This window comes from Erinaceus europaeus, chromosome 20 (genome assembly GCF_950295315.1).
Source record: "Erinaceus europaeus chromosome 20, mEriEur2.1, whole genome shotgun sequence".
In the NCBI taxonomy this organism is placed as follows: Eukaryota; Metazoa; Chordata; class Mammalia; order Eulipotyphla; family Erinaceidae; genus Erinaceus; species Erinaceus europaeus.
The window spans coordinates 14,230,380-14,291,327 of record NC_080181.1 but is presented as its reverse complement, the minus strand read 5'-3'; the positions used below and the strand labels follow the sequence as shown (position 1 = coordinate 14,291,327).

The following is a 60,948-nucleotide window of genomic DNA, read 5'->3' as shown; positions in this document are numbered from 1 at the left end:
TGGTCCCAAAAGTGAAGCTTTTTAAAATTATTATTATTGTTATTGATGTCATAGTTGCTGGTGCTGGATAGGACAGAGAGAAATGGAGAGAGGAGGGGAAGCAGAGAGGTCAAGAGAAAGATAGACACCTGCAGACCTGCTTCACTACCTGTGAAGCAACTCTCCTGCAGGTGGGGAGCCAGGGGCTTGAACCAGGATCCTTTCTTCCGCCGGTCCTTGGGCATTGCGCCACCTGCGCTTAACCCAGTGGGCTACCACCTGACTCCCCTTGAAGTTTTTTTTTTTTTTTTTTTTTAAGGGAGCAGCACAATGCCACCCTCTTCTCTCCTGATCCAGAAGCTTGGAGCCTGGAGGAAGGAACTGGTGGCTGTAAGGTACCCAGTACCCATGCTGAGGTCAGACAATAGAGCACACACAGCATGACGCACAGCACTTCTGTCTATAAGTGGCCAGTCAAATGACATGTCATAATAAAACCTATAGAGCCATGACACTCTTAGGAGGAGGGAGGGGAATGTCTTGCTCTGAGCTTTGTCTAGGAACTGCTGGGGTGTGGTGTGGGAGTATTGTCTCCCATGTCTAAGTAAAGGGAGTAAAGCCAGCAAAGTCCCCCAGGTTCCAACCCCCCCAGGTTTTAATATCACCCCTGAAGCCACATTCCTAGGGTTGTTGCTCTTGTCCCTTGTTGCCTCTTATCCCCACCTCATCCCAGACTACTTCCCTTTAAGAAAGTATTTTAACATGCAAATATGTTGTTTCCCTAGCTGCCAGGAATGCCCTTCCTGTCTCCTTACTTATTAAACATCTAATTCGAAGCCAACTCCTTTGCTAGAGCTAGTTGGCAACTTCCTCTCCCTGACTTCCGACAGTTTCTCAAAATGCCATCCTGTGGTCCCGAGTGGGGGGTGGGGAGCAGCTGTTCCTGGCTGGTCCCTGGAGGCCACGCCTTACAGGGATTCAGTGGATGAACTAACAACACTGTCAGTCTGGATGGAGCCCCTTCCCAGCCCTGCCCAGAGGCACCTCACTGTGACTTCTCTATTGCAAACCTCCATTCAGGGAACATTGCTCACTTGTTTGCATGTGCCTAGGTGATGGGTGGTGGCTTTGAGGACCAGGAAGCTGCAAGGCTAGACTGTGATTGGCTGCCAGACAAGAAGAGCAGGTTGGGTGGGAGCTGTCCCTTATCCCGCACTCATTCTCCTGCCTTAACTAGAGTGGTCTGAAGTCTCGCACAGTTTTGGGGTTCAAAGAGCCAGACATAGAGGGGAGGACCACCTAGGGCTTTAGGTCTGTGCCAGCAGGTAGGCTGAAGAGGTGAAGGGGCACAGAAGGCAGAGGGAGGGGAGAGAAGAGGAGGAAGGGCATGGGCTAGGGTGGAGGGGGAAGAGCCGGGTGGGAGTCTTCTTGCGGTTCTCCTGCTTGCTAACTGGGTCAGCCTTCTGAGCCACATTGCCTCTATTTGTAAAATGGGTGCCACCTGGACGGTGGCAGTGATGTCATTGGGCCACTGGAAGCGACTGGCTGGGTGACTCGAGAGAGGCGGTCCTGGTGCAGGACCAGGGGGCGGGATCACCTTGGGCCAGCAAGGGAAGTCCTGGTCCCCAGCCCGCTTTCGGGCCGGACGTATGCTCACTAGCCAGCCCCCTCCTGCCTTACACCCGGTGGCGGGAGCGCTTGGGTGCGTCTTCTCCGAGGCGGCTGCCAGGCGGGCAGGGCCCCGAGCAGGCGGGGCTGAGGCGGCAGGAAGCGCCGCGCCGAGGCCGAGGCCTCTGGGAGCAAGCGGGAGACTCCGGTGGCGACCAGCTCCAGGGCCTGGGCAGCCGCGGGTAAAGGCCAGGTCAGCCCCGCTGCCCCTGCGCCCCCAGCGGGGTGGCTGCTGGAGGCGGGGCGGAGGTTTGGGGGGGAATGGAGTCCCCGGAAATGTCTGGGAGCTTCTTCTGATCAGGGCCCTGCGGCAGTGCTGGACTTTCTGGCAGCTTCTCCCCTTGCACTCTGAAACCAAAAGGAGCCATGAGGGCTACTTGGGAGCCGCCTGGGGCGGAGGAACTCTGGATCTGTGGGTGCACAGCCCTTGGACTTTAACTGCCATGCCTCCCCTCTCCCCTATAATTGCAGTGAAAACCTGGGGTAAACAAAGAATGCCCCCAACACTCTACTCCCCACTGTGCAAGCCCAACTTCACCCGGTGGCCCTGGATCTGATTTTAATCCCACTGAGCCTATTTTAGCTTGCTCGGGTTTCCAGGGCCTTCTCTTAACCCTTCCTCAAGCCCTGGGACTCCAATTGTTAGCACCAGCCTGCACCTGCGCTGGCCTGCCCTCTGGCAAGTAGATTAATGCAGCCACTGCGCCCTAAAAGCACCCTGCCCTTCGCAAGAACATTTCAGGGAAGCCTAGGAGCTAAACAGGAACACACCGCATTTAAGGGAGCCCAGAGGATCAGGAAAGACTTTTTTTTAAAATAAATATTCCTTAAATATTTATTTATTTTCCCTTTTGTTGCCCTTTTTATTTTTAATTGTTGTAGTTATTATTGTTATTGATGCTGTCATCAGATAGGACAGAGAAATGGAGAGAGGAGGGGAAGACAGAGAGGGAGAAAGAAAGACAGACACCTGCAGACCTGCTTCACCTGTGAAGTGACTCCCCTGCAGGTGGGGAGCTGGGCTCGAACCGGGATCCTTATGCCTGTCCTTGCTCAGGAAAGACTGTCTAACAGCATGCTTTTGACCGGGGCCTTAAAAGATTTGGGTACGGGGGTCTGGGTGGTAGCACAGCAGGTTAAGCACATGGCGCAAAGCCAAGGATGGCATAAGGATCCCAGTTTGAAGTGCTGCTCCCCACTTGCAGGTGGGTCGCTTCACAAGCAGTGAAGCAGGTCTGCAGGTGTCTATCTTTCTCTCCCCCTCTCTGTCTTCCCCTCCTCTCTCCATTTCTCTGTCCTATCCAACAACTACTACAGCTATAACAACAATAACAACCTCAACAAGGGCAACAAAATGGGAAAAATGGCCTCCAGGAGCAGGAGCAGTGGATTCATAGTGCAGGCACCAGGCCCCAGCAGTAACCCTGGAGGCAAAAAAAAAAAAAAAAAAAAAGAGAGAGAGATTTGTGTATGATTGTCAGAGGAGAGAGAGGTCACCTCAAGCTAAAGAAAGTTTAAAATGTAGGAACGAGTGAAGCTGGTGTTTGGACTCTTAGTAACCTAGGATATGAGAGAGCTGGTTGGTGACTAGGATGAGGCACTGTAATGGGGACTGGAAGCAAAGACCAGAAAGGAGTTGGGGGAAGGGGTCTCCAGAAGTCCCTAGTTGCACAGGACAGTGGGATGGTGAGAAGGAAAATGTTGGCAGATCACTGGGAGGAATTAGGAGGCCTGGCTTGACCAGGGGTAAGAAGGATTTGAAGACAAAGAGGCCAGAGTTTCTCATGTAGAGATGTAACTGCAAAGTTCTACAACAAAGCAACTGAAAGGGGAAGAGGCAGGATGAGTTCAGTTCTAGGCCATGTGGGAAGCTTGAAGCACAAATAAGATAACCATATGGAGATGTCAAGTAGGAAGTTCATCCATTCATTCATTCATTATTTATGCCAGCCTCAAAGGCAGCTTACATAAAAGTCACAGAGAAGAATAAGATCATTTATTGTTGCCCCTTTTTTTGTAGTTATTATTGATGTCATTGTTGTTGGATAGGACAGAGAAATGGAGAGAGGAGGGAAAGACAGAGGGGGAGAGAAAGATAGACACCTGCAGACCTGCTTCACTGCTTGTAGCGACTCCCCTTCCTGCAGCTGGGGAGCCGAGGGCTTGAAGTGGGACCCTTAAGCCAGTCCTTGCGCTTTGCACCACGTGCGCTTAACCCGCTCCGCTACCGCCCAACTCCCAAGATCATTTAAACTCAGTGAACAGGAGCAATAGCCAGGAAAGCACAGAGGGGAGTAAACAATTGTTGCTGGAAAATAACTCAAGAGACTCATTTGCAATAGGCTCATAAATGCCATTGTAAATGAATACAGGGCTCTTACCTGAGCCTGATGGCAGAGAAGCAAAGAAATGACACTTAGCAGTTCACTGGGCAGGCCCTCAGGAGAAATGCATATGTGAAAGCTCAGGTGAGAGGCAACAGGTGGAAGGATATAACATGGGGTCGCTCAGGTGGAGATACACAAGTGGGAAGAAAGCTGAACGCCAGGGCTAGAAAAGGTCGGTGCTTTCCAGGGGAGGAAAGGGCCTCCACAGAGGGGTGGGATATGAATGTAACCCATTCACACCATTTTCCTTTTCTTTTCTTTCTCCCCAGACCATTACTCAGCTCTGGCCTATGGTAGTGCTGGGGATTGAACCTGGGATCTCTGGCACCTCAGACATGAAAGTCTGTTGTGCTACATATGATACTATCTCTCTGGCACCACACCCTTCTTTTTGCAGGTAACAGAATATAAGGCAGTTTGCTGAGTTTTCTGGGCCCTGACCTCAAGTACCATGAGATGGGGCCGTCATTTGCCCAGGGCCTCTTGGGGCCCTGGTCTGGGAAGAACTCTCCAATCAGCAGGTAAGTGGGGAGTAGGGATATATGTTTCTCCCTGTCTCTCTTCTGAGTTCAGATGTTGCCTTCATAAGAGTCGGAGTCCAAATACTAGATGTTTTGGGACCAGTTCTGCTGTTGACTAGCCATTGGCCTTAGGCAAATCGCTTCACCACCCTGAGCTTCCTTTTTTCTGTCCTAAAATAAGCAAGTTGACCAGATGATCTTCTGAAGTCCATGTAACCTACACAAGCCCAGGAACACTTGTCTAATTTGATTTTGCATTCAGTTCAGACTTACTGAGTGCCTGTTATATACTAGACCCTGTGCTAAGTTCTGTGTATATAATTTTTTAATTTTTATTTATTTATTACCTTTTGTTGCCCTTGTTGTTTTATTGTTATAGTTATTTATAGTTATTATTGCCATTATAGATGGCATCATTGTTGGATAGGACAGTGAGAAATGGAGAGAGGAGGGGAAGACAGAGAAGGGGAGAGAAAGATAGACACCTGCAGACCTGCTTCACTGCTTGTGAAGAAACTCCCCTACAGGTGGGGAGCTGGGGGCTCAAACTGGGATCCTTATGCCAGTCCTTGCACTTTGCGCCGCCTGCGCTTAACCCACTGCGCTACCACCTGACTCCTCTGTGTATATAATTTTTAACAAAACCGGATGTAATCCATGCTGTATGTGTGTGTGTTCTCTACTCTCTCTTTGTGTGAATGTTAAATAAATAATTGCAGTGAACTAGAAAATTGCTAATAACTGTCAGCAGATAGCAGGAGTTTGGGTGGGCTCTGGATATCATTTTTTCCTTCTCTTTCATCTCTGTAGATGAAAGAACCCCCTTCCTGATCTACAGGCAGTGGCTTCTTAAAGGGAAGTGTCCCCGTGGGACCTCTTGGTGAGTCTTCTCCCCACCTTAGACTGATTTTTCCTTCTTTTCACCAGAGCACAGCTCAGATCTGGGAATTGAACCTGGACGTTTGGTGCCTGAGGCATGAATGTCTCTCTGCATAGCCACTATACTATCTCTCTAGACATTTACCCCCCCCCATGTCATCCCCACTTCAGTCAGATCTTAAAAATACATCTGGGCACAGTGGAGTAGCCCAGGAACTTGATCCCTTGTGGGAAGTTGGTTTTCTGGGGTTAGGGAGGGTACAGAGTCAGCTACTAGGCTGAAGCAGAAGTAGTCTTACACCATTTATAGCACAAGCCACGAGCTCAGTGGTCAGCCAGAAGGAGGCCTTTAGTAAAGGGAATGTGGCAGTGCCCAGCATGAGTTCCAGGCAGATTACAGTCCAGGGCCAGAAGGCTGGGGGCCAGACCTCAGTCTTTGAGAAGGGTTGAGAATCAGATAGGTTCTCAGCTTACAGGGTGGGGCCTGGATCTCAGGAAGCTAGAAGTCCATTAGTCTAGGCAGACCTAGACTTGAGCCTGTATAGCTGCTGAAACCGGCAGTTAGGCCCCTGCTCATCCTTTCTTCTTGTTCCCAGGGCCTTTCTTCGCCACCACGGAAACTCAACGGGCAGTGGTCACCTACCAGGGAGGCGTGGGCAGTTGTTCCGGGGCATCTCTACAGCTGGTAAAGGAGCTGACTAGGATTCCAGTGGGGGTTGGGGAAAGGGGCATAGAGAGGGAAATGGCAGGAAGAGGGAGACATGTAGGGTCCACTACCAGCATCCACTGATGGCCCATTATTCCTCTGTCCAGGTAGCTCTTCCTGTAATCCTCACGCAAGGCGCACTGTGTACAAGGCTCTGGGGGGGGGGGGTGCCTCAGCCTTAGCTTCTGCAGGCGAGGTCCAGCAATGGGGTAAGATGGCACACAGAAAGATAGCCATGCAACCTGTCAGCCCAGGCTCAGCACTGCGTCTTCCTGTAGTTTCCCACTCTGCCATGAGGTTCCAAATTTTCCGAGTAGTCTGTATTTTTCAAGTCTGTTCTCAGTACCATTCAGGGCTTCAGCATTCCCTGGTACTATATATATATATATATGCATGTTTATTTTCCCTTTTGTTGCCCATGTTTTTTTTTTAATTTATTTATTTCCTTTTGTTGCCCTTGCTTTTTATTGTTGTAGTTATTATTGTTGTCGTTTTTGGGTAGGTCAGAGAGAAATGGCGAGAGAAGGGGAAGACAGAGGGGGCGGGGGGCGGGAGAGAAAGATCCACTTGTGCTTAACCCACTGCGCTAACACCCTACTCCCTCCCTGGTACTTTTCATTTTTTATCAATTTAACATTAGTTTACAATATTACAAGATTTGGTGAATATAGTTCCACACCTATAAATATAAGAGTCACCACATCCAATACCAAAGTTCCAGTGCCATCACCCCAGAGGCCCTTCTGCTCCCCATTTCCTCTGATACCCACCAGAGCTTTCACAGAGCCTGAAGTCAGTCTGGTTATTATTACTTTTACAAGTTCATTTATTTTTACTGTTTTGTATCACAGATAAGAGTGATACTTTTCCCTTACTTATTTCACTTAGCCTTTATTTATTCTGTGAGAGAGAAAGAGACCAGAGCACCTCGTATCGGTCACATGCAGTGTTGGGAAAGCCTGCATTCCACCTGCTGAGCCACTATGTGGTGCTTGCTCTGTGGATTCATGTCCTCCCACTGCCATGACTGCCCCTTCATCTCCTGGTCCTTTTTCCTGGTCCCCCACTTACCTTCCCTTTTCAGAATCCATCCAGCAACACCGAAAGAACCTGGCTGAGTGGTTCAGCCGGCTGCCTAGAGAAGAGCGTCAGTTTGGCCCCACCTTTGCATTGGACACGGTCCATGTAGACCCCGTGATCCGAGAGAGCACCCCCGATGAGCTGCTTCGTCCAGCAGCAGAGCTTGCCTTGGACCACCAGCCTCCTTTGGCCAGCCTCCCACCACTGGCTCTGTCTCAGCTCTTTGACCCAGATGCCTGTGGGCGCCGGGTACAGACAGTGGTGCTGTATGGCACCGTGGGCACCGGCAAGAGCACACTGGTGCGTAAGATGGTCCTAGACTGGTGTTATGGACGACTGCCTGCCTTCGAGCTCCTCATCCCCTTCTCTTGTGAAGACTTGTCATCTCTGGGCCCTGCCCCGGCCTCTTTATGCCAACTAGTGGCCCAGCACTACACTCCCCTGAAGGAGATTCTGCCCCTGATGCCTGAAGCTGGGTCCCGCCTGCTCTTTGTGCTTCATGGTCTGGAGTGGCTCAACCTCGATTTCCGATTGGCAGGCACGGGACTTTGCAGCGACCCTAAGCAGCCAATAACACCAGCTGCCATCATTGTCAACCTGCTACGCAAATACATGCTGCCCGAGGTGAGTGCCACCCCCACTTTGCTACCTCCACTGCCACTGACTTGCCCTCTAAAGTTTTATTTTTATTTATTTATTTATTTTCCCTTTTGTTGCCCTTGTTGTTTTATTGTTGTTGTAGTTATTATTGTTGTTGTTATTGATGTCATCGTTGTTAGGACAGAGAGAAATGGAGAGAGGAGGGGAAGACAGAGAGAGGGAGAGAAAGAGAGACACCTGTAGACCTTCTTCACCATCTGTGAAGTGACTCCCCTGCAGATGGGGAGCTAGAGGCTCAAGCCGATCCTTGGCGCTTCTTGCCATGTGCGCTTAACCTGCTGAGCTACTGACTGACTCCCTAAGGAAGACTGACTCCCCTAAAGTATTTTTATGTCCCAGACCTGCACTTCTTTTGTTGGGTAAAAGAAGAGGCTGGCTCTGGTTGTTTCAAATTCTGCTCCTCTCCTTCCCAGCTGTGTGCCTATGAGCGACAGGCCGACTTTCCTTGAGTTGTACGCATGGGGTAAGATACCATGTGTAAAGAAAGTACTTAGAACACAGCAGGTGGATCATAATAGGTGCTCATTAGTTATTAGACTTATTATGGGCATCATTATATTTATCTTTGGACACTCAATATTTTAAAATTTGTCTTATTTATTTCATCTGAGAAAGAGAAGCCAGAGCACTACCACCCCGGTACATGCTGTGCTGGGGTTCAAAGCCAAGGTCTTATACATGTATGATAATGTGGGGTGGGCACATTGGCCCAATTCCTTTCTCTCCTTCCTTCAATTTTTCCTTCCTTTAATTTTTTCCTTCCTAACTTTTTTTCCTCTTTTAAAGAGCGAGGAGAAGGTAGAGAAACAGAGAAAGAGATGAGAGACACTACTGCACAATTGCTCTACCATCCATAGAGCCCCTCTGGGGCCATCCATGATGCATCCATGTGTTGAACCCAGGGCTGAATGCACAGGGAAATATGTGCTCTGTTGGGTGAGATATCTTCTGACTACTCAATCTTCAGAGGCCCCTGCAAGGAGGAGTTAGGTCTCGATTTTTTTTTTTTTTTTTTTTTTTACCAGAGCTCCTCTCAGCTCTGGCTATTGGTGGTGTCAGGGATGAAACCTGAACCTTTTCACATGCAAGTCCTGTATGTTACCACTGTACATGTCCCTGGCTCTTCCACCAAGGTCTTTCTTTCTTTCTTTTTTAAATTTTGTTTACTTTATTTTATTATTGTTTTTAAATATTTATTTATTTTTTCCCTTTTGTTGCCCGTGTTGTTTTATTGTAGTTATTATTGATGTTCTTGTTGTTGGCTAGGACAGAGAGAAATGGAGAGAGGAGGGGAAGACAGAGAGGGGGAGAGAATGGTAGACACCTGCAGACCTGCTTCACCGCATGTGAAGCGACTCCTCTGCAGGTGGGGAGCCGGGGCTCGAACCGAGATCCTTATGCCAGTCCTTGCACTTTGTGCCACGTGCGCTTAACCCACTGCGCTACCGCCTGACTCCCTCACCAAGGTCTTTCTTAAATCTCTATTCTGCTTCTCCCAGGCCAGCATCCTGGTAACCACCAGGCCCTCTGCCATTGGCCGTATCCCTAGCAAGTATGTAGGCCGCTATGGTGAGATCTGTGGCTTCTCTGATACCAACCTGCAGAAGCTCTACTTCCAGCTCCGCCTAAACCAGCCAGATTGTGGGCAAGGTGCAGGCATCTCTGCCACCCCAGCCCAGCGTGACAACCTGGTGCAGATGCTCTCCCGGAACCTGGAGGGCCATCACCAGATTGCTGCAGCCTGCTTCCTGCCCTCCTATTGTTGGCTTGTCTGTGCCACCTTGCATTTCCTGCATGCCCCCACACCAGCGGGCCAGACCCTCACAAGCATCTACACCAGCTTCCTGCGCCTGAACTTCAGCGGGGAGATGCTCCATAGCACTGACTCCTCCAAGTTGTCCCTGATGGCTTACGCAGCCCGAACCATGGGCAAGCTGGCCTACGATGGTGTGGCTTCCCGCAAGACCTACTTCTCAGAAGAGGACGTCCGAGGCTGCCTGGAGGCTGGCATCAAGACAGAAGAGGAGTTTCAGCTGCTGCATGTCTTCCGCCGAGATGCCCTGAGGTTTTTCTTGGCCCCGTGTGTGGAGCCTGGGCACTCTGGCACTTTTGTGTTCACTGTGCCTGCCATGCAGGAATACTTGGCTGCTCTCTACATTGTCTTGGGCTTGCGAAAGACCACTCTGCAGCGGGTGGGCAAGGAAGTGACTGAGGTCTTAGGCCGAGTCGGGGAGGATGTCAGCCTGGTCCTGGGCATTGTGGCCAAGCTGCTACCCCTCCGCATTCTACCTCTGCTCTTCAACCTGCTTAAGGTAAGAGCTCAGGCTCCCCTTTCACTTCTTACCCTTCTTTCTGAAGGAAATTGCTACTCCCTGTTTAGGTGGGTTCTCTTGGCTCTGGCTTCAGTGTTTCATTTTTAGTTTCATTTTGGGGGCATAAGGAAGGGAAAGAGAGAAGCCACAAGACCATAGAATTCTGAACTTGGAGACTGGGGAGGGGATTTGCAGGTACAAAAGACTTGTATAGCAATTGGCCACCCCTAAGGATATTCTGTTTGCATTTCTTCCTGGCCTTTGTGAATAGGAGGCAGCGGTCACTGCAGTCCAGGGTCTGTCCACTGCTCTGCAGGTCTAGAAACTGTGTCTGTTCCCCAAGAAGTGATTAGACTCACGGAGTGGTGACTCATCCTAATGAAATCACCAGAGACAGGTTTATAAAGCAGATGCCATTTTATTCATTTATACCGGGAGGATGAATGACATTGCTAATTGGCCTAGGACAGTCCTTCTGTCCAGGGTGCAGCTTCACTCCAGAAACCAAATTACAGCCTGAGCATGGCAGATGCAGCCAGCTTCTGAGTGGAAGAAGAATCACTCTCTGGCCTGGTCTACCAGGAGCTTCGCAAATGGAGTAATAGAATGTATTCCATATTAGATGGAACATGATTCTTCTTATAGACTAGGAAACAAAAGTTGTTAAAGGTCAAATAACTTGTTCAAGGTCACTAAAATAAGGATAACTAGGAGTTGAGCTCAGGTTTTGTGACTCTTTATCTTGTGCCTTTCTTGCCGAACATTATTGATGTGGACTATGTGCGCTTAACCCAGTGTGCCACCGCCTGACTCCCAGATGTGTTAGAGCTATTTCTGTCAAGCTATGGTGGCATGATAGGTAGTAGCCCTTGTCCTCTCTGTTAGTTTTAGGAACTAGTCTTAGGGAGACAGAGACTGAGATGGTTCTAGCAATATTTCAGTGTTTTCAGATGTCTGACCAGAACACTGCTCAGCTCTGCCTGTTGGTGGTGCCAGGGATCAAAACCCAAGACCTCTTACATGCAATTCCTGTATGTTACCACTGCGCTTTTTCGCCTATCCCAGTGTTTTTACTTTTATATCAGAAGAAACATAAAGGTGACCTGGCTAGAGGTCACTCAACAGGTAAAGCATATGCTTTACAAACCGAAGACCTCAGGTTTGATCTTCAGCTGGCCTCTGGTCTCTGTCTCTCTCTCTCTCATTAAATAAATAAGTAAATCTTTGACATTCAAATAGAAGCATAAGGGCTGGCAGTACAGTTCACCTGGGAGGGTGCCTGCTTTTTCATGTACACAACCTTGTCTCAAACCCCCCCCCCCCCATACACACATACCAGAGGAAGATTTGGTGCTGTTTTTCTCTCTCTCTCTCTCTGAAGCAGTTGGCCTGGGGTAGTGAAATCTTGGCATCAAACATAAAATAAATAACAGAATTTAAGAGGTTAAGAACAGATATTTAGGGAGTTGGGCGGTAGCGCCGCGGGTTAAGCGCACATGGCACAAAGCACAAGGACTGGTTTAAGGATCCTGGTTTGAGCCCCCAGCTCCCCACCTTCAGGGGAGTCGCTTCACAGGCAGTGAAACAGGTCTGCGGGTGTCTATCTTTCTTTCCCTCTCTCTGTCTTCCCCTCCTCTCTCCATTTCTCTGTCCTATCTAACAAAGACATCAATAACAACAATAACTACAACAACAATAAAAAAACAAGGGCAACAAAAAGGAAAATAAATAAATAAATATAAAAAAATTGAAAAAAGAAGAACAGATATTCAGTAATACCACTACCAGTGTTCAAATCCAGACTCTGCCATTTACTACTTATGTGACCTTGGAAAAAATCACTTAACCTTTCTGTGTCTCAGAGTCCTTACCTGTCATATAAGGCTAATAACAGAATCTGTTCTATTGACTGATACAAGGATTAATTGAAATCATTCTCTGGACCTGGATCTTAGTAAATGGTCTTTAATTATTTGTTAAACGTAAGAACATGGGAAGGCATCCCATCCCTCCTCATATTCCTAGTAGGTCCATTACCATTCCTGAAGACACTCCAGCCCTTGGAGGAAATGTTTGCTAAGGTCTCCTAATGAGACTCAGAAAAGCTCTTCAGTTTCTTGGGAATGTGTCAGAATGGTTAACAATGACAACAGACTAGTCCCATTTATTCCTTCTTGAGCCTATTGATTTGGTTTCTCAGGGTGACATATTCACATCTTGTCACCAGACGAAGGCTGGGGGAGGACACTGTAACTCTCCTGGTGGGAACTTCACCTCTAAGAAGTGGAGAAAGCAAAAACAGACAGTAGAAGCGTTTCCCCAAATCCAGCTCACAGCTCCCTGTCCAAGGAAAGGAGTCCTTCTCAGAGGCGTTGCAGATATGGGAGATGCTGCCAACCTCCCACACACTCACTTCAGCAAATACTTGAGTGCCTGCTGTGTGCCTAGCAACGTGTTAGAGCTGGAGAAAAAAACAATTAACAAAACCCCAGGTTTGTGTCCCTTCTGATTGTTCTGTCTGAACACAAGTGTGCTAATGTAACTGTCTAATTAACAATCACTGCAAGTGTCTGGAAAGAAAAGTGTCAAGTGTTAAGGCAGTGTGTACTGGGGGGACCTGAGAGGGAGGAATAACGAACACTCTGTAGGTACATGTAATCTGAACTTTGCAAGATTGACCAGGAGTAGAATTTAAGGGGTTGCAAGCCCCTAGAAGAGGGTATAGCTGTGGGGTTAAGCAGTGGCGCACCTGGTTAAGCGTACACATTTCAGTGCACCAGGACTCAGGTTCAAGCCCCTGATCCCCACCTGTAGGGGGAATAGTGAAGGAGTGTTGCAGGTGTCTGTCTGTCTCTCTCCTTCTCTATCTCCTCCACCTCTCTTAATTTCTCTCTGTCTCTGTCAATAAATTTTTTTTAAAGGGTACAGTTTAACAAGGAGAAAGCATGGCATTTCCCTCAAAATGAGAAAACTTGGGGCCAGGGAGATAGCTCAGCATAAGGGGCTGGGGACACATCATAATGGTTATACAAGAAGACTCTTGGGACGGAGAAACAGCTCAGGGGCAAAGTGCTCGCCTAAAAAAGACTCATGCCAGAGGCTTTGAGGTTCCAGATTCACTCCCTAGTTATACCATAAGCCAGAGCTGAGCAGTGCTCTGGTCTCAGTCTTTCTCTCCCTCTCTCTTTTTCTCTCTCTCCCCCCCTCCCTCTTTCTCTCATTAAATAAAATACATAAAATATATATTTAAGAAAGAGAGAGCTCAGGGTGGGGGTATAGCATAATGGTTATACAAAGAGACTTTCATGTCTGAGGCTCTCAAGTCCCAGGTTCAATCCCCCACACTGCCATAAGCCAGAGCTGAGCAGTGCTCTGGTAAAAACAAACAAAAAAAAGAGCTCAGCATAGAGCATCAGACTTGTATGCCGAGACCCAGCATTTGATTCCTGGAAGCATCACATGCCACACCAGAGCAGTGCTCTGGTCTCTGTCTTATACATTTTGTTGTTGATGATGATGATCTTTTAAAATTTATTATTATTACTTGATAGAGATAGCCAGAAATCGAGAGGAAAGGGGATATAGAGAGGGAGAGAGACAGAGAGACACCTGCAGCTCTGCTTCACCACTTGTGATGCTTTCCCCCTGCAGGTGGGGACCAGGGGCTTGAACCTGGATCTTTGCACACTGTAATGTGTGTGCTTTACCAGGTGCGTTACCACCCAGCCCCCATTTTTTTTTTTTTTTTAATCTTAGCACTGCTCAGCTTTGGCTTATAGTGCTGCAGGGAATTGAACCTGGGCCTTCAAAACCTCAGGCAGGAAAGGCTTTTTGCATAATCATTATGCTGTCTCCTCCACCTACTTTTTTTTTTTTTTTTTAATCAGAGAAACAGAAAGGACAGGAGTGCATGGCAGGAGCTTTGTGGTAAGAGAAATCAGGTCATGCAAGACCTTGAAGAAGCAGCCATGACAGTTATCATCAGCCATCATCATTGCTGTTATGGCAATGGCATCAATGCAGATATGTTTATGACATCTAGCCTGGAAGCAGACAAAGTGATATGCTATTATATAATATATATGTGCTCCCTCCTTCCTGCACTTGAAAATGTTCAGGACTGCAACCAGGGATATGGCAGGGCAGCCATGTGTGAGGTCCTAGGTTCTTTTTTTTTTCTTTTCCCCTAAGGTCCTAGGTTCTATCCCTAACACTACATATTGCCAGAGTGATGCTCTGGTTCTCTTTCTCATTAAATAAATATTGGGAGAAAATAAGAAGGAGAATGAGAATATGCAGAACACTTGGGAAAAAAAAGAAAAAAGAATTTCCTTGTGCATCATACAGATGTTAAGAGGTAACTCTGGAAAAGTCAGGCTTAGGGGCTGGGTGGTGGTGCACCTGGTTGAATGCACATATTCCAGTGTTTAAAGACCCAGGTTCAAGCCCCCAGTCCCCACCTGCAGGGGGAAAGCTTCACAAGTGGAGCAGTGCTACAGGTGTCTCTCTGCCTCCGTCTCTGCTATCTCTCCCTCTCAATTTCTGGCTGTCTCTATCCAATAAATAAAGATACAAAAAAAAAAAAAGAAAGAAAAGTAAATATCAGGCTGGGGCCAAATTATGACAAATTTTATATTCCACATGGTCATTGAGGAGCCACAGGGTTATAGCAGTAGGAGCGTAAAATCATGCTTCTCACATTTGGGTGAATGAAAGGCCGGATATATGAGGTTGTTCCTTACCTATCTATAATCTGGGTATAGATAGCTTTGGTGTGTGGTGGACTGTCCCACTGAGGGATGAGTAGTTGCACTCTATGAAGCTCAATTTTAAGGGGAGTCATGAGACCGGAGCAGATCTGAGAGGCTGAGTTGTGGATATTAGAAAGTCATGCCAAACATGTCATCTCCCCCTCTTCTTTCCCCAGGTAGTCCCCAAAGTGTTTGGGCGTGTGGTGGGTAAGAGCCGGGAGGCAGTGGCCCAGGCAATGGTGCTGGAGATGTTCCGAGAGGAGGACTACTATAATGATGATGTTCTGGACCAAATGGGTGCCAGCATCCTGGGTGTGGAGGGCCCCCGGCGCCACCCAGATGAGCCCCCTGATGATGAGGTCTTTGAGCTCTTCCCCATGTTCATGGGAGGGCTCCTCTCGGCCTACAACCGGTCTGTGCTGGCTCAGCTCGGCTGCCCCATCAAGAACTTGGATGCCCTGGAGAATGCACAGGCCATCAAGAAGAAGCTGGGCAAGCTGGGCCGGCAAGTGCTGCCCCCCTCAGAGCTCCTGGACCACCTCTTCTTCCACTACGAGTTCCAGAATCAGCACTTCTCTGCCGAGGTGCTCAGCTCCCTGCGCCAGCTCAACCTGGCGGGTGTACGTATGACACCCCTTAAGTGCACAGTGGTGGCAACCGTGCTGGGCAGTGGCAGGCACACCCTGGATGAGGTGAACTTGGGCTTCTGCCAGCTGGACAGTGCAGGGCTACGTACACTTACACCAGTCCTCCTGCGCGCCCGAAAGCTAGGGTGAGAACACATCCTGGGGAAAGATGGGGGGCTGGAGTGGGTGGGGAAGACAGTGCAGAGAAGCCAGACATCCTGAGGAAAGAAGAGGGATGGAGGTAACAACAGAAGGAAGGTTATGATGAACTGTGAGAGGATATAGAGGCAGACTCAAGGACAGGGTCGATGGGCAGGTGTCTTGCTGAGCTTCCCCCTTGGTTTCGTACCTCTGCTCTTTTCCAGCTTGCAACTCAACAACCTAGGCCCTCAGGCCTGCAGGGACCTTCGAGACCTGCTGCTGCATAACCAGTGCCAAATCACCACCCTACGGTGAGTTTCCTGGGAGGGGCCTGCCATCTCTGGTCAGCTAAAGTCAAGGGTGAGCTCCCTGTCTCATGACAAACTGGCACAGGCCCACACAGGATGCTACGGGGGGGGGGGGGGGGAGTGTGGGGAGTCCTTCCACCAGCTTGCCCTTCCTGCAGGTCCAGAGTATGCAGAAGGGCTGGGGAACAGACACCACTAGCAACAGGTAACAGCAACATGGCTAAAATCAGCCTGAGAGAGGGAGGTAGAACAATGCCCAGGCTGGTTGCCTAGCAATGGTGCCTCTGATCCTTGCCAGAGATTTTCGCTGTCACCACCCAAGGATGACCCTAATGCTGGGTCCTCAGCAGATGCTTCCAGAGTTTTGGCTGACTTCCCAGGAAACTGGGTGTCTGGGTTCCTCATTTCTGGATTGAGAATGGGGTGGGGGATGGAAGAAAAAGAGGGCAAACAGGATGGGGAGGAAGAAGAAAGAAGGCTAAAGGAGAGGAAGGGTGTAGGGTCGAGGAATAAGCAAAGGAGAATGAAAAGGAGAAGGGGAAAGAAGCCAGCCTCCATCCCACTGGGCCTCCTCTGCAGTGCACCCCCATTTCTCCATCCTCTGCTCCAGGGCCTGGTTTCTCAGGGTGCTCAACTTATCTCCAGCCTGGGTTCTGCACCCTTGAGCCCAAGCCCTAATGTCCAGCACCAGGCACCTGCTTTGGATCTCATGGCCTTGGTGTGCTTGTGACCACAGGCTATCTAACAACCCACTGACGGCAGAGGGTGTGGCCTTACTGGTGGAGGGACTGGCAGGCAACGCCTCACTGACACACCTGTCCCTGCTGCACACGGACCTGGGGGATGAGGGCCTGGAGCTGCTGGCAGCCCAACTGCAGCGTAACCAAGGACTCCAGGAGCTGAATGTGGCCTACAATGGCGCTGGGGACACGGCGGCTCTCGCCCTGGCCAAGGCTGCCTGGGAGCACCCATCTCTGGAGCTGCTGCAGTAAGTTCTGGCCCTGAAGCCATTCCATCCTGGCCCGAGACTATCCCCAGCCCTGTGGTCCTTCCCTCCACTGTGCTTTCTCTACCCAGGACTCCTCTTCCATATTACTAATATAAGATCTACTTATTATTATTTTTATGACAGACCAAAGCACTGCTCATTTTGGGGACTGTTTTGTGCAAGTCTTAAACTACTTACAGAGAAATTTATCCCTTCTTATTCCTGCTTCTTATTGGCCCTTAACTACCTGCTTCTGAACCAGTATTCTCCTGTGATTGGCCCTTACCTAGGCCGCTTGCCCTAGCACCACCGCTTCTTATGGCATCATTCTCTTCTTTATTTTCTATATTTTATTTATTTATTCAATAAAGGCAAAGAGAAATTGAGAGGGAAGGAGAAGATATAGAGGAAGAGAGATTGAGAGATACCTATAGGGGGCCAGGTGGTGGTGTACCTGGTTGAGCACATTTTACAATGTGCAAGGACCCAGGTTTGAGCCCCTGGTCCTCCCACCTGCAAGGGGAAAGCTTTGTGAGTGTTGAAGCAGTGCTGCAGGTGTCTCTCTGACTCTCTCCCTCTCTATCTCTCCTTTCTCTCTTGGTCTCTGACTGTCTTTACCCAATCTTCTTCTAGCGTTTGCCCTTCTTCCGTAGCCAGTCAACAGCGTCAGGTTGAGCCTGATGTAAAGTTTCGAGACCTCCTTTGAATCTGGAGAGGTGGCAGTTGTTGACTATGTGGGTCATAATCTGTCTGGAGCCGCAGGGGCAGTTCGGGTCGTCTCTGGCTCCCCAGTGATGGAACATAGCGGCGCACCGGCCATGGCCTGTTTGATAGCGATTGAGGAGGGCCCAGTCATAACGTGCTAGGTCAAAGCCGGGTTGACGCTTGCAGGGATCTGTGATGAGGTGTTTGTTCTTTACCTCAGCTGACTGCCAACTCTGTTTCCAAGAGACTGGAACAGAGAAGTTCAGTGTAGGCATAGGGGACCAGATTGGGTGATGAGACGTCAAGCGTTGGACAGGGTGGGTGAAGATATCCGCGTATATCGGCAGGTCCGGTCGAGCGTAGACATGGGAAATGAACTTAGATGATGCCACATCCCGACGAATATCTGGCGGGGCGATGTTGCTAAGAACTGGCAGCCATGGAACCGGGGTGGAACGGATGGTTCCAGAAATTATCCTCATGGAGGAATATAATTTGGAATCGACCAAGTGGACATGTGGGCTACGGAACCATACTGGGGCACAGTATTCTGCAGTGGAATAGCATAATGCCAGAGATGATGATCGTAGTGTGGAAGCGCTCGCGCCCCATGAGGAGCTGGCCAGTCTTGCAATGATGTTATTCCTCGCGCCCACCTTTGCTGTAGTTTTTATGAGATGTTCGTGAAATGACAGAGTGTGATCGAGAGTAATGCCAAGATAGACTGGCTGGGCTTCATGCCGGATTGTCGTATCGCCAAGCTGCACATTAAGCTCACGCGAGGCCGAGGCATGGTGTAGATGATACCGTTTTTGCAGTGCTAGGGATTAGCACTGCAAAAACCCAAAAATCCAATAAATAAAGATAATAAAAAAAAATTTTTTAAAGAGACATGTATAGCCCTGCTTCACTACTTGTGAAGTTTTCCCCCTACAGGTGGAAACTGGGGTCTTGAATCCAAGTCCTTGTCCATTGTAATATGTGCACTCAACCAATTGTGCCACCACCCAACCCCCTGATGGCTCCAGGGAGTTAATATCTATTGTCCTACTAAATTCTAATGTCATCTATGCCTCCCATCAGCTTGCTATATTTTAATGTACTTTATTTGTTTTATTTCAGTGAGACAGATGCAAAGAGAAAGATACAAAGAAAAAGACCAGAGCACTGCTCGGCTCTGGTTTATGGTGGTGGTGGTGGAGGGGGGAGGTTTGAACCTGGAACTTTGGAGCTTCAGGCATGAAAGTGTTTTTGCATAACCATTATGCTGTCTACCCCACCCACTGGTTTATTCTATTTTATTTATTTATTCCCTTTTGTTGCCCTTGTTGTTTTATTGCTGTAGTTATTATTGTTGTTGTCGTTGTTGGATAGGACAGAGAGAAATGGAGAGAGGAGGGGAAGACAGAGAGGAGGAGAGAAAGATAGACACCTGCAGACCTGCTTCACCGCCTGTGAAGCGACTCCTCTGCAGGTGGGGAGCCGGGCTTCGAACCAGGATCCTTATGCTGGTTTATTCTATTTTAAAGATATATATATACAGAACTTTGGACCCTCAAGCATGAGGTTATGAGTTCGATCCCTGGCAGCACATGTGCCAGAGTGATGTCTGGTTCTTTCTCTCTCCTCCTATCTTTCTCACTAATAAATAAAATATTTAGAAAGAAAGAAAGAAAGAAAGAGATATCAGAAAGAAAGAGATATCAGAACACTACTCAGCTCTGGCATATGTGGTACCTGCGATCAAACTTGTAACCTCTTGGCTTGTAAGGCCTGTTCTCCACACTGACATACCTCCCAGCCCTCCATCTCTGGTTTATTGCCCCACCTCATTCTGAGGCATCCTGTCCTTTTTTCCCTTCTGCCCCTTTTTTCAGACCCAGATTCTCCCAAATCTGACACACCCATTCCCCTCTCTCTTATCAGCCTCTACTTCAATGAGCTGAGCTCAGAGGGCCGCCAGGTCCTGCGGGACTTGGGGGCAGCCACTGAAGGTCGTGCGCGTGTTGTGGTGTCGCTGACAGAGGGGACAGCGGTGTCTGAGTACTGGTCAGTGATCCTCAGTGAAATCCAGCGGAATCTCCACAGCTGGGACCGAGGCCGGGTCCGGCGACACCTGGAGATGCTGCTGCGGGACCTGGAGGACAGCCGAGGTGCCACCCTCAACCCATGGCGCAAGGCCCAGCTGCTACGGGTGGAGGGAGAGGTCAGGGCCCTCCTGGAGCAGCTGGGGGGCCCTGGGAGCTGAGGCCATGACTATTGGTGCCTAGCTGTGTGACCCCTGGCCCCAAACCTTTCCCTTTTGTGGCCTCTGGCTTGTGCTACTCCTTCTAGAAAGATTCCCTTCAGGACTGGAGGCAAAAGAATGTCACAGCTGTGCCAGCTTCCCTCCTGGGGCATGTCCACACAGTGTTTACAAGCCTGGAATTCTCAAGTGTGCTAGAAGGTTCAAAGGATGTGACATTTGGCACAATTGGCCTGTGGCACCATCATCTTTGCCTCCCTCTCCTCTTTAGGAGCTACTGATGGTGCCAGCAGGGGGCACCCTTTCTGTACCTGCCTTGCCTGGAGTGTAGTTTTCCATATGTGCCTGAAGTCCTCCACTTCCTGCCTTTATGCTTTCCCTTGGAGGTGCCCGCAGCTACCCTCATCTCTCACTGGTGCTCTCCCTTCATCCCCTTTACCACAATGGCCCAGATGCCTTGTGACCCTTGGACATGTGCATTCACTTGTTGCTAATAAAACATTCTGTGGGGCTTGGGAAATAGCACCACTGGTAGCACACTAGGCTTTCGTGCCTGAAGCACCAGTGGTCCTAGGTTCAATCCCTGGCCCTATCATAAAGCAGTGTTGAGCAGTGTTTTCTAAAAATAAGTAAGTAAATTAAATAAATAAATAAATAAATAAATACTCTGTGTTTTCTACCTCCCAGGCCTCTTCTATGCCTGGTGCTTTCAAGAAAGGGTACTTACTGTATTTGGTCATTGTGGGAAACATTCTGGCCATTTTTAGTTGGCCAGGGAGGTAGTACAACTATGGAGCACAGGGCTTGCCAGAGTGATGCTCAAGTTCTCTTTCTTTCATAAATAAATGAGTATTTAAAAAAAAAAAAAAAAAAAACTTCTTGCCATTTCGGAACCTTTCACACCAGGTTCAGAGGATGTGAGTGCTGGAGTTGGGGTGGACGAGACATGGGGGTAGGGTAGGTCATGTTGGCCCAGGGCACTCCTAGTGCCTCTTAGCTATCCCTAGCCCAGGCTCAGCCTTTGCAAAGCGGGGACTGTGGCAGAGTCTCTATCTAGAGAAAGTTGTGGCCCAGCAACAAACAGCAAGGAAGAATGCACACTCACCTGCAGGATCAGACTGTCCTCCGTTAACCATTACCCCACTGTCTCCTAGGCTGTGTCTTCAAGGAGGCGGGACACAGGGGAGGGGTGGGAAGGTCAGCTGATGGACCTTGTCCCTACACTGAACCTGGGTCGCTGATCCAACAATGGAGGCAACTGAAGGTAGGAGAGAAACCTGGAAGGGAAGTCAGAGGGCAGGTCCAGAGGCCTGAAGTTCTGGGATCAACACTTTATCTTTGCAGTTTAGAGCCCATGGGCTAAAGGAGTGGAAGTTAGTAGGGGAGGGTTAAGTAGATGAGCTCTTCCTGGTCCACACCCTGTGCTGAAATGCCCTCATTGTGTGCCTAGGACTGGGGGAGGGGAAGAGACATGAGCCTTCTGGAGTTGAACAGAGGGACAAATCCTGAGTCTAGGGGGTCCCTAAGTGCTTATAGCTAATGGCTGTGAAAAGGGTGGAACACATGTACATCTCTCCTCACACCAGTTTTTGCTCTGCAGATAAGCGGGACATGGTCTCACTGACTGGGTAAGTGCTTGCTGCTGTGGGGTGGGGATATAGGGAGAAGGGGAGGTAGGAGAGCTCTCTAGCTGCCAGGAGCACCTTAATCAGAGCCATGACCTGATGTCAGCATGCTCCTGCCTGCATTCCTTGCCTTTTTGCAGGAAGTTTAACTTTAACCCCAAGCTGGGCATTGATAATCCTGTGCTCTCTCTGACTGAAGACTACGACTTCTCTGGTAACCCCCCGGTCCCTGAACAACCCTGCTTTCCCTTAGCCCCTTGTAGAGACTTTGTGGCTCCATACCATCTCCTCATACCCTGGAGGCCACACACTCAGCCTTCCATTGATAACAAGTCCCTGATGACAGAGATGGGGCCGGTGTGTCCTCTTACAGCCCCTTCCACATAGCACTCTTCCCCACCGACCCACAACCACTATGTTGCCCCCTTTCAGGGATCTGCCAGGTATGGGGTATCTGGGACTTGGGTCATGTCCCCTCTACTCCCCCTTTTCTGTTGCCCACCACCCCCTCTAGAGTCCCGGATGTCTGAGCGGCCTCGCTTCTGTCTGCTAAGCAAAGAGGAAGGTGGGAGCTTCGGCTTCCACCTCCAAGAGCGGCTGGGCAGGACTGGGCCCGTGGTGTGCCGTGTGGACCCAGGCACCTCTGCCCAGCACCAGGGGCTTCGGGAAGGAGACCGGATCCTGGGGGTGAACAATGAAGTCGTGGAACAAGAAGCCTATGCAGTGGTGAGGGTGGGCTGGGCCCCACTGTTTGGGCCTCTGGGCACAGGGGTCACAATCTCTACCTCCAAGATTTAGGGGTGTCCAAGTAACCATGGTTGGATGAAGGCATCAAGAGAACTGGTTTCCCTGGTTTAAGAAAAAAAATGCAGGTTCTAGAGAGATAGCTTAGTTTTTTGTTTGTTTGTTTTTTATTTGTTTTGTTTTGTTTTTTACCACAGCATTGATCAGTTCAGCACTGATCAGCTCTGGCTTATAGTAGTGTGGGGGTACTGAACCTGGGATTTTGGGGCCTCAGGCATGAGAGTCTCTTTGCATAACTATTATGCTATCTACCCCCACCCACCAGAGAGATAGCTTAGTATGATAGCATGGGATGTACATGCCTGTGAGGTCCCAGAAGTGCCAGACATAATCCTAGTACCACTTTATGCCAGGGATGAGCAGAGTCTGGTCTCTTTCCCCTTCTATAAATCACTAAATAAATCCCTTTAAAATGCATGTTCAGAGACCTGGTAGTGGTGGCCTCAGTAGAGCACAAGCAGTACTGTGCCCAAGGATGCAAGTTCAAACCTCCAGTTCCCATCTGCAGGGGTAAAGCTTTAAATTGAAAGGGAAACCTGAAGATGGGTTCCAACCTCCCCCATGTGTCCCTCTGTCTAGGTGGTCCGCCACATCAGGGCCAGTGGACCTCGAGTGTTGCTGACAGTTTTGTCACAGTCCGTATATGATGTGGCCCGAGCTCTGGAGGGGAGTGATGCCCGCCTCTGTCCTACTCTAGGCCCTGGGGTTCGGCCCCGGCTATGCCACGTAGTGAAAGATGAGGGTGGCTTTGGCTTTAGTGTCACTCACGGTGAGCTTCTAGAGATTCAGTGGGGAGGGTGGCAGAGCGGTCTCTGCCCCTTGTGTGAGCAGGCAGTGGGCTGACTGCTAATGGTTTCCTTGCTTCCAGGACATAAAGGTTCTTTCTGGTTGGTGCTGAGTAGTGGAGGTGCTGCTGAGAGGGCAGGAGTACCTCCTGGGGCCCGACTGCTGGAAGTGAATGGGGTCAGCGTGGAAAAGTTCACTCGGAGCCAACTTAGCAGGAAGGTCTGGTGCCCCCCTTGGGGAAAAAGATGCATATTTTCCCCCTCCACCCCATTCAGCCCCACACACTCCACCAGGACCTAGTCTGGTTTGATCTTACACCTCATTGACCATCCTGCCCTTTCCAGTGGGTGCTGGAAATGGAAACCTTTTCCCAGGTGTCCCCCCGCCCCATGCTGATGCTGACGTTCTCCTGGGAGGGCTGATGCTGACATTTTCCTGGGTTCCCACAGCTTTGGCAGAGTGGCACACAGGTGACTGTGCTGGTGGCAGGGCCAGAGGTGGAGGAGCAGTGTCACCAACTGGGAGTGCCTCTGGCTGCCCCACTGGCAGAGGGTTGGGCCCTGCCAGTCAAGCCCCGCCATCTGCAACTAGAAAAAGGGCCGCAGGGCTTCGGGTTCCTGCTCAGGGAGGAGAAAGGCCTGGATGGGCGGCATGGTGAGTGGGAGCCCCAGGGGTGAGTGGGGCAGAGGGCTTTGGGGTGGGGGATATATATGTTCACAGTGCACAGAAGTGGTGTCCCCCTTCCCCTTCCACCTGCAGGCCCCTGCCCTTCACTTCCTCCTCCTTATGCTTCCCTCCCATCAGTCCCCTATGCATGGATATGGTGGCCCCAGCTATCCTGGAGGGCAAATGGAAAGGAGCAGTGAGGATGTCTATGTTCCAGGGCAGTTCCTGTGGGAGGTGGACCCTGGACTGCCAGCTGAGAAGGCTGGGATGCTGCCTGGGGACCGGCTGGTGGCTGTGGCAGGGGAGAGTGTGGAAGGACTGGGTCACGAGGAGACTGTGTCCAGGATCCGGGCACAAGGCTCCAGCATCTCCCTCACAGTTGTTGACCCTGAAGCTGACCGCTTCTTCAGCATGGTGAGAGCTCAGGCCAGGTAGGGGGCAAAACAGAGCAGGGCTCAGGCAGAAGAAGTGACTGGTGTGTCCTCTATGCCTCCAACCAGGTACGCCTGTCCCCTCTCCTTTTCATGGAGAGCATAGATCCTACCTCTCCTGGTGACACTTCCTCAGCCTCTCTGGCTGAGACCAAGGACCTACAGATTGGAGACACAACCCTGTCTTCTGTCCACTGTGACACTCGCCAATGCTTCCTATACCCTGGGCCCGGAGGTGGCTATGGCTTCCGACTCTGCTGTGTGGCCAAGGAGCCTCATCTCTTCATCTCTCAGGTGACTGATACCCAGAACCTTGAGTTTTGTTTGTTTTTTAATATTTATTCCCTTTTGTTTCCCTTGTTGTTTTATTGTTGTAGCTATTATTTTTGTTATTGATGTCGTCGTTGTTGGACAGGACAGAGAGAAATGGAGAGAGGAGGGGAAGACAGAGGGGGAGAGAAAGATAGACACCTGCAGACCTGCTTTACCGCTTGTGAAGTGACTCCCCATGCAGGTGGGGATCCGGGGATTCGAACCAGGATCCTTACTCCAGTCCTTGTGCTTTGCACCATGTGCGCTTAACCCACTGCGCTACCGCCTAACTCCCAACCTTGAGTTTTTGTTGTTGTTTTTTTTTAAGAATTTATTTATTTACTCCTGAGAGAGATAGGAGGAAAGAAAGAACCAGACATCAGTCCGGCACATGTGCTGCCAGGGATCAAACTCAGGACCTCATGGTTAAGAATCCAGTGCTTTATCCACTGCGCCACATCCGGGACCACAACCTTGAGTTTTTTAAGACTGCTTTACTAAGAGCAAGATGGAGAGGTAGAGTGGTCCGGGAGGTGGTGCATTGGCTAAGGAACTAGACTTTCAAGCATGAGGTCCTGAGTTCAATCCCTGGCAGCACATGTACCAGACTGATGTCTGGCTCTTTCTCTCTCTCTCTCCTCCTATCTTTCTCATTAATAAAATAAATAAAATCTTAAAAAAAAAAAAAAAAGATGGAGAGGTAGAGAACCAGAGCATCACGGAGCATTCTTGCCTCTGACTTCTAGATAAACTGCCCCAGCATCTCCAGGCATATGCCCTGCTGGGGATTCAACTTGAGATCTCACACTTGTAAGTTGGTTTCTCTGTACATTGTGCCACCTCCCAGGCGACAACTGATTTTTTTTTTATGATTTGTCTTTTATAGGGGGGTGGGTAGTGGCATACCCAGTTGAGTACGCACATTATAGTGCACCAGGACCAGGGTTCAAGCCCCTAGTCCCCACCTGGAGGGAAGGAAACCTCACAAAAGGGTGAAGCAGTGCTGCAAGTGTCTCTTTAGCTCTCTCCTTAATTCCCCTTTCCCTCTCAATTTCTGTTTCTGTCCATAAAATAAATGAATAAAAAAAGAAAAATATTTATCTATTATTTATGCCATATGAGATAGTTAGATAAAGTATCCCATGAAAGGGAGAGAGAGAGAGAGATCAGAGCACCACTCTGGCATTTGTAGTGCCAGGAGCTGAACCTGAAACCTCTGGCATACAAGTCCCATACTCTACCTAGTGAACTAGTTTCTGGTTACCCTTTTGATCATTGCCTCCTGACAGAACCATCATTCTCTGTGCAGAACCTAGGGGCTCTATTTCTGTATGTTCCATGTACCTCCCCTTACCCCCCACCCAGGTGAATCTAGGAGGTGCTGCTGCCCGAGCTGGGCTACAAATAGGAGACATGATTCTGGAGGTGAATGGGTATGCTGTCAATGGAGAGAATGATCTGGAAAGGCTTCAGCAGTTGGCTGAGGCCAAACCACCCCTGTGCCTGAAGGTGGCAGCCAGATCCCAGCAGGGCTTGGAAGCCTGGATTCCGCCAGGGTCTGCACAGGTGAGGAAGAAAAGACAGGTGCACTGTGAGCAACCAGAGAAGCGCAGAGATGGGGGTTAGGCAGTGGCACACTGGGTTAAGAGCACACAGTACGAAGTGCAAGGACATGTGCAAGGATCCCAGTTCAAGCCCCCGGCTCTCCACCTGCAGGGGTTCACTTCACAAGTGGTGAAGCAGGCTTGCAGGTGTCTATCTTCTCTTTCCCTCTCTATCTCCCCCTCCTCTCTCAAGTCCTCTCTGTCCTATGAAAGAAAGAAAGAAAGAAAGAAAGAAAGAAAGAAAGAAAGAAAGAAAGAAAGAAAATGGCTGTCAGGAGCAGTGGCTTTGTAGTGCAGTCACTGAGCCCCAGCAATAACCCTGGAGACAAAAACATAAATAAATAAATAAGAAAAAGAGGAACAGAGCAGAGAGAGAAAGAACAGGGGGCTTTTCAAGTGAAGCAGTGGGGTGTTGGCGGATGGACAGAAGGATCCTTGGAACAAGTCCTGTTCCTGGGCATCCCATGCAGGTGAGGACTAGGAAAACTCTTGGGGCTCCTGAATGATTTTTTTTTCTCCTTTCTCTACTTAGGACTGGGCCCTTACCTCAGAGCTGCTCTAGCATCGCGCTGCTAGGCACAGTGGCTTTCCCAACTTCACCTCCAGCCTGGGGTGATTGGAGAGGGGCTGCTCCCTTAACCTGGAAGCTAGACTTTAGGACTTTGGACACTTCCAAACTTGGAAGGTCTCCAGGGTCTCCCCCTTCCCATGGACCCACTTATGGTCAGAGGCTTAAGTGGGCCCATGTGGACACCTGGGCTCTGATTCTAGAGAAAATCATGTGTGACTGTGCTCACAGATGACTCTTTCTGAAAAGACTGGTGTCATGTTATAACTTACAATGATATGTACTTGGTCTATATCCTATTTCTGGCTCAGAGCTCCTACAATCCTTGGAATTTCCTAAGTCATGAGAACAATAAAAACTGTCTTTTGGGAGTCGGGCACAGCGGGTTAAGCGCACGTGGCACAAAGCACAAGGACCGGCGTAAGGATCCTGGTTCAAGGACGGGCGTAAAGATCCCGGTTCGAGTCCCAGCTCCCCACCTGCAGGGGAGTCGCTTCACAGGCGGTGAAGCAGGTCTGCAGGTGTCTTTCTCTCCCCCTCTCTGTCTTCCCCTCCTCTCTCCATTTCTCTCTGTCCTGTCCAACAACGACGACATCGGTCACAACCACAGTAATAGCTACAACAATAAAACAGCAAGGGCAACAAAAGGGAATAAATAAATAAATATTAGTAAAAAAACCTGTCTTTTGTTATTCCTAATGAGTTTCTTTCAACCCCATCTATTTTGTTAATGAGGTGACTTTTGGTTTTATTATGGGTTTTTTGTTGTTGTTGTTTGTTTGTTTTTGAGAGATAAATCAGAGTATTGCTGAACCATAGGATAATAAGGTGACTTTTGGAAAGCACCTATGGATGGGGAACTGGTTGCCAAGGGAACCAAGTGATTGGAACTTTCACCTTCACCTCATGTTCAACCCTCCTGGGAAGGGAAAGGGGTCGAAGACTGGATTAATCACCAATGACCAGTAACTTAATCAATCACATCTACATAATGAAGCCTCCATGGCCTCCCTACCCCACAAGAATGGGGTTCAAAGAATTCTGGGATGCTAAGTATATGGAGGTGCTCCTCCCTCTGATTGTTCCTGAATTGTATCCTTTATAATAAATATAGTATCATCCAGCCAAACTGGCACTCCCTTCACTAAACCCCCTCCCTGAATTCTGTGTGCCCTTCTAGGAAATGACAGAACCCAGGGGAAGAGGCCTTTAATTTACAGCCGGTTGATCAGAAGTGCAGGCAGTAACCTTGAGGTTGGCACCTGAGTGGGGGACAGTGTCATAGGTGGAGCCCCTAAGCAATGGGATCTGCTGCTCTCTCCAGGTAGGACATGTCAGAACCAAGTTAAATTGTAGGACACAGGTATGTAGAACACAGAATGGCTTGCTGGCAGCCAGAAGAGAAGTGGCATAGAGGATATTGTAGTGGGGCAGAGAAGAAATGGAGGTTTCCTCTCCAGCTGGGCTGTGGGGCTGACTAGGACTGAAGCATCTGATACATGTTCTGGGCAGGACTCAGGTGTACTACAAGAATTTGACAACTAGTTCCTCTGTGGGTACCTTAAAATTTGGGGGACTGGTGATAGTGAGATGGAGCTCATTGACAGAATGTACAATTTGTATGTATATGGATGGCTCTGGGTTTCAATCTCTGGCACCCCTGTCCTATTAATGTTGGGGGGGGGGAGTCGGGCGGTAGTGCAGCAGGTTAAACGCACATGGCACAAAGTCCAAGGACTGGCATAAGGATTCCGGTTTGAGCCCAGATCCCCACCTGTAGGGGAGTCACTTTCTCTTCCCCTCTTCTATCCATTTCTCTCTGTCCTATCTAACAATGATAACAATAACAATAATAATAACTACAACAACAATAAAAAGGACAACAAAAGGGAAAATAAATAAGTAAATTTTAAATATATTGTTGTGTGGGGCCAAGTGATGGTGCACCTCGTTGAACATATATGTTACTATGCACAAAAAGACCCAGGTTCAAGCATCCAGTCCCCACCTACAGGGGGAAGGGGAAGCTTCAGGAGAAGTGAAGCAGGTCTGCAAGTGTCTCTCTGTCTCTTTTTCTCTAATATCCCTCTGTGCTCTCAATTTCTCTGTATCCTTTCTTTTTTTTTTTTTTTAAGATTGTGTTCACTTAATAATGAGAAAGATAGGAGGGAGACAAAGAACCAGACATCATTCTGGTACATGAGCTGCTGGGGATTAAACTCAAGACCTCATGCTTGAGAGTCTAATGCTTTATCCACTGCGCCACCTCCCAGACCACTCACTGTATCCTATCAAATAAAAGGGGTGGAAAAAATGGCTGCCAGGTGTGGTGGATTTATCATGCAGGCACTGAACCCCAGCAGTAACCATGGTGACAATAAAGAATAAGTAAAAGACTGTGGGGGTTGGCACTTGGTCTACTATAGAAACAACCTTTCTCCATAATCCTGCCTCTATGTTGGGGAGGGGCAGAAGTGAAGAAATGGTTTGAGGTAACCAGAAGGGTCCAAGGCAGCTCAACATGAAGCCATGGCTCAGGAGTAGATAGCAGGATTTGCATGTATGAGACCCAGGGTTAGATTCCTAGCACTGCATATGCCTAGGCAGTACTCTAGTATCTTATTCTTTTCCTCACAGAACTAAAATATAGCTTTAAAATACGGGTTTTATATACTCTGGGAAGAGGCATAGTAGACAACAGAGGTATTGGATTCTCAATCGTGAATTTAGTCGAGCATTGCATATGCCATAGTGATGCTCTGGTTCTCCCTCTCTTTCTTTTTTAAAATTTTTTAAAATATTTATTTATTCCCTCTTGTTGTCCTTGCTATTTTCTTGTTGTAGTTATTACTGTTGGTGTTATTGATGTCGTCGTTGTTGGATAGGACAGAGAGAAATGAAGAGAGGAGGGGAAGACAGAGAGGAGGAGAGAAAGCTAGACACCTGCAGACCTGCTTCACTGCCTGTGAAGCAACTCCCCTGCTGGTGGGGAGCCGGGGGTTCTAACTCGGATCCTTATGCCGGTCCTTGTGCTCTGCGCCACGTGCTCCCAACTGGCTGCGCCACCGTCTGACTCCCTCTCCCTTTCTTTCTAATTAATACTTTAGTGGTGGGTGCAGTGTGGAACTCTACCTCTGTAACCTTATGATCTTGTAAACCATTATAGAATCAATAATAAAGATTTAAAAAATAGGACTAGGGTGATCCGGGAGGTGGTGCAGTGGATAAAGCATTAGATTCTCAAGCATGAAGTCCCGAGTTCAATCCCTGGCAGTATATATACCAGAGTGATGTCTGGTTCTTCGTCTCTCCTCCTATCTTTCTCATAAATAAATAAATTCTAAAAATAAAAAAAGAAAAAATACTTTTCTATTTGTAATTATCAGAAAGAAGAAGACTTAAAAAAAAAAAAATAGGACAAGGACCGGCTTCAGGATCCTGGTTCGAGCCCCCAGCTCCCCACCTGCAGGGGAGTCGCTTCACAAGCAGTGAAGAAGGTCTACAGGTGTCTATCCTTCTTTATTTTAATATTTATTTATTTCCTTTTTGTTGCCCTTGTTGTTTTTGTTACTGTTGTTGCAGTTATTATTGTTGCTGTTATTGATGTCATCGTTGTTGGATAGGACAGTGAGAAATGAAGAGAGGAGGGGAAGACAGAGAGGGGGAGAGAAAGATAGATACCTGCAGGCCTGCTTCACCGCCTGTGAAGCGACTCCCCTGCAGGTGGGGAGCCAGGGGCTCAAACCAGGATCCTCAGGCCAGTCCTTGCACTTTGTGCCACGTGTGCTTAACCCGCTGAGTTATCGCCCAATTCCCGATATCTATCTTTCTCCCCTCCTCTCTGTCTTCCCCTCCTCTCTCTATTTCTCTCTGTCCTATCCAACGACGACAACATCCATAATAACTACAACAATAAAACAACAAGGGCAGCAAAAGGGAATAAATAAATAAATATTTTTTTAAAAATGTAAAAAAATAGGACTAAGATACCTCAGTCAGTAGACTAAATGCCTTACCACACATGAGGTTATGAGTTTGAGTCCCTACACTGCACTGGAACACCATGGACAGCACCAGGGGGAGCTCAGTGGATAGTGGAGCAGTACAGTAGTAGTGTCTCTGTGTCTGTCTTCCTCCTTCTCTCCAAGTTCAAAAAAAAAAATTGGGAGGTTGATCATGTGTAGGTGAGACCCTAATAATAATATATATAATTTGATATCACAAATAATAAGTTGGGTGGTGGCGAACCTGGCTAAGCACATGAATTACAATGCACAAGGATCTGGGTTTGAGCCCCTGCAGGGGGAAAGCTTCACAGGTGGTGTAGCAGTGTTGCAGGTATCTCTCTGTCTCTCTCCCTATCACCTCCTCCTCTCTCCCTTCTTGATTTCTGGCTATCTCTATCCAATAAATAAATAATAAAGCCTTTAAAATTCAATAAATTTCCCTAACATTAAAAAAGGCTTTTAAGGGGGTGGGGTAGTGGCTCACCTGGTTAAGTGCATGTATAACCATGTACAAGGATCTGGGTTCAGGCCCCCAGCTTCCCACCTGCAGGGGATGAGCGTCACAAGCGGTGAAGCAATGCTACAGGAGTCTCTCACCCTATCTCCCCTGCCCTCTCAACTTCTCTCTCTTCTGTCAAATAAAATAAAGTTTTAAAAAATGTCTTTTTCGCTTTTCGGCTGGAGCAGTCATCTTCCAGTAAATCGCCAAAATGATTAACACAAAGGGAAAGAGGAGAGGAACCCGCTATATGTTCTCTAGGCCTTTTAGAAAATATGGAGTTGTTCCTTTGGCCACATATATGCGGATCTATAAGAAAGGTGATATTGTAGATATAAAGGGAATGGGCACTGTTCAAAAATGAATGCTCCACAAATGTTACCATGGCAAAACTGGAAGTCTACAACATTACCCAGCATGCTGTTGGTATTGTTGTAAACAAACAAGTAAAGGGCAAGATTCTTGCCAAGAGAATTAATGTTCATAGTGAGCATATTAAGCACTCTAAGAGCAGAGACAGCTTCTTGAAATGTGTGAAGGAAAATGATCAGAAAAAAAAGGAAGCCAAAGAGAAAGGGACTTGGGTTCAACTGAAGTGCCAGCCTGCTCCACCCAGAGAAGCACACTTTGTGAGAACCAACGGAAAGGAGCCAGCGTTGCTGGAGCCCATTCCCTATAAATTCATGGCATGATCAATATAAAAACTTAATAAAGTATCCAAACTATAAAAAAAAAATGTCTTTTTCTAATTTGGATAGTAGTGCAGCTGGTTAAGCGCAGGTGGTGCATAGCGTGAGGACCGGCGTGAGGATCCTGGTTCAATCCCCCGGCTCCCCACCTGCAGGGGAGTCAGTCACTTCACAAGTGATGAAGCAGGTCTGCAGGTGTCTATCTTTCTCTCTCCCTCTCTGTCTTCTCCTCCTCTCTCAATTTCTCTCTGTCCTAGTCAACAATGACATCAATAATAATTACAACAATAAAGCAATAAGGGCAACAAAAGGGAATAAATAAATATTAATTTGTTTTCTTTTTTTAAAAAAAAACTTTTAAAAATACATTTTATGGGGACTGGGGGGTGGCGCATCAGGTTAAGCACACATAGTACAAAGTGCAAGGACCTGAACAAAGAACCTAGTTGGAGGCTGTGGCTCCCCACCTGCAGGGGGTCACTTCACAAGTGGTGAAGCAGGTCTGTAGGTCTCTCTGCCTCCTCTCAATTTCTCTGTCCATCAAAAAAAAAAAAAAATTGAGGGGCTGGGGAGACAGCATGTTTATGCAAAAGCCTTTCAAGCCTGAGGTTCTGAAGTCCCAGATTCAATCCCCAGCACCACCATAAGCCAGAACTGAGCAGTGTTCTGGTAAAAAAAAAAAAAAAAAAAATTAAATAGCCACAGGAGCAGTGGATTTGTAGCACCAAGCCCCAGCAATAACTCTAAAGGCAAAATAACAATAATATATTTTATTGGGTGGGGTAGATAGCATAATGATTAGGCAAGGAGACTCTCATACCTGAGGCTCCAGAGTCCTGGGTTTGATCCCCAGCACCTCCATGAGCTGCCAGGAGCCTGCCTGGCGAAAGTAATTCAGAGTCCCTGAAGGAAAGGGGGAGTCGGCGAGATGAACGAAGTGAGAGACACATCAGCTGTTTCAGGTGCAGGAGAGGGGCGTCTGTGCAGAGGTTTATTATTTAAACACTTTTTGCCTGGATATAGTTGACATTATATAAGATTATTTTCATTCACATCAAGGATACAGATGATATCATGTATAATTGTTTTCATTAACATCAGGAGTAGCCTCAAACAGCATTATTGTTATTATAGGTATGTTTTCCTTAGAGAGTTCCCTAGGTCTGGGGCATCCTGATCTCCCCTTGAAAGTTTCTTGAATCTGGTGTAGTCTAAATCTACCCTTGAAAGTTTCTAGGGTCTGGAGTAGTCTCAATTTTTCCTTGAAATGACCAACTGTGTTTTGACCATCTCCCTCTTCTGACCTTCTGTATGAATAAACACTTTTCTCTGGAGCTAAATCTAATAGCTTTTCTTCTTAACCCATTCTTAGATGGGCCTAACTAGATCATAGTAGGCTGTCCACCTAAAGAAATCCTCTGCTGCAAAGCAAGCACATGCCATGGGAGCTCCCCCCTGGCCAACCCTCACACATATGAAAGTTCACCAACCCCTAGCCAACGAAAGTTCACTTACCTCTACTCACATACCCCAACATTAGCTATTCAACTACACAACCTAATACTCATCATTGATGTCTATAAGTGAAAGAAGGGTGTTTGTGGGTGAGGGCAAGCAACAGAGCCTCTTCACATCTAAATAGAGACCACAGTCTGCCACTCATACTACAAGCCACCCATAATTCTGGCTTTTGGTCTGAGTCCAGCTGATTGAGAAGCTGTAGTGGTGATAAGTAGCTCCTTTTCTGAAAGCCTTTAAATGGGTACAGCAGCTTCTGCTCCTAGGCCATTTTAGTCTTGTCACACTCACTGCCATTAATTGTTGTCACATGTACTTCCCCCAGGGATCTCCTTTTGTTGTCCCCAGGTATTATTTGTGCATATCCAATATAGCCAATAGGTCTTTAATTTATCAGTGTAAGGAAAAATGACTTCAGTTTAGTGCAGGGCTCCCTGCTTTGTAGTTAGCCCTAGCCCTAGTTTGGGAATGAGGAGGTGAGATTATCAGCAGGCACACAGTGAGAGAGAGAGAAGTGGGGGAGGTCTTTGTGTGGCGGGGAGACTGACGGGGACAGAATCCTGGAGACGGAGACCCCCTGTTCAACCCCTGGTGGGTGAGACTGAAGAGGTGACTGTACCTCCAGGCACCCATTTTTTCACAGGCAGTCCACACCACACTCAACCTCAGCCTCACAGTTAGTTCCCCGAAGCCTGACTTTCCTCCCACCAATGAGCCATCAAGGCCAACAGTGCTCTGGTTAAAGAATAAAATATTTGGGGGCAGCGGTTGCATAATGGTTATACAAAAAGACTCTCATGCCTGAGACTTAGAGGTCCCAAGTTCAATACCACCCACCACCACCACCATAAACCAAAGCTGAGCAGTGCTCTGCTAACAAACAAAACCATTTTATTTTAATGAGAGAGACCAGAGTACTTCTCAGATCTGGCTTATGGTGGTATGGGGGAAAGAACCTGGGACCTCAGAGACTCAGAGGTGAAAGTCTTTTTGCATAACCATGATGCTATCTTCCTGCCCTAAAAATAAATATATCTACAGGTTTGGAAGTGGCATCTACCTTTCTTAGGAGAGGGGTGAGCCCTTGTCTAAGTTCCCTCCTGCCATTCAGCCTTGGGGTAATGGGTTGGCCCAGAAAGAGGTGTGGGGGGGTTTCCCATGAGACTTACTCATTTCTACTCATTTCATAAAGTCGCAGCCTACTGTTGTGTTGAGTTCCACATTGAGAGGGCTTTATTGCTAGAGCTCCAGTGAGCCCCAGAGACTTGGTAACTCACAGCCTTAGAGATCCAGGGGATTGAGTCCAAACTTGCGGAGCTGCTCCTTGTGCCTGGCATGGAGTCTCAGCATGGCATCATCCCACTGAGGCTTCATGGCTCTCATCTTGGTCAAGAGCTGGTCCAGGCTGCCCTGTAGACATCCAGGTTCAGACCCCTGGCAGTGGGCAGGTGGGAGGAAGGAGAGACAGCCCTAGGGAGACTGGAAGCTTTCCTCACAGGTGGTTTCTTCAAATTCTTCTCCTGAATGGGTAGGATGGTTTTATCCCTGAGATGGAGCAGAGACCCTGTGGAGGTGTTTCTCCCCCATCCACCTTTCCCACACTTGTCCCTGTCACACTAGTGGGGTGGGGCTGCAGAGGGTGATTCTTTTTTCTTTTTTAACCAGAGCACTGTTCAGCTCTGGCTTATGGTGGTGCGGGGGATTGAACCTGGGACTTTGGAGCCTCAGGCATGAGACTGTTTGCATAACCATTATGCTATCTACCCTCCACCCAAGGGTGATTCTTACATGTAAGACTTCCTCATACTTGGCCTCCATGTCTGCTATGTGGGTCCGAAGCTGTGCTAGAGTTCCATCCCGCTCATCCAGGGCCCGTTCGGCCTCCTCCCGGGCAGCCTTGGCCTCCCTCTGGCATATTTCTGGGATGTGGGCAGACAGATGAAAAAAGGAAAGGATGGTGATGCTCTGCTCTTAAGCCCAGACTCTTAAAGGTGCACATCTTGAGTGGAATCATTCCAGAGTCCCCAAAAGAGCTGAAGTAGACCAGTCAGGACTTGGGACAGTAAAGCTGTGTCTGGACTCTGGGTGTCACGATCATGAAACTGTGTAGTTCTCTGTGCCTAATAGAATGCTACATACTCCCCTGGCTGACTGTGAGAGGAAATGTGGTAACATATGGAGAAGCACCTTGTATAGAGAAGGTGCTTAATAACCCCCCATCAGATTTAAACATAAGGTAAGACAGCTGAGGAAATAGCTAGAAATGGCTCCTGGGTCAATCCCTGGTGACACATGTACTGAAATGGTGCTCCAGCTCTCTCTCTCTCATATGGAACCTTCTACCTCATATGAAATAAATCTTTTTTAGACACCCATCTGAACAAAAGCCAAAAACAATTCAACTTCAAGCATTAGTGAAATGTTTTATCAGAGATTCTGCATGCATGCTGAAAACTTGAGTTAATAATGCCAAATGAAAGATTGGTGCTTAATATAGTGACCTGGGTGGTCTGAGCACTGTGCTTCAGTGAACCATCGTTCCCTTGCCATTAAACTGCTGCCTTGTAGCCATTATGAAAATGGAATGTGCATCCTCAAAAAAAAAAATGAAATAAATCTTTTAAAAAACATGAATTAGGGTACAGCTTAGACAAGTAACTCAGGGTCAAATGGTGGGTAAGCAAACTCATGATTATCTTGGCTAAAATGAAGCTATTTAGGATGGAACATTTGGAGGCTAAAATTGTGATAGATCTTACAAGACAAATGAAGATCTTTCAATTCTACCTTGAAACCAAGACCAGTGGTCCAGGCAGTGGTGCAGTGGATAAAGCATTGGATTCTCAACCACAAGGTCCCTAGTTCAGTCCCTGCCAGCACATGTACCAGAGTGATGTCTGGTTCTTTCTCTCTCTCCTATCTTTCTCATTAATAAATAAATTCTTAAAAAAAGAAGAAGAAGAAGAAGGGGTTGGGCGGTAGCACAGTGGGTTAAGTGCAGGTGGCACAAAGCGTAAGAATCCCGGTTCGAGCCTCCGGCTCCCCACCTGCAGGGGAGTCACTTCACAGACGGTGAAGCAGGTCTGCTGGTGTCTATCTTTCTCTCCCCCTCTCTGTCTCCCCTCCTCTCTCCATTTCTCTCTGTCCTATCCAACAACAATAACAGTGACAATGATAACCACAACAAGGATAAAACAAGGGCAAAAATAGCCCTTGTTGTTTTATCCTTATGGTTATCATCATTGTCGTTGAGTCCTAGCAATAACCCTAGAGGCAAAAAAATTTTTTTTTTAATAAATAAGTAAATAAATAAAATTTTTCATCATTCAAAGTATCTCAGTCTGCAGTGGGAGGATCAGTGACCTTGGAAAGGTGTACCTGTATTTTTTTAATCTGGCTTTTTAAAAAAAAATTATTTAATAGTAATCAATAAGGCCTTAGGATAAAAGAGGTATAATTCCATACAAATTCCCACCACCAGAGTTCTGTATCCCATCCCCTCCACTGGAAGCCTTCCTGTTCTTTATCTTTCTGGGAGTGTGAACCCAGGATCACTATGGGGCTCAGAAGGTGGGTCTGCTTCTGTAATTGCTTCTCCACTGGACATGGGCATTGGCAGGTCAATCCATGCTCCCAGGCTGTTTCTATGGAAAGGTTCACCTTTTAATCCATTCTTAGAAGGGTTGGAGGGCTGGGCAGGGTAGATAGCATAATGGTTATGCAAAGAAACTGTCATGCCTGAGGCTCCAAAGTTCTAGGTTCAGTCCACACACCACCATTAACCAGAGCTGAGCAGTGCTCTGGTGTTTCTCACTGTGTCTTTCTCTCTCTGCATCTCTCTCAAAAATATAAATAAATAAATAAGTAAATAAATAAAATACTTAAAAAATAATAATACAGGTCCTTCAGAGGACCTAGTGGGGGTTGTATTGTTATATGGGAAACGGGAATGTTATGCATGTACAAACTATTGTACTTACTGTTGAATGTAAAACATTAATTCCCCAATAAATAAATTTAAAAAAATAATAATAAGATAAAGAAGGGCTGGGGAGATATCATAATGGTTATGCAAAAAGGCTTTCATGCCTGAGGTGCCAAAGGTCCTAAATTGAATGGTTAGTACCACCATAAGCCAGAATTGAACAGTGTTCTGGTAAACAAATTTAAATCCACTCTTGGACTGCACCTTCCCAGTTACCCTGAGAGAGGCAGGGCTGGGGGGAGTAGGAGGGGGCCTACCTAGCTCCTCTTTGAGGCCGCTCAATTCTTTCTCCAGCTGGCTGCTGCGGGTGTCCAGCTTCTCTTGCAGCTTCTGGCACCGAAGGCTCATCTCTGTGGGGGCAGTGGGCAACCGGAGACCCCAATGTGGATGGAGTGGTGGAGAAAGGAAGGGAGAATGTGGATGGAGAGGCCTCTGACTGGACCAGTGGAGCAGGAGTTGAAAGGCCTTTTGGTCATTCTTGTGAACCTGTCAAGCTGGAAGACCTTGAAAACCTGGGGACCAGGAATAGAGTGCAGCTTCCCTCCCCCAGGCCAGCTTTGAATGTAGGTTCTATCCCATCTACCCATTCCCAGGGGATCAGTGAGTTAAGGACTGCATAGGCTTGGTAGAGTGCAGGACTTGCAAGCAGGAAGTACTGAGTTTGATCCCTGGAACCATTAGAGTGATTCTCTGTTTTTTTCTTTTTCACTCATTAGTACATAAATAAGTAAATCTAAAAACTGGGCTAGAGGGGGCCTGGCAGTGGCACATTGGGTTAAAGCTCATGGTGCATGGTGCAAAAGCTCAAGGACACAAGCAAGGATCCCCGTTGGAGCTCCCAGCTCCTTACCTGCGGGGGGGGGGGGGGGGGGTGCGCTTCTTTCTTCCTCTCTCCCCTCCTCCCCTCCTCCCCTCTTGGCTATTCTCTCCCAGGCCCCTGTCTTGTGCCTGTTGGCTCTACTAACCACACACCTGTATAAATGGCCTTCCCTTCTCTCCGGGCCTCATCCAGTTCAGCCTTCAGTCCCTGTAACCTCTGCTTCAGCTGCTCTTCGGAAGCCTTGGCTTGGCGGGCCTCATTCCTCTGTAGAGCTGTGGAGGTGATCCAAGCAACCTTCAGGACTGACTGGGGCCCCTGCTGAGTCAGCCCCCCACCCCCCAGCTCTCCAGGCTTGATGAGCTTTGCCCACCTCCAGAAAGGTGGCGGCAGGTATGCCTCTCATTCTTGCTCTGGATTTGGTTTGGGCTCCCTAGAGTCCATGGGCTATTACCATGGAAAAACAACTTCCTCTTGGTTCTGGCAATAAAAACTAGCATCCAGAGGCACTGAGCCAGTTGGAGCTCCAGGGAGAGTGTGTGGCTATCACACTCCCAGCTCCACAGCCAGGAAGGCTCACCCAGCAGAGTACATGCCCTCTAGGTGCGAGGCCCTGGGTTCATATGCCTGAATCACATGGGAATACCATGGATGGCACCAGGGGATACTCCATAGATGGTGGAGTGGTAGTGTAATGTCTGTCCACTCTCCCAAAAAAATAAAAAAAAGAAACTGAGCAAGGGAGTAGGCTCAACAGTATCACACATTGGAGAGACCCTGGCACCTTATGAATAGTATATTTATTATCCATAAATTTATTATGTATGGATGCATTATAAATACATATAGAGCTAGTTCTTGTCAAGGGCTTTTATTATATATGAATAAATATATAAAAACTAGCTGCCCTTATCAACTCTCACTGTCCATTTCTTTCTTCCTCAGAATCCTAACTTAAGACACTTGAGACTATCTTTTCCTCTAGAGGATCATTCCAGGCCAGCTCAGCTGCCCACCATAGTTCCACTCTCCAAGTCCCTGCAGAAGACAGAAACACTCTACTGCCCCACCTCTGTTTCCACCCTTCCAGAATCTCCAATCTTACCCAGACGGTCTTGGAGCAGCTCCTTCTCCAGCAGTGCCAGCCTGTGTATGGAGTCAGCCTTCACATCTGCTCTGACAAGTTGGCAGGACCTCAGTTCACCAAGATTCCAGCCTTCTTTGCCCTCTCTCACTTCCATCCCATACCCTAGGCTTTCTCTCCAAAGAAGATCTGAGACCCATTCAGTGAGACGTCTCCTGAATTCACCTCACATCCTCTCTGCCCAGCACACAGTAGGCAATCAAGACAAGTGTAATGACTGTGTAAAGAAAGCACAGAGCCAGAGGAGGCTCCAGGCAAGGCACAGGTACCCATCATGTCTCAGCTCCATGGAACCTGGAGGTGAGGCTAGGAGGATGGAGAGCCATGAAAGCTTGCCATGCAGGGGCTGGATTCCCTCTGATGGGCCTCAGCCTGGTCTCGTGTAGAGGGAAGCATGAAGGAGCAGGGAACACTCACTTCCACCCATCCCAGCTCACCAGCACCAGTATTCTTTTTCTTCTTCTGTGCCCCAGATTTCATGCCTCTGTCTTTGGTTTTAGGTGGCATCTCCTTGCTGCCCTGCCAGAGGGAAAGACCTCATGGTTAGGTCTGGACAATGGGGATGCTTTCTTGAAACTTAGGCTGTACAGAGGTCTCTGAGTCAGCCTTCTCTATTTTCTAGAAGCCCCTGTTTGTGTCCTGCTGGGATCAGTGGGGGTGGGGTGGGGGGCAGAGCAGTTTGTACCAGCCTGGCTTTGTATACAGAAATCATTCTTCTCAGTCCTCTTTTGGAGAACTTCAGTCTTGTCCCTGAATTCTTACCTCTTCCCCCTCTTCCCCTTCTCTCTCTCTTCCTTACCTGTAAGACCTTTCTCCTGCCACTGTTGTGTCTCCCTGAAGAGTAACCCACTCCTGGAGACCAGCAGAGGAAAGGTCCAACCAGTCAGAAGCCTGAGCTGGCGGCAGTGTTAGGAGCCAATCTGGTGGCCAGCTCCTGTGGGAGGCAGGACTGGAATGTTGGGTTGCTGGAGACAACTTTGTTTCCAGGCAACTGGGAAACATGGAGTTCACAGGGAGGTGCAAAGGGCTAAAGCATAAAGCAGTTCACAATAGCATGAAATAAGCAAGGTGCTGTGTGTGAGAGTGTCAATTTTCTTCTTATCTCCAAAGTCCAAGTGTAGTTTGAGGAGAATGGGCTTTGAAGTCCATTAGTCATGATATTAATTTCCATGTAGCACTACCTGCTGTGGGAAACTAATAAGGGACAGACCTATGTTTACTTTTTTTTTTTTTGAGACAATACATTTCAGATATTTCAAATTTTATTAAATGGAAGTAGAGGGCAGCAGGCAGAATTTTATTAAGTGAAATTAGAGTGGAAAGCAGGAAGGGGCACATCTGGTTGAGTGTACTTGTTACAGTGTGCAAGGGCCCGGGGTTTGAGGCTCTGGCCCCCACCTGCAAGGGGAAAGCTTCACAAGTGGTGAAGCAGGCCTGCAGGTGTCTATCTCTCTCCCTTTCTATCACCCCCCTCCCTCTCAATTTTTGGCTGTCTGTATCCAAATAAATTAATAAAGATAATTAAAATAAATAAATAAATAAATCTTTTAAAAAAGCAGACAGAAGAGAGCTGTTGGCTTTTTCTTTTAAAGATGTATTTAAGGGGGCTGGGCAGTAGCGCAGCAGATTGAGCGCACATGGCATAAAGCGCAATGGCCAGTGTAAGGATCCAGGCTTGAGGCCCCTCCTCCCCTGCAGGAGGTTGTTTTGCAAGCAGTGAAGCAGGTCTGCAGATGGCTGTCTTTCTTTACTCCTGTCTGTCTTCCCCTCCTCTTTTGATTTCTCTCTGTCCTGTTTAACAACAGCAGCAGCTATTACAACAATAACAATAATAACAACAACACCAACAAAATGGGAAAAATGGCCTCCAGGAGCAGTGGATTCATAGTGTAGGCAGGGATACCCAGCGATAACCTTGAAGGCAAAAAAAAAAAAAAAAAAAAGAAAACAATGTATTTAAAATAAAAGATTTATTTATGTAATTTTTTTATGACAGAGAGGAGGAAAGAAAAGAGAACCAGAGTATCACTCCAGAATATTTGATGCTGGGGGTTAAACTTGGGAACTTGGGACCTCATGCCTGAGAATCCTACATTTTATCTGCTGTTGCCACTTCCTGGGCTACAAAAAAAAAAAAAGGATCTATTTACTGGGGTACAGGTGGTGGTATACCTGGTAGAGCACACATGTTACTATGGGCAAGGACCCAGAGCCTCCACTTCCCAGCTGCAAGAGAGGGAAAGTTTCAGGAATAGTGAAGAATCTCTTCAGGTGTCTCCCTCTCTAACTCCCATCCTTTCACATTTTATCTATGTCTTATAAAATGAAAGAAAGAAGGAAGGTTTTCTGGCCACTGGATGCTGTGGATTTGTTGTACAGGCTCCAGGCCCCAGAGATAACCTGGTAATAATAAGGGGAAAAATAAAAGTATTACTGAGAAGAAAAAAGGAGAGAGAGGGGCGGAGGGGAGATAGCATAATGGTTATGCAAACAGAATCTCATGCCTGAAGCTCCAAAGTCTCAGGTACAATCCCCCACACCACCATAAGCCAGAGCTGAACAGTACTCTGGTTAAAAAATTGGAAAGAAAAAAAAAAAAGGAGAGAGAAGAGAGAGAAAACCAGAGCATTACACTAGCATATGCAGTGCTAGGAATTGAACTAGGGACCTCATACGTGCAAGTTGAGTGCTCTACCTATTGCACAACCTCCTGTGCCTTTTAGTTTTCTGTTTGTTTCATTTTTGTTTAGATGTAGTTATTTATTTTATGAGAGGGAGAAAGAGCGAGATAAGGGTAATGTTCCATAATATGTGATGCTGGGTTTCAAAGCTGGGGCCCCACAGCTGCAAGGAATGTGCTCTACCTGTTGAGCCACTTTCCTAGCCACTGACTTACACGTCTGAAATAATGCTGGTGAGTGAACACAGAAGAAATTACTGGGTGATAGCCACTTTCCTTTTTTTTTTTTTTTTTTAACCAGAGCACTACTCAGCTCTGGCCTGTGGTAGTACTTTGGAGCCTGAGGCATGAGAGTCTCTTTGCATAACCATTATACTTTCTACAACTATTTCCATCAGCTAAAAGATATGACTATGCTCAGAACTGAAGATCCCCTGAAAGAAAGCATTCTCTGGTATAATGGGAAAGAAACACAGAAGCAGATAGTGAAAAGGTGCTCCCATTCAGAGCATTGAGACACAGAGCAGAGGTGGACTCACATACTGCAGGTGCTGCCATGGAAGGCTGCAATTATACAAGAACAGAGAAGGTGGAGAGAAACAAAAGAGCTCTGAGTTCCAGTGCCCTCACTGGTCATGAAAACCTTGGCTGAGCTTTAGTCTTCTGGCCTTCAAATATTTGCTTTTGTAAATCCTAAAAGGTCTGGGTTTAAACTGTGAGAGGGCTATCTTCTCTCACAGCACCTTAATATTGCTGTTTTTCTAGTTGCTTCTGTGGTTTCTTCAGGTTCCCAGAAACTGCTTTCCTAGACTCCCTCCAGCGCTACGTTGGTTGGGGCTCCCTCTAGTGGATTTTCTCCTGAGTGTCCTAAATGTTTTAAATTATTCACTGGATAACGTCTTCTTTCTCATGGTGATGCTTCCTAGCATCTTGCTGGAGTAATTGGAAAAATGAATCTGTGGAAGGGGGTATAACAGATGACTTGCCTTGGCCAGGCAGCCCAGACCTTCTCTCTTGTCCTATGCTATTTTAAAGCTTTGCCTTTTGTATGACTCTTGGATCCTCAGGACCCCTGGAACCTCAGTAGCTAGAATGAAAACGGAAAACACCAGGACTTCCTCCCTTCCCTTGTCCTTGTGGATTAAGAGACCTGAAGATGTTATCTTTAAATAGTGCTCTCTATTTCAATCTTCCTCAACATTTTTGGTGAAGTGTCTGTCACCAGGAGTAGGTCTGAAGGAATAGCCATGAGATCTAAGAATTTCAAAATCCTTTCTCTTTTGGAAACTGAGTATGTGAATGAGACGCCTGCAAGGCCACGACAGGTCTAGCTGAAGACTGTTCTTCCTCCTCTGATTGCAGGGGCTGGCTCTATCTGCTCTCCATGTGAAGTCAGTGGTGGCACCTCCCAGTCAGGTGCCTGATTGTGTGAATGGGAGATACAACTTCTCTGGCCTCACCCTGCTGGGTCCTGGTATGCCAAGTACCCTGAGGGCTCCAGGTGCCTGTATGAGGCTCTGCTAAGCAGCTATGCATTGTCAGGTATGAGGCGTGCTGTGTGGTTCCCATATGTCTGGGGTTTGCTATTTGGGTGTGTTGTGTGAAAATGCAGGTGTGGTCCCAGACCTGCACAAATGATCCCTTCCTTGTTCAAAGCCATTGATGGGGGCTCTCTGGAATTGTCTGCTAAATCTAAATCTCTATGCAGAATTCAAGACCATTTCATTGAGCATATGTTTTCCTTTTCTGTATTTCTCTATTTAAAAAAAAAAATTTGTATCATCTTTATTTATTTATTGGATAGAGACAACCAGAAATCGAGAGAGGAGGGGGTGATAGAGAAGGAGAGAAACAGAGAGACACCTGCAGCCCTGCTTTACCACTCATCAAGCTTTCCCCCAGCAGGTGGGGATTAGGGGCTCGAACCTGGGTCTCTGAGCACTATAACATGTGTGCTCAACCAGATGCACCACCACCTGGCACCCCCCCTTTTTTGTTTTCTAAATCAGCATCACACCTTGCTTTGGAAGGACATTATCATTCCTGAATCACTACAGAGAGGTATTAGTCATACAGTTCCCGATCTGGCTTTGAGTAGCTCAGATAAACTTTAATATAATGGCTGGGTGGATGGCTGAGCAGGTATCAGGTTCCCTGAATGAGATTCTAGGTGTAATCCTCAGCAATCTGGCCAATAAAATAAACTTTGCTTATGTTTTATATGGCACATATTCTATATTATAATGCTGTTCTGTGCAAATAGAAAAAATAATTAAATTGTTAATGTTATTGTTTTAACAAGTATGCAAACTTATTGATGTTTACATTTTAAAATAAAATTTGTGATCCATTCGAAAAATCCTTTCTCTGGGTATCATATTCTCACAGAGACTGGTTTGTGTTTATTTGTCACTTTCGGTGGCTGAAACATTTTTTTTTCTTTACCAGAGCACTGCTCAGTTCTGTTTTATGGTGGTGTGGGGGATTGAACCTGCTGATTCAGGAGTCTAGGCATGAAAGTCTTTTTGCATCATAACCATTATACTATCTCCCCTATCCAGCAATCTTTTCAGATTAAAAACACAAGAACCAGGCTTGTCCTTGGAGAAGTCTAGAACTTCTGTACTGTGAGGTCAGATAATCTTACGCATATCTTCCAAATATGAAGAATATTTAAATTTTTTAAATATTTATTTATTCCCTTTTGTTGCACTTGTTGTTTTATTGTTGTAGTTATTATTGTTTATATTATTGATGTCATTGTTGTTGGATAGGACAGAGAGAAATTGAGACAGGAGGGGAAGACAGAGAGGGGGAGAGAAAGATAGACACCTGTAAACCTGCTTTACCGCTTGTGAAGCGACTCCCCTGCAGGTGGGGAGCCAGGGGCTTGAACCCGGATCCTTACATCAGTCCTTGCGCTTTGCGCCAGGTGCACTTAACCCTCTACGCTACTGCCCAACTCCCTATTATGAAGAATATTTTATCTCAAAGCATATTTCTTATATCTTCTTCCTAATCCCAATCTTTTCTCCCCGCCCAAAAATGCTATAGTAATCCAATCCAAGTTATTTTCCTCCACTAGAAGCATGAATGAAGACTTTTCCACAGAATAGGTTATTGTTTCCATCATGCCATGCATGGAATGGCAAATTAAGGACATAGACTACAGAATCACAAATAGCATGTCGTGCCTCCGAAGTGCATTTACTTTTCAAATATTTTCAGTCAACCGACTTTCAGGTGCAGAATGAGGATGTGGTTTGGGGTGAAGGTGAAGTGAAATAAGAAAAGGACCACATGTCACACAATGTGACACAAACTGAGCCAGTCCTAGATTAACCCAGGAATGGAAATTGCACTGTAACCAAAAGTCCAAATTCATCTCATGTACATTTTGAAAATAAGCCAAGAACATCTATGCAAAAAAAAAAAAAAAGTTCCTACAACCTTCCATTTTCTCTTTCTTCCTTTCTTTCTCTTTTTCCTCTTCCATTTTTTTAAAAAAAGATGTTATTTATTTATTAATGAGAAAGAAGAGAGAGAAAGAACCAGACATCACTCTGGTATATGTGCTGCCAGGGATTGAACTCAGGATGAGCTTGAGAGTCTAGTGCCTTAGCCACTGCACCCCTTCCCAGACCACTCCTCTTCTATTTTTCACTAACTTCAGAAGTGAAAATAGGAAAGACCATTTTCAGCAGAATTCTTCTTTCTTATTCTTTTTTCTTTAATTGCCTCCAGGGTTATTGCTGGGTCTTGGTGCCTGCACTACGAATCCACTGCTTCTGGAGACTATTTCCCCCCTTTTGTTGCTTTTGTTGTTTTATCGTTGTTTTGGTTATTATTATTGTTGTTATTGATGTCATTGTTGTTGGATAGGACAGAGAGATGGACAGAAGTGGGGTAGACAGAGAGGTAGAGAGAAAGATAAACACCTGCAGACCTGCTTCACCGCCTGTGAAGCGACCCCTCCTGCAGGAGGGGAACCAGGGCTCAAACCAGAATCCTTACACTAGTCCTTGAGCTTCGCCCCATGTGCACTTAACCCACTGCGCTACCACCCGACCCCCTTGCTTTTTTTAAAATTTAATTTTATTTATTTCCCATTTTGTTGTCCTTGTTGTCTTTTTATTGTTGTAGTTATTGTTGTTGTTACTGATGTCGTCGTTGTTAGATAGGATAGAGAGAAATGGAGAGAGGAGGGGAAGACGGGGGGGGGGTGAGGGGGAGAAAGATAGACACCTGCAGACCTGCTTCGCTGCCTGTGAAGCGACTCCCCTGCAGGTGGGGAGCCAGGGGCTCCAACCGGGATCCTTACGCTGGTCCTTGCGCTTTGAGCCAAGTGCACTTAACCTGCTTCGCTATCTCCCGACTCCCTGTTTTTTTTTTTTGTTTAATTTTTTATTTTTATTTTTTTGAAAATATGTAATTGTTTACTCAGACATGATTAAGAACAGGACCTACTTCTTTAAAGGATATATACACATTACATTCATATAGGTTTTCATAAAAGTCATAACGTAATTTTCTGCTTTTCTTTTTTATTATTTTTTAAATTTCTTTATTGGGGAATTAATGTTTTACATTCAACAGTAAATACAATAGTTTGTACATGCATAACATTTCCCAGTTTTCCATATAATAATACAACCCCCACTAGGTCCTCTGTCATCCTTTTTTTTTTTAAAGCTTTTATTTATTTATTAATGAGACAGATAAGAGGAGAGAGAGAGAAAGAACCAGATATCACTCTGGTACATGTGTGGCTGGGGATTGAACTCAGGACCTCATGCTTGAGAGTCCAATGCTTTATCCACTGCACCACCTCCCGGACCACTTTTTTTTTTTTAACTTAATGTTTTATTAGTATCCTTATTGGATAGAGACAGCCAGAAATCGAGAGGGAAGGGGGAGTTAGGGAGAAAAATAGAGAAAGAGAGACACCTGCAGCTCTGCTTCACCACTCGAAATCCTTTCCTCCTGCAGGTGGGCACTGGGGCACTCAAATACAGGTCCTTGCACACTGTAACGTACTCAACCAGGTACACCACCCAGCCCCTCCACTTTCCTTTAAACAGGATCCTATCTGGAAGTTCTGAAAAGGTATAGAGGAGGGAACGATCTCTTCCTTCTTTATTCAAATTTGAAGTCATTTGAATATTTAAAAATATAGCACTGTTGCAGAAACCAAGTGCAAATTATGTTATTCCATTCTGTAGGGACATGCTGAAGATTATACAAAGAGGAAGCCTTCACCTATTCAAAGATGTATGGACAACTTAGATAAGCTCATACACAATTCTGGAATTTTACTGTAAGAGGAAAGAAATACTAGGTACTGTGAAAGCCCTAAATCAGTACAGCAGTATAGTATAAATTGTGTGATAGCCGTGAGGAAAAAAATGGTTATTAGAGGTTACTTAGAGGAGGGGAGATTTATTTCAAACTGGTATGTCTGGTGAGGAATACAATGTTTGAGTTGAATTTTGAAGAATGAATTTTATTTTAATAGCACACTTTAGGCAAACAAGAATGTTCTGAATAGCAATGATGGACAGTGAACAAATTTATGTTCTTTTAAAATACTTTCTTTTAAAAATATTTAATTTCGTGGTCGGGCGGTAGTGCAGCGGGATAAAGTGCAAGCGGCACAAAGCACAAGGACTGCCATAAGGATCCCGGTTCCAGCCCCAGGCTCCCCACCTGCAGGGGAGTCGCTTCACAGGCGGTGAAGCAGGTCTGCAGGTGTCTGTCTTTCTCTCCCCCTCTCTGTCTTCCCCTCCTTTCTCCATTTCTCTCTGTCCTATTCAACAATGAACAACATCAACAACAGTAATAACCACAACATGGCTACAACAAGGGCAACAAAAGGGGGAAAAATGGCCTCCAGGAGCAGTGGATTCATGGTGCAGTCACCAAGCCCCAGCAATAACCCTGGAGGCAAAAAAAAAAAAAAAAATTATTTATTCGTTTATTGGATAAAGATAGAAACCAAAGTGGAAGGGATAGATAGGGAGAAAGAGTGACATCTGCAGTATTTGTTTCACCAATTGTGAAGCTTCCCTGCCATAGGTGGGCACTGGGGGGCTTGAACACAGGTCCTTGTGCACTGTAACATGTGTGCTCAACCAAGTACTTCAACACTTGGCCCCCAAATTATGGTATTTGCCATTTGATTATTCACTCAGCATAAAGCAAGGGTTAACTTCTTAGTTGAAGAAAATTTCAGTTGGCAGTAGCACAGCGGGTTAAGCGTACATGGCTTGAAGCCCAAGGACCCGGGGCATAAGTTTCGAGCCCCCTGCTCCCCACCTGTAGGGGAGTCGATTCACAAGCAGTAGAGCAGGTCTGCAGGTGTCTTTCTCTCCCCCTCTCTCTTCCCCTCCTCTCTCCATTTCTATCTGGTCTATCTAACAATGACGACATCAATAACAACAACAATAATAAATACAACAACAATAAAAAAACTTTAAAAAAAAACCAAAAAAACAGGGGAGTCTGGCAGTGGAGCAGCTGTTTAAGCCCATGAGGCACGAAGCGCAAGGACCGAAGCAAGGATCCCGGTTCAAGCCGCTGGCTCCCTACCTGCAGGGAGGTCACTTCACAAGCGGTGAAGCAGGTCTGCAGGTCTGTCTTTCTCTTCCTCTTCTGCTCTGCCTTCCCCTCCTCTCTCCATTTCTCTCTGTCCTATCCAACAACGACGCCATCAGTAACAACAACAATAACTACAACAACAGTAAAAAACAAGGGCAACAAAAGGGAAAATAAATTTTTAAAAAAACAAGGGTAACAAAAGGGAAAATAAATAAATATTTAAAAAAGAAAAAAAAATTGTAGTTGGTCACAATCTTCTCCCTCATCTCAGCATAAATGGGGCTTTTTACTGCTTCTTATTGTAACCAAAGTGACCTTTGGTTGGTAGCCTTAGAATCTGCTACTTTTGTGGTCCGGGAGGTGGCGCAATGGATAAAGCATTGGACTCTCAAGCAGAAGGTCCTGAGTTCAATCCCCGGCAGCACATGTACCAGAGTGATGTCTGGCTCTTTCTCTCTCCTCCTATGTTTCTCATAAATAAATAAATAAATAAATAAATAAATAAATAAATAAATAACATCTTAAAAAAAAAAGAATCTGCTACTTTTGCCCAAGAGTGTGCTGATAACCCCAAAAAGTTGTACTCTTTATATATAAAAAAGAAAAGATAACCTCTTGAATTTGTTGTTATAGTTACTAGGGGGAAGTTAATGACTATATAAAAAAGCAAGTGCCATGGTGCTCAGCTTCCAATCTTTTTGTGGACATCTGTCTGGCTGAGTCTGCCAGCATAGTAAACACTGCTTCCTACATTAAAGTGTCAGTGTGTCTGTCCCTTCTCTCTGCCTTAGAATCTGATATATATATATATATATATATATATATATATATATATATATGATTGTATTTATTTATTAATGAGAAAGATAGGAGAGAGACAGAGAAAGAACCAGACATCACTCTGGTACATGTGCTGCCAGGGATTGAACTCAGGACCTCATGCTTGAGAGTCCAGTGCCTTAGCCACTGCACCACCTCCCAGACCATGATAACAATATATATTGGGATAAGATACCATTGTAAGGTGTTTTGGAATTAGATTTTGACTACTGACTTCATTCAGTTGGGAGTGTTGGGAGAGGCAGTTGGGAGTGCTTAAAGCTTTTCTGTGGTGCTGTCAATTAAAACTCAGAAGGACTCCTCTGGTGGCAGAATGAAATGAAGGTGGCAGGGAAACCAGTGAGAGTCCCCCTCCCTTTTTTTTTAAATAGACCCAGTGATAAATAGTGAAAAGTGGGCCTTCAACTATAGTGGAAGCACCTACCTTGAAAACTTTTGATCAGTTATCTAAGAGCATTGCATATATTTTCCCTAGGAAGAGAAATTCTAAGAATTTCTAGGACAGGTCAAAGGAAATTCTTCTTATATGAAATGATAATGTTGACTCCCTAATCAATAAAGGCCACTGAACTACAAAATAAGGATGTCTAGCTGTAGGGTCCTTGGATTCAGAGATATTTCCCTCCTTTTACCATGGTGTGAGATAAATGAATTCCCTAATCAGTCAAGGGTTTTATGGAGGAGTATGGAGGGAGGTCCAAGGGGGAACTGTGTACTTTATGACACAGTAGCACTTGTAGGCTCCCTACAAGTGCTCCCTACAAGGCTCAAAATTAGCACATTAGAGTAGTCACTTCCTTCTTTGGAAAGGAGGTTCCGTTTTCTCAAAGTTCTCCCAACTGAACTTTTAGATTAGAGAAGTGGAAGTGACTGGGAAATGCATTCCTGTTCCTTGGTTGGAGTAGCTCTTCGCAGGCCAGGGCTTGCAGCTGTCTTACAGCTTCTGTGGTCAGGCCTGTGGGCCTGGTGCTGGCGCTGCAATGCGCTGAGCAGGGGAGTCTTAAGTACATATTCAATTCCCAGAAAAGGAACTGGTGTTCTGAAGCAAACACACAAACAGATGCACATGCTTTTTTAAAGATAAATTTTATTTATTTGTTTTCCCTTTTGTTGCCCTTGTTAACATTGTTGAGGTTATTGATGTTGTTGTTGGCTAGGACAGAGAAATGGAGAGAGGAGGGGAAGACAGAGAGGGGGAGAGAAAGACAGACACCTGCAGACCTGCTTCACCGCCTATGAAGTGACTCCACTGTAGGTGGGGAGCCAGGAGCTTGAACCAGGATCCTTAAGCCGGTCCTTGCACTTTGTGCCATGTGCACTTAACCTGCTGCACCACCGCCCAACTCTCTCTCTCTCTTTTTAAATAAGGTCAAAGGGCCTGGAAGAAGTCTAAAAAGAACTCTAAACTCTGAATGTCTGAAATCTTTCTGGTATCTAATCAAGATCGAACAGTGAGAAATTCCAGTCCTTGCTCTGGATTAATGAGGAGTTTCAACCCCCAGGTGGTGAGGAAATGACTACCCTTTTACTCCTTCCTTGAGAAGAAGCTAATAACTTTCAGCTGAATTTCCTCATGGGGCGAGGGCGAGACTTGACATCAAGGTTCTATTTTCCTTCTCTCTCTCTTTTTTAAGATTTACTTATTTACTTATTATGAGAGAGAGGATGAGAAACCAGAGCACCACTCAACTCTGGAAAAAGGTAGTGCCCAAAACTGACCCTGGGATTCCGAGGCCTCAGACATATGCACGTGGGTGCTCTGAGTCAAGTCCTCAGCCTGTTAAAGGCTCTTCCCTGGGCTGCCAGTCTGCACCTGATTATTCCAGAGTTTAACCTCCAGAGGACCAGGCTCCACACAACCCGCGGGCAACATGGCAGGCTCGGCCGTGCCTGGTGCGCAGACTCCACACTGGCCCCACCCCCGCCGCTGCCCCGCTTGTCCAGCAGAGGGCGCAGGCGCGAAGGTGCCGCCTGGCTCCGCCCCAAGCCGCCCCCGACGGCAGGGGCGGGGGGAGGCGGTGCGGAAACTTGGCGGCGGCTTTCCGGGAACCCTGTCTCCTGAGCCGCGGGTTCCGGAGGGGTCGCTCGGCAGTCTGGGCTCTGCCGTCCACTGCCCCGGGCTCGCGCGCTCTCCGCGGACGGGGGCGCGCCGCGCGCTCTTGCGCTCCCAGCGCCGCCCACCACCCTCCCTCAGTCCGACGGCGGCGGCCGCCCGAGGCCCCTCCTTCTCGCCCTCCTTCTCTCCCTCGCTCGGAGCCGAGCGGAGCGGAGCCGGCGGCCGCGGCTGGCCCCCACCCTCCCGGACCATGGCCGGCAACGTGAAGAAGAGCTCGGGCGCCGGCGGCGGCGGCTCCGGGGGCTCGGGCTCGGGAGGCCTGATCGGGCTCATGAAGGACGCGTTCCAGCCGCACCACCATCACCACCACCACCACCTCAGCCCCCACCCGCCGGGGACCGTGGACAAGAAGATGGTGGAGAAGTGCTGGAAGCTCATGGACAAGGTGAAAGGCCCGGGGGCCGCGGGTGGGCGTGGGCGGAGGGGCCGAGGCGCGGGGGGAGGGGCGGGGCGGGGCGGGGGGCGCGCGGCCGGGGTGCGGGGCCGGAGGGTGCGGGGGGGCTGGGGGGCTGCGGCTAGGAGTGGGGGGGCATTGGGTGGTACTGGGGGGTCGAGACAAAGATGGGGTGGGGACTGGGGTGAAGGGTGACGGGGAAGCCACCCGGGCGGAAGTGCAGTGGGGGTGCGGGCTGCGTTTGGGGCTCTGCGCTGGGTTTAGGGATGTGGATCACGGAAGGGCCCCGGGAGATGGAGGGGAGGGGAGGGGAGATGGAGGGGAGGAGAAGAGTGTGATTTGCCGGCTTGTTGGCTGGACCCCTAGTCCAGTTCTGTCTAGGGGATTCGGTGCACGGGCTCCTGGGGGGGGGGTGGCTCAGGTCAGCGCGGCCCCGCAGGCCAAACTACATCTGTCCCAAGATGTGACACTGAGGGAACACACCCAGGGGTGCCCAGAGGACATCACCCCCCCCCCACACACACACACACACGGAGCACTGGTTCAAGAGTTTAACCCTCCAAAGCGCTGGAGGTGTTCCATTGCCCGGTTCTGAGATATGCACTGATTAAACCACAAGTTTTTAGTTAGAGCCACTATCTTCTGAAAGATGGACTGAGCACACCAAACAGCACATTCTGACTTCTGCCAGAACTTCCTTCTTTCACACACTGTTTTTTTAACTGGGTTCAACTTTCTTTTTTCTGCCCTTTAGATGATGGACTTGATTCCTTGTTAAAGGAACCGAGCTGAAGCTTGCTGGATGGGCCTCTTTGATTACCTTTTATTTATTTGTTTTTAATTTATAAAGCAAGAGAGGAAATGACACTTTTGTATTTAGCCATTTTAACCTTGGCATTTAAGACAATTTTACTTCCTTTTAGTTGTGTCTATATAATGAACTATAGTAGTTAATGTCAGTTACATATAAGTATTTAGTCTTCCCATTTTGTTCCAGAGACCTCAATGTTTTCTTGATATTTTCCATGGCAATAACTTACTTTTGCAGAATTCGTACTGCAGATGAAAAGTGATTAGAAGGATCTAAGTACTTGTGTGTGTGTGTCTAAGGCATAATGTAAGGAGGAGGGTGTTATTTCCTCTAGGGTAAATTTGGTTTTCTTTGGTTCCTCTCTGAGCCTCGTTTCCCCTTCCGTAAAGTTCTTCATGGATTGTTCTGAACTAGAAACAGGTCTTTAAAGTGATTATGGAGCATTTGGAAAATATAAATGTGCTTTATAAATGCTCAGTAAGTCTTGTGTGTCAGTTAACTTCTCTAGTGCGCACCAGTGGTTTTATACTAATGCTTTTTTAAAAAATCTTCTTATTTATTATTGGATATAGACAGAGAAATTGAGAGGGGAGGGGAGTTAAGGAGAGAGAGATGAGAGAGATACCTGCAGCCCTATTTCACCCCTCGTAAAGCTTTCCCCCTGCAGGTGGGCACCAGGGGCTTAGACTCCCATCCTTGCACACTGAAATGTGAGTGCTTAACCAGATGTGCCACCACCTGGCTGCCACACCAATGGTTTTAGAGCTACCTTTTTTCCCACAACGTGTTTGCTTCATGTCAGATCAGTGGTGGTGCAGTTCGGGATACAAGATTATTATTATTTTTTTTTTTTACCAGAGCTCTGGTTTATGGTCATGTGAGGGATTGAACCTGGGACTTTGGAGCCTCACACTTGACAGTCTGCTTGCATAACCATTATGCTATCTACCATCCCCTCCCAGAATTTTTTTTTTTTAAGATTTTATTTATTTATGAGAAAGATAGGAGAAAGAACCAGACATCACTCTGGCACATGTGCTGCCGGGGATCGAACTCAGGACCTCATGCTTGAGAGTCCAAAGCTTTATCACTGCACCACCTCCCAGACCACCCAGAATTTTTTTTATGTATTTGTTTAAAAAATTTATTATTTTTATTTATTTATTGGGTAGAGACACTCAGAAATTGAGAAGAAGGGGGAGACAGAGAGGGAAAGAGACACCTGCAACTCTGCTTTACCACTTGCAAAGCTTTTCCCCTGCAGGTGGGGACTGGGGGCTCGAACCTGGGTCCTTGTACATTCTAACATGTGCACTCAAGCGGGTGCACCACCCGGCCCCCTATGTATTTATTTTTAACACTGCACTGTTCAGTTTGGCTCATGGTGGTGTTGGGGGTTGAATCTGGGACTTAGGAGCCTCAGACATGAGAGTCTCTTCGGATAGCCATTATGCTGTCTACCCCTAAGGATTTGTATATTGATTACATTGCTGATTTAATTATTAGAAATTTTATTAAATAATTATAAAGCCATATATATATGATTGAGAAGGAGAGGGATAGGGACTCCTGTCGTACTGCTGCACCAGTCCTGAAGCTTCTCCCCAGCAGGTGGAGACCAGGGGCTTGAACTAGTTCCTTGTGCCCTGTCATGTGTGCACTTAAGCAGGTACACCACCACCTGGTCCCACAATTATAAAGCCTTTATGAAGTTTTTACTTTTAGGGGGCCAGGTGGTAGCACACCTGGTTAAGTGCACACATTACACTACGCAAGGCCCTAGGTTCAAGCCCTTGGTCCCCACCTGCAGGGGATAGTCGCACAAGAGGTGAAGCAGATCTGCAGGTGTCTCTCTGTCTTTCTTCCTCTTTATCTGCTCCTCCCCTCTCAATTTCTCTCTCTCTGTCCAATAAATAAAACACAATATTTGAAAAAATAAAATTTTTACCTTTACAGATAGTTATGTGTGTGAAGAAAGCTACAAATTCATTGATGTCTTTTAAAAGCTAGACATGTTGGGAATCAGGCGGTAGCACAGTGGGTTAAGTGCACATGGCGCGAAGCACAAGGACTGGCATAAGTACCCGGGTTCGAACCCCCGGCTCCCCACCTGCAGGGGAGTTGCTTCACAAGTGGTGACGCAGGTCTGTAGGTGTCTATCTTTCTCTTCCCCTCTCTGTCTTCCCCCTCCTCTTTCCATTTCTCTCTGTCCTATCCAAAAACGATGACAATAACAACAGCAATAATAACTACAACAATAAAAAAGGGCAACAAAAGGGAAAATAAATAATACAAAAAATTAAAAAAAAACTAGACATGTCAAATGTATGCATATTACAAAATTTCTAGGTTTGTATTTTGGGGATTTGCAAGAAAGTGGTTTTTTTAACGGATTATGGTGGTATGGGGGATTGAACCTGGCACTTTGGGGCCTCAGGCATGAGTCTCTTTGCATAACCATTATGCTATCTACCCCGGCCTGCAAGAATTTATTTTTAGGGAGTTGGGCGGTAGCGCAGCAGGTTAAGCACACATAGTGCAAAGCGCAAGGACTGGTGTAAGGATCCGGGTTTGAGCCCCGGGCTCTGCACCTGCAGGGGGGTCATTTCACAAGCAGTGAAGCAAAGTCTATCTTTCTCTCCCCCTCTCTGTCTTCCCCTCCTCTCTCCATTTCTCTCTGTCCTATCTTAACAACGACAATGATATCAATAACAACCATAATAACTACAACGACAATAAAAACAAGGGTAACACAAGAGTAAAAAATATATATATAAGAATACAAAAAAAGAATTTGTTTTTAAAAGATTTATTAACGTCCAGGAGGTAGCACAGTGACTACAATAGATGAATCATACATATATATATATATATATATATATATATATATATATATTTTTTTTTTTTTTTTTACACACTAATGTTAAGAGGGAAAGAGAACTAGAGTATCACTCTGGTACATGTGAGGCACATTAAACTTGCCACATCCTGGGCTGCTGGAAAACTAATTTGGAAAGTTTTTCTTAGACTAGAACATTTGCATTTCTTCCTTCCTTCCTTTTTTCTTTTTTCTTTTTTCTTTCTTTCTTTCTTTCTTTCTTTTTTTTTTTTTTTTCCTCCAGGGTTATGAAACCATTGCTCCTGGAGGCCTTCTCTGATTTTATGGATAGGACAGAGAGAAATTGAGAGTGGAGGAGAGATAGAAAGGGAGAAAGAAAGATTGACACCTGTAGACTTGCTTCCCTGGTTGTGAAGTGACTCTTCTGCACATGGGGAGCCAGGGGCTTGAACCTGGATCCTTGCACAGGTCCTTTGCACTTTGTATTATGTGCACCTAACCAGGTGCACCCCTGCCTGACCCCTGAACTAATTACTTTCTCATGTAAGATGTGTATCCAGTGTATGAAAACTGCATTGATTCAAAAACTTTTTTTTCACTGGCACCAGATGAACCCAGTGCCTTTGTGCATGCCTGATACCTTGGAACCCAGACCAATTTCTTTTTTCTACTTTTTTTTTTTTTTGGTTTGTTTTTCTTCTTGAAAGAGAGGGAAGGAGAGACACGGTAACACCTCTCCCTCACCTATGGCACTCCCTCATTGTGGTCCATAGTGAGCCCCTGTGGTGACAGGGCTTGAAGCCAGGGCTCCATTCATGGCAAGGTGGGTGCTCTACAGGGTGAGCTGCCTCCCAGCCAATATACAGACCTTTAAAAAAAAAAGTCGTTTATTCAAACTTTTGAGTCTATAATTAAGTTGTATTTCTCTTGAAGAATGTTGAATTACTTTGGAAGAATAAAGGACGAGCTTTGCTTTTTAAGGTTTGTTAGTTGCAAGGAAAGTATGCTTTTAGCTTTTCTCCTCTACTGTGTAGAAAGAGGATGTTTTTATTCTTGGCTTTCTTGTCTTGGAAGATTTTTTTTTTTTTGGCCTCTAGGGTTATTGCTGGGGTTAAGTGCCTGCACCACAAATCCACTGCTCCTAGAGGCTATTTTTTCCCCCTTTTGTTGCCCTTGTTTTATTGTTGGTATGGTTATTGTTGTTGTTAATGTTGTTGTTGGATAGGACAGAGAGAAATGGAACCTCACACTTGACAGTCTGCTTGCATAACCATTATGCTATCTACTACCCCCTCCCAGCTCTGGTCGATGGTGGTACGAGGGACTGAACCTGGGCCCTGGGACCTTGGAGCCTCAGGCATGAGAGTATGTTTGCATAACCATTATGCTATCTCCCCTGTCCTGCTTATTTATTAATGAGAAAGAGAGGGAGAGAGAACCAGGGCACCACTCAGACTCATGCTCTGTTGGAAATCGAACTCAGGACCATATACTTGAGGGGCCAACATTTATACACTGTGCCACTTCCTACTTGCTAGGTCACATGTTACTCTTTCTCCCTCCATTCATTACCTAACTCCCTCCTTTCCTTCCTTCCCCCCCCCCACCCAGTAAGAGTGAGTGAAGCTGATTACAGCATTGCTCTGCCATTTGTGATGTTCTTTTTACCCTTCCTCATTTTTGTGTAATCCTCAGAATTGAACCAAAGTGTCACACATTAAAGGGATGAAGTCTACCTCTGAGTCACTTCCCTCTCTCCAAGATACTTCTTAAAAAAAAAAAAAGTGAATATGACTTACTAGAAAATTGCCATGCCTGAGGCTCCAAAGTCCCAGGTTCAGTCTCCTGCACCACCACAAGCTAGACCTGAACAGTGCCCTGGTTAAAAAATAAAAGAAAAAAGAAAAACACAACTCTTAGGGGCTAGGTGGTGATGCATCTGGTTAAGCACACACTTTACAGTGTGCAAGGACCCAGGTTCAAGCCCCTGGTTCCCACCTTCAGGGGGAAAACTTCACGAGGGGTGAAGCAGGGCTGAAGGCTTCTCTCTATTCCTCCAATCTCTTTTTGTTAATATCTGATAATAAATAAATAAATAAATTTTAAAGATGCTACCCTTTAAGCCATAAATTAAAAAAAAAGTTTTCAATGCATGATCTTTTTTTAAAAAATTATTATTATTATTTATCTTCCCTTTTGTTTCCCTTGCTGTTTTTTGTTGTTGTTGTTGATGATGTCGTCATTGTTGGATAGGACAGAGAGAAATGGAGAGGAGGGGAAGACGGGGAGAGAAAGAGAAACACCTGCAGACCTGCTTCACTGCTTGTGAAGCGACTCCCTGGCAGGGGGGGAGCCAGGGCTCCAACCAGGATCCTTACCCAGTCCTTGCGCTTGGCGCCACGTGCGCTACCACCCGACCCTCCATCTTTTTTTTTTGTCCCCCCTTTTTTAAAATTACTATTTTATTCTGCTTGCTCTCCTCCCTATCCATCCGTTCCCCCCACCCCAAAAAGCATCTTGACATCCCATGTTTTGGAGGTGAGATGCATTTAGTGGAACTTATGCATCAGTGAATTTCACTGGACTACTTTGTTCTTGCTTGCATGCTCACTGCGTCCCAAGCATGGCACTAGGTGTAAACTCTTGAACACTTAGATTACAAAAACTATGCTGAATTACATGCAAAAACTGTATGCTGAATTTTGAATTTTATTCTTTTCCCTAGGCTAGTCATATGCAGTATGGTATACTTTCACTCTTTTCATGATTTTTAGACAGCAACAATTAGTGAGTTTCCAGTTAAAACAGAACCACAAGGGTGAACAGCTGATAACTTTTTTTTTAATATTGTTATCTATTTATTGGGTAAAGACAGAGTTGGGAGAGAGACAGAGTGATACTTAAAGACCTGTTTCACTTCTCACAAACTTCCTCCCCTCATGGGAGACCAGGGGTTTGAACCCATGTCTTTATTTATATTTAATTTAGTTTTACCAGAGCACTGCTCAGCTCTAGCTTATGGTGGTGTGGGGGATTGAACTTGGGACTTTGGAGCCTCAGACATGAAATGAACCCATGTCTTTATGCATGGTCATTTGTGCACTCAACTGGGTGGGTGGGTGTACCACCACTTGGCATCTTGATAAGTTTTTTTTTTCTTTTTTTTTCTTTTGTGAGGCTGGGGAATGAACCCAGGGCCTCACACATTTAGGATATCACCTTTGAGCAGCATGGGTGTTGTGGTTATTTTTAATCCTTTATTTTGGAGAGAGCAAGAGAGAAACAGAGGAGAGACCCCCCTCTAGCATCCCCTGGTGCATTCACAGTGCTCCCATGTGGCTCTCAGGTATGAATTCAGGTCCTGGTGCCTGGTGAAAGGTGTATGCCCAGAGTCTCTGTTGGACAGTTCTTGGCCCCTACACCCAATACTTGTCTTTACACTTTTTTTTTTTTTTTACACTTTTTCACTCTCAGTACAATGTTGAATTACATGAGCTAGTAAATATTTCATTTTATAATAGACTCGTGGAGAATTATAGTTGTAATTGTAAAATGCATTTTTGTTTTCCTCGGGACCATTATCTGGTGATGATACATTTCTTTAAAAAATAGTATATAGGTTTTTCTTTGCAAAACAACTGACTTTTCATTTTAAAAACCTTACTGTAAGGGGTCAGGTTGTGGCATACATGATTTAGCTCACATGTTTCAATGTGCAGGGACTTGAATTCAAGCCCCCCATTTCCCACATGCAAGGGGGTAAACTTCACAAATGGTGAAGCACTGCTTCAAGTGTCTCTTTCTCCCTCTTTCTGTCTCCCCCTTCCCTCTCAATTTCTTGGTGTCTGTAAAAATAGTTTCAGGGAGTTGGGCAGTAGTGTAGCAGGTTAAGTGCGAAGCACAAGGACCTGCATAGGGATCCCGGTTTGAACCCCGGCTCCCTGCGCTTCACAGGCGGTGAAGCAGGTCTTCAGGTGTATTTCTCTCCCCCTCTGTCTTCCCCTCCTCTCTCCATTTCTCTCTGTCCTATCCAACAACGACAATATCAATATCAACAACAATAATAACTACAACAATAAAACAACAAGGGCAATAAAAGGGAATAAATAAATTTTTTTCAGGTGTCTATCTTTTTTTTAAATTTCTTTATTGGGGAAGTAATGTTTTACATTCAACAGTAAATACAATAGTTTGTACATGCATAACATTCCCCGGTTTCCCATATAACAAAATAACCCCCACCAGGTCCTCTGTCATCCTTCTTGGACCTGTATTCTCTCCACCTACCCACCACAGAGTCTTTTGGTACGATACACCAATTCCATTTCAGGTTCTACTTGTGTTTTCTTTTCTGATTGTTTTTCAATTAAATAAATATTTTTTAAATGATTTAAAAATTCTTTAAAAATAAAGTTTCGGGAGTCGGGCTGTAGCGCAGCGGGTTAAGCGCAGGTGGCGCAAAGCACAAGGACCGGCATAAGGATCCCGGTTCAAACCCCGGCTCTCCACCTGCAGGGGAGTCGCTTCACAGGCGGTGAAGCAGGTCTGCAGGTGTCTATCTTTCTCTCCTCCTCTCTGTCTTCCCCTCCTCTCTCCATTTCTCTCTGTCCTATCCAACAACAACAATAACAATAATAACTAGAACAATAAAACAACAAGGGCAACAAAAGGGAATAAATAAAATAAATATTTAAAAAAAATAAATAAAATAAAGTTTCACTGTATATTTATACTTGTAAATCTGTTAACCCTCCAATGAGTTTCTAAAACATAGAGCTTTAAGACTTTTTTTTATGTTTTTTTTTTATTTAAATTATTTCTTTATTGGGGAATTAATGTTTTACATTCAACAGTAAATACAATAGTTTGTACATGCATAACATTCCCCAGTTTCCCATTTAACAATACAACCCCCACTATGTCATTTATCATCCTTCATGGACCTGTATTCTCCCCACCCACCCACCCCAGAGTCTTTTACTTGGGTGCAATATGCCAATTCCAGTTCAGGTTCTACTTGTGTTTTCTTTTCTGATCTTGTTTTTCAACTTCTGCCTGAGTGTGAGATCATCGCATATTCATCCTTCTGTTTCTGACTAATTTCACTCAACATGATTTTTTCAAGGTCCATCCAAGATCGGCTGAAAACAGTGAAGTCACCATTTTTTTTACAGCTGAGTAGTATTCCATTGTGTATATATACCACAACTTGCTCAGCCACTCATCTGTTGTTGGACACCTGGGTTGCTTCCAGGTTTTG

General features: G+C 46.5%; 4 protein-coding genes and 1 pseudogene across 10 annotated transcripts in view; 4 read left to right on the top strand and 1 right to left on the bottom strand.

Annotated features, from left to right (window-relative positions):
* The first annotated feature begins 1,400 nt into the window (after window positions 1-1,400).
* NLRX1 (NLR family member X1) lies at window positions 1,401-19,964 on the top strand. 2 transcript variants are annotated; one of them, XM_007523582.3, is made up of 10 exons: window positions 1,409-1,840; window positions 4,432-4,555; window positions 5,366-5,435; window positions 6,031-6,119; window positions 7,225-7,844; window positions 9,380-10,192; window positions 15,120-15,715; window positions 15,935-16,021; window positions 16,755-17,006; window positions 19,638-19,964. In XM_007523582.3, exons 2-10 carry the CDS (start codon window positions 4,486-4,488, stop codon window positions 19,957-19,959), a joined length of 2,919 nt encoding a protein of 972 aa, XP_007523644.2. In that variant the 5' UTR covers window positions 1,409-1,840; window positions 4,432-4,485; the 3' UTR covers window positions 19,960-19,964. The 2 variants fall into 2 exon arrangements, with proteins under 2 accessions (XP_060035899.1, XP_007523644.2); XM_060179916.1 differs by lacking the exons at window positions 16,755-17,006; window positions 19,638-19,964 and adding an exon at window positions 6,248-6,349 and having other exon boundaries at window positions 1,401-1,840; window positions 15,935-16,025.
* Window positions 19,965-21,110: 1,146 nt separating this feature from the next.
* On the top strand, window positions 21,111-27,426 carry NHERF4 (NHERF family PDZ scaffold protein 4). Of its 2 annotated transcripts, XM_007523628.3 has the most exons (11): window positions 21,111-21,220; window positions 21,557-21,584; window positions 21,722-21,795; window positions 22,096-22,307; window positions 22,965-23,154; window positions 23,254-23,390; window positions 23,621-23,825; window positions 24,055-24,251; window positions 24,338-24,562; window positions 25,946-26,146; window positions 26,717-27,426. In XM_007523628.3, exons 1-11 carry the CDS (start codon window positions 21,205-21,207, stop codon window positions 26,744-26,746), a joined length of 1,515 nt encoding a protein of 504 aa, XP_007523690.3. In that variant the 5' UTR covers window positions 21,111-21,204; the 3' UTR covers window positions 26,747-27,426. The 2 variants fall into 2 exon arrangements, with proteins under 2 accessions (XP_007523690.3, XP_016043857.2); XM_016188371.2 differs by lacking the exon at window positions 21,111-21,220 and having other exon boundaries at window positions 21,454-21,584.
* Window positions 27,427-31,445: 4,019 nt separating this feature from the next.
* Window positions 31,446-31,983, top strand: LOC107522528 (large ribosomal subunit protein eL21-like; annotated as a pseudogene).
* A 920-nt stretch (window positions 31,984-32,903) lies between these two features.
* CCDC153 (coiled-coil domain containing 153) lies at window positions 32,904-40,326 on the bottom strand. Of its 3 annotated transcripts, none has more exons than XM_007523581.3 (7): window positions 40,211-40,326; window positions 39,849-39,930; window positions 39,373-39,438; window positions 38,423-38,542; window positions 37,708-37,800; window positions 35,254-35,384; window positions 32,904-34,875 (listed from the first exon to the last, which is right to left on the bottom strand). In XM_007523581.3, the coding sequence occupies exons 2-7, from the start codon at window positions 39,916-39,918 to the stop codon at window positions 34,747-34,749; spliced, it is 609 nt and encodes a 202-aa protein (XP_007523643.2). In that variant the 5' UTR covers window positions 39,919-39,930; window positions 40,211-40,326; the 3' UTR covers window positions 32,904-34,746. The 3 variants fall into 3 exon arrangements, with proteins under 3 accessions (XP_007523643.2, XP_060035896.1, XP_060035898.1); XM_060179913.1 differs by having other exon boundaries at window positions 32,904-34,985; window positions 40,211-40,321; XM_060179915.1 differs by lacking the exon at window positions 39,373-39,438 and having other exon boundaries at window positions 32,904-34,985; window positions 40,211-40,323.
* Window positions 40,327-51,555: 11,229 nt separating this feature from the next.
* The window catches only part of CBL (Cbl proto-oncogene), a 145,110-nt gene continuing 135,717 nt past the window's right edge, over window positions 51,556-60,948 (top strand). For 2 of the 3 annotated variants that reach the window (XM_060179908.1, XM_060179907.1), the window contains exon 1: window positions 51,556-52,029. In XM_060179908.1, coding sequence (XP_060035891.1) covers window positions 51,835-52,029 — 195 coding nt within the window. In that variant the 5' untranslated portion in view covers window positions 51,556-51,834. The remainder of the gene's footprint in view (window positions 52,030-60,948) is intronic. The other variant, XM_060179909.1, reaches the window with a different exon arrangement.

Bases quoted from the DNA above. Each gene is read 5' to 3' on its own strand.
- NHERF4 (XM_016188371.2), top strand. From the start codon at position 21,496: ATGGCTGTGAAAAGGGTGGAACACATGTACATCTCTCCTCACACCAGT. The intron at 23,826-24,054 runs GTGAGTGGGAGC...TCTATGTTCCAG, and splicing joins AGGCCTGGATGGGCGGCATG to GGCAGTTCCTGTGGGAGGTG. The intron at 24,252-24,337 runs GTGAGAGCTCAG...GCCTCCAACCAG, and splicing joins CTGACCGCTTCTTCAGCATG to GTACGCCTGTCCCCTCTCCT.
- CCDC153 (XM_060179913.1), bottom strand. From the start codon at position 39,918: ATGCCACCTAAAACCAAAGACAGAGGCATGAAATCTGGGGCACAGAAG. The intron at 38,543-39,372 runs GTAAGATTGGAG...TCACCTCCACAG, and splicing joins GCTGCTCCAAGACCGTCTGG to CTCTACAGAGGAATGAGGCC. The intron at 34,986-35,253 runs GTAAGAATCACC...CTACCCATTCAG, and splicing joins AGTATGAGGAAGTCTTACAT to GAGAAGAATTTGAAGAAACC.
- NLRX1 (XM_007523582.3), top strand. From the start codon at position 4,486: ATGAGATGGGGCCGTCATTTGCCCAGGGCCTCTTGGGGCCCTGGTCTG. The intron at 7,845-9,379 runs GTGAGTGCCACC...TGCTTCTCCCAG, and splicing joins GCAAATACATGCTGCCCGAG to GCCAGCATCCTGGTAACCAC. The intron at 16,022-16,754 runs GTGAGTTTCCTG...TTGTGACCACAG, and splicing joins TGCCAAATCACCACCCTACG to GCTATCTAACAACCCACTGA.